Source organism: Podarcis melisellensis (assembly GCF_964234715.1).
Source record: "Podarcis melisellensis genome assembly, chromosome: 17".
Taxonomy (NCBI): domain Eukaryota; kingdom Metazoa; phylum Chordata; class Lepidosauria; order Squamata; family Lacertidae; genus Podarcis; species Podarcis melisellensis.
Window position 1 is genome coordinate 8,149,839 of NC_138534.1, and position 71,514 is coordinate 8,221,352.

General features: G+C 46.5%; 1 protein-coding gene and 1 long non-coding RNA gene across 2 annotated transcripts; one reads left to right on the top strand and one right to left on the bottom strand.

The window, feature by feature from the left end:
- Positions 1-334: 334 nt before the first annotated feature.
- LOC309360095 (phospholipid phosphatase 3-like) lies at positions 335-38,287 on the bottom strand. The gene is made up of 6 exons (XM_081894678.1): positions 37,519-38,287; positions 17,842-17,999; positions 15,823-16,103; positions 11,495-11,552; positions 3,720-3,896; positions 335-1,265 (listed from the first exon to the last, which is right to left on the bottom strand). Exons 1-6 carry the CDS (start codon positions 37,718-37,720, stop codon positions 1,164-1,166), a joined length of 978 nt encoding a protein of 325 aa, XP_081750804.1. The 5' UTR covers positions 37,721-38,287; the 3' UTR covers positions 335-1,163.
- Positions 38,288-69,714: 31,427 nt separating this feature from the next.
- Positions 69,715-70,582, top strand: LOC309360365. Its single transcript, XR_014164055.1, has 3 exons — positions 69,715-69,739; positions 69,833-70,097; positions 70,144-70,582. It is a non-coding gene; the product is annotated as an uncharacterized lncRNA (long non-coding RNA).
- Positions 70,583-71,514: the final 932 nt, after the last annotated feature.

A 71,514-nucleotide genomic window follows, 5' to 3' on the forward strand; every position in this document is an offset into this window, starting at 1 on the left:
CTTTATACTGTAATCCTGCCTATAGCATTTATCCTCAAAACAATTGCATTATTGGCGTGATTTCAAAGAAGGGTGTGACTGGATAGGAAAGAACATCTGGAGGGAAAGGGTTTGAATCTTCACAACCATGAGGACTAGAAGACCATTTTTTGTTTTGAGTGAAAGGTAAAATATCTCAGGAACTCATTCTGTATCAGGTACCAAATCCTGTGCCAGCAGAATCACAGGATCCAAACGGTGCCGCCAGTGCTTTTGGAACCTCGTGCTCAGCTATGAGGGATGTTCTGAGGTCCATATGCAGTCTACCCTCCCATAAGTCAGTTATTAATCTAGGTGATTGTCAGTACCATTTATTACAAAAAAACACAACACATTTCACATTATGGGGAGCGGAAGCGTTGGGTGGGGTGGAGGGTGGGAGGTATCTGGCAGCACCAGGGTGCCCTGGTATGAACTTGCAGGTCCTCCACGATTTTCCAGGCACTTTCCTCCCAACTCCACCTCCCAAGCCTGTGGTTCATTCCTTCATGAATATGCTTCTGCAAGACACATCGCTTGGCCTTTCAAGCAGCTGAGAGACATCACTAGCGCAGCAGAGACTGGATTCTCAAGGAGCCACCAGCCTTTCTCCTAGCAACGCAGCCCGAGTGCATAATGTTTCGAGGGTGAGATCATCCCAGTACTAGTGGGGAGGAAGGGCAGAACTTCCTGCGTCGAAAAAAATCAGATGATGGGGGATTTCCTTCTCTTGAGAATATCATAAAAGGAAACCCAAAGTGGCAGCGATGATGTGACCACTGGATTCTTTGATAGAGGGAAAGCTCATAAAGGAGTGGTCTCATGTGTACAAACCCAAAGGGAAAACAAGAGTGCCCTGTCCATCATTGTGAAGACAGAGGGATCTCTGGCACAGAGGTGCCCTAACAGCCAGGAGAACACTGCTCCCTTTTCCCTCCTCTTGGTGCTTCCAGCAGCTGGTGCAGTAGTGAATGTTGGCATGGCAGTGAGCAAAAGCTCCCTTGTGGCCCCTAGCAGGTGGCAAGGCAGTGGCTGCCCCGACTGGCGCCGATGTGGGCAGTGAGTGCCAAGCAACTGGCGCAACAGTTCAAGGCTCCTGTAGTCAGCCAGACAAGAGTGCGTCTCTGACCCCCAGCGAACATGCCCTAGCAATCGGTGTGGCAGTCTGAGCTGGGAGTGTCCAAGGCGACTGGCGGCAGGTGGCGAGGCTGGTGCTTGCAGTGAAACATGCTGGATACATGGAAGGCCTGAAAACGGAGAGAAGAGAAAGAGGGCGTCAGAGATAGCCAGGCCCACCCAATATCCTCTCAAGAGGCAGCTAGCTGCAGAAGGAGCAGACACAGCACACAACTTTGCCACTCCTGACTAAACACAGAATCTCATGAAGGCAGCCTCCCCCAACCTGGTGAGCTTGAGATACTTTTGACTTCCATCCCGCTTGACCAAAGGCCATGCTGGCTGGGGCTGTTGGAAATTGTGGCCAGGGCCGGACTTAGGTTTTATGAGGCCCTCAGCTACTGAAGGTAATGGGGCCCTTTATATGTCCAGATGTCCTTTGTCAACAACAAATTGTCTCTGTTTTTTGTGTTGAATATGTGCTATATGGTCATTTATGGACCAGCTAGGTATCTAAAGCCATTTGCACATGTTGCCATGCAACCTGTCCATGCAGAATGCAGGCACCCTAAATTTAGAAGACATCTGAAGGCAGCCCTGTTCAGGGAAGTTTTTAATGTGTGACATTTTAATGCATTTTTAATCTTTGTTGGAAGCCGCCCAGAGTGGCTGAGTACTAATAATAATAATAATAATAATAATAATAATAATAATAATAATAATTGAAATGAGTGATATTGTAAGGTGCAGGCAGGGCCCATTACTTACATCGTAGGAGCCAACACAACACAAAACACTGTTGCTGTATGTAGTTTTATTTTATTTGTTTTTTATCTTATATTTTGGAAATGAACATCCAGGTTTCCCCCTCTTTAAATATTTTTGGGGCCCCCAAGAGAGTGGGGCCCTAAGCTATAGCTTGTTTAGCTTATACATAAAGCTGGCACTGGTCACAGACCACTTCACTACAGAACCTGGTTGTTTTTCAAAGGATATCCTCACTGCCGAGCTCATGGAAGACCTGGCTAGGAGTCTTTAATGAAGCGATCATAATAATGAACTGTTTTACAGGCCTGTCCACGACACACATGGCGTTAAGGAACTGGGTGTCCTTCCACGGCTCTCTACTTTTCCTTTTCAAAATTAAACATTGCCCCTATCCTCCCTTGACATCAGTTTAGGCACAAAAAACATTTCAAAGGTTTATGTCATCAATCCTATCACACTAATGAGCCTTGTACATGTACTGTGTGCATAATTCTTCACTGCTCACTATCAACATTAAGAACCCATTCCTCCTTCACAGTGTGGGATAAGATTACTAAGCTAAGATTCCTTGATTCTATTCCCAGCTCCTAGGAATCTCAACTCCAGGGTTCAACATATTTCCTTGACTGGAGGCTGATGGGTGGAGCTGGGATCCCAATAGCCAGGGCAGGAAATTGAAGGATTTCCTCCCGGCCGTCTGCACACAATGCTAGCAAGGGTGTGCCCATCCTTAGTTATTTCCTGGCGGCTCACACCAAACCCCTGCTCCCTTCATCCAAGTGGATTTTTCTGCATCGCTTAGTATAACACGCAACACAACCTGCCAAGCACTGCAACCACAGAGCTTCTTGCAACTTTATAGAAAAAGGGGGGAAGCAAAGGGAAGCCAGAATAATCAGAGATTAAGGGCATTTTCCCTACAAGAAAAAAGGCTAATGTGTTTGGGGCACTATAGTTTAGAAAAAAGCAGAAGACAGAAGGTGACAGCATATTGGAATCTATGAAATGATGGATTAGAGCTTCTCTCTTCTCAATACTAGAACTCATTCAGGGTCACTCAAAGAAGCTAGCAGGTTAGCAGCAAGGAAGCTTCATTCCTGGGTTTTGCATAAACATTTCGGCACAAGCCATATCTGACTCAATTTGCTGCCCCGAGATGTGGACATGGCTCCTGGCTTGTCCAGCTTTAAAAAGGGAATAAACAAATCCCTCTTGGGCATGTCTGTTGCTGGCTATCTGCCATCACAGCTGAATCAACCCTCCATGTTCAGAGGCAGTCTATCCCTGAATATGAGTTTCTGGTGGACAAATCGTGGAGAGGCCTTGTTGCCTTCAGGCTTTTATTGTGGGTTTCCTGGAGGTATGCAGTTGCCCTTTCCACTCCTGTAAACAGGCGGCTTTTTCTTAACGTTTCCTAACAGAAATGCAACGTAAGTGTGCTTAATGCATAAACAAATACAGTTTGCGAGAAACACCCATCCCCACAGCGGGAACTAGAAGCAGGCTTGGTTAGGAATCCTTTGCCTTCCTACAGTCACACAGAACTGAACTTCGGTTGCAGAATTTCACTCCCAAAGAACCTCAGCTCGCTTGCTTGAAACTGTTTTCTCTGCTTGGAAGAGGAGGAGCTGCTAAGTAAGATTTGCAGAGCAGTCAAAAGGTTGGGATTCTGCATCCAGATCTCTCTCTCTCTCTCTCTCTCTCTCTCTCTCTCTCTCTCTCTCTCTCTCTCTCTCTCTCACCTCAACAGGGAGCGACACTCTCCTCCCCCCAAAAGACAAGAGAAAGGGTCAACTAAGGGCAGAATCAGAACTCACCACCCAGCAAGCCACAAGTGCTCCCTGCAGCAGCCCCACAACCACATCTGACGGATGGTGCCGGTAGTCAGAGATGCGGGTCAGTCCTGTGTACAATGCAAGCATCAGCAGCACAAACTGGACCAATGGACGCAGCAGTCGAGCTCCCCGCCACATGAAGCGGGCCTGCAAGTAAAACTGGGGGAAGAAGAGGCAGAAAAAGGCTGTTAGCACAGAGAACTTCTGAGGGACGTTTTGCCAATCTGTTTAGATCAGGGGCCAGCAAACTTTTTCAGCAGGGGGCCGGTCCACTCTCCCTCAGAACCTGCGGGGAGGCCAGAATATATTTTGGAAAAAAAACACACACGAACGAATTCCTATGCCCCACAAATAATCCAGAGATGCATTTTAAATAAAAGTACACATTCTACTCACGTAAAAACACCAGGCAGGCTCCACAAATAACCCAGAGATTCATTTTAAATAAAAGGACACATTCTACTCATGTAAGAACACGCTGATTCCCGGACCGTCCGTGGACTGGATTTAGAAGGCAATTGGGCCAGATCTGGCCCCCGGGCCTTAGTTTGCCTACCCATGGTGTAAACACATCTTGAACCTTGAGACATCAGCCAGGGATCTACAAGGACCACAGTCTATTGGAAACAACAGGCCAAGTAAATTGGGGAAAATGTATAAATCTAAATCAAATAAGTGCTGGAAATGTAAAGAGAAAGAAGGTTCTTTTTATCATATGTGGTGGTCTTGTAGAAAGGTTAAAGCTTACGGGGAAATGGTATATAATGAATGGAAAAGGATGTTCAAAGTAACATTTGTAAAAAAACCCAACAGCTTTTCTTTTGGGAATTATAGGGACAGAACTACCTAAACTGTATAGAAACTTATTCATGTATGCTGCTACAGTGGCAAGAATGTTACTCGCCCCAAAATGGAAAGAAGCAGAAGTCCCAGCAAAGGAAGAATGGGTACAAAAACTTATGGAATATGCAGCAATGGCGGAACTTACCGGAAGTATAAAAAATCAAGATAACAAACTTTTTATAAAAGAATGGAAGTGGTTTATTGAATATTTACAGATAAATTACAAACAGAAAAGAACATTGGCAGAATTATTGTAACAACCTACAGTTTTATAAGAGTATATATTTAAAGTAGATTAATAACTGAGCAAATTAAGTTAATTAGGATATGCAGAAGATATTAAAAAGAAATTTAAGGAACCACAGAAAGAGGGGGAAGGAAGTCAAGTTCTGAAATGTTAAAATGATCGTGAATTAAGTGAAATGTATAAACCTGAAAAGCATTTTTTTTAAAAAGGAAAACAACAGAAGCATGCAAAGGGAAGGATCAGACTCCCAAATATAGAAGGGGAATGGGACATTAGGGGGTTTAGAAAGGGAAGGTGGAGATATTTAAGCTACAATGTATGGGCAAATTACAGAGCACCAGCCCCCACTAAGTCTGCTGCAGCAAAGAATTTGGTGGCCCCTTGAAGGATAATGAGCTTATGGTGGCTTAAGCTTCCCTAGGTAAAGAGAGCAAAAGGCATGGAGGGAGCGCTGCAACGGAGGGAGAGTGTAGATTTGGACTGGGGAGGCCCCAGTTCAGATCCCCACTCAGCCATGAATCTCACTGGATGACCTTGGACTGGTCAGTACCTCTCTGCCAAACCTAGCTCCCAGGGCTGCAGCACAGATAAATAGAGACAGCCCACACATATGCTGTCCTGAGCTGTCAGAAGGAAGGGCAAGAGAGACCACGGCCTGCTTCGTTGTTTCAGATGTACGGTGAATCAGTTTTCTTGGTGTGTTCCTTTGACTCTCACCTTGCAAAACTGATCTCCTACTCAACTTTGTGTGCACACATGTATAGATGTGCATATATTCCGGTATACAATGGAACCTTGATTTTCAAGCGTCTCAGAAGCTGAACAATTCAGAACATTAACACTGAAAACCTGGAAGTACAGTGGTACCTGGGGTTAAGAACTTAATTCGTTCCTTAACCTGAAACTGTTCTTAACCTGAGGTACCACTTTAGCTAATGGAGCCTTATCCTGAAGCAAAGTTCTTAACCCGAAGTACTATTTCTGGGTTAGCAGAGTCTGTAAAGTGTCTGTAAACTGAAGCGTCTGTAACCTGAGGTACCACTGTAATTGCTTCAGTTTTCAAACGCGCCTCGGAAGTCAAATGGCTTCCACTGCGTGTTTTTCCATTTTTTAAATGGATTTTGCCGACCGCCCACTGAACCTCGGTTTTCTAACGTTTCGGAAGACAAATGGTCTTCTGGAACGGATTACGTTCGAAAACCAAGGTTCCACTGTACTAGAATAGTTAAGAGACACTGATCAGTGAACCAGGAGGCCCCACTCCAAGTCTTGCCTTTGCTATGAGCTGCCTAGTTAAGCTGCTCAGAGAAAGCTCTCCTGGAGACCCTCTGCTTTCCCCCCAGGATCTGTTTCACAAACATGGGTGGCTGGAGATATTTCATCGGACAGGGGAAGGATACCTATAGCTCTTCAGATTTTGCTGAACTACAGTTCCCTTAATCTCTGATAACTAGCTATTAAGGCTGGGGCTGTTGTGAGTTATAGTCCAACAAGATTTGTTTCTCTTTTGTTATTATATATATTTTGGGGTTTTTATATTGTAAACCACCCTGTGATTGTCAGATGAAGGGCAGTATAGAAATAGAATACCGTACTTTTCCGTCTATAAGACGCCCCCTATTTTGGGGCTATTGTTGAGCTTTTTTTAGGGGGGAATGCCAAAAATCGCTCACCTACATGCATTGCTAAATCTGCCTCCTGTCTGTCCCCTTACTGGGAGAAGCTACCAATCGCCCGCCCAATTACCGCCGCATCGGCCAATCAACACCACCCATTGACAAAACAACCAATAACATGCACAATAACCACTGACAGACGTGGCAGCAAGCAATCTAACATCCACCCTATGCACTACCCATGTACAGTGGTGCCTCGCAAGACGAAATTAATCCGTTCCGCGATTCTCTTCGTCTAGCGGTTTTTTCGTCTTGCGAAGCAAGCCCATTGACAGCTTAGCGGATTAGCGCTACAGCTGTCAAGCGGCTTCCAGCGATCAGCTGTTAAGCGGCTTCTCAGCGGAACAGCTGATAAGCGGCTTAGCGGCTTAAGAAAAGGGCGGAAAAAGCGAAAAAAACCCGCGGGGGGATGCAAGATTTTTTTCGTCTTGCGAAGCAACCCCATAGGGGAATTTGTTTTGCGAAGCACCTCCAAAACGGAAAACCCTTTCGTCTAGCGGGTTTTTCGTCTTGCGAGGCGTTCGTCTTGCGGGGCACCACTGTATAAGACAACTCCTACTTTTTAGCATGATTTTAAAGGGGGAAAACCTAGTATTATACACCGAAAGGGGACGCGGGTGGCACTGTGGGTTAAACCCCAGAGCCTAGGACTTGCCGATCAGAAGGTTGGCGGTTCAAATCCCCGTCACGGGGTGAGCTCCCGTTGCTTGGTCCCTGCTCCTGCCAACCTAGCAGTTCGAAAGCACGTCAAAGTGCAAGTAGATAAATAGGTACCGCTCTGGTGGGAAGGTAAACGGCGTTCGCCAGAAGCGGCTTAGTCATGCTGCCCACATGACCCGGAAGTTGTACGCCGGCTGCCTCAACCAATAAAGCGAGATGAGCGCCGCAACCCCAGAGTCGGCCACGGCTGGACCTAATGGTCAGGGGTCCCTTTACCTTTTATACACCAAAAAGCACGGTAAGTTTTTGCACCCTGTCATAGGGCAGCAATTTTGTTTTTTTCTGTTGAGGACTGCATTCCCTTGGAGGTAATCTTGTCCTAGCTGCATGCTGGTGAGGAGCATGGTCAGAATCGAAGTTGTGCAGGACCACTTCTTCCCCACTCCTCTTCCCCTCTAACAACACCTACATGAAAACAGGCCACGGGCTAGATCAAATTAGGCCAAAGACCACGCGTGGCCCAGGAGTCGCAGGCTGCCCACAGCTGTTTCAGGGAAACCAGACAGCCAGACAGGTCCTGTGTCTCCATCTCGCTTCCTCCTCTCAGCCACTCCCTGTTTCCAGACTGATCTCTCACAGGGGAAGAGTCCCTGTTAGGTTGCCAGGCAAATCCCTCTTCTAAATATAGGAGAGTAAAGCACGACAGATTCTCAGAAGCCACAACAACAACAAGAATAATAATAAACAAACAAAATAAAAATAGCCAAACTGGGAGGCACAAACCAAAGCCCCAAAGACTCTGGAGTCCCATTTTGGTCTTGCATGGTCTTTCTGAAGCCCTATTGGCAGTTTCTCACAAGTCACTGAGGCCGCATTGTGCCCTCCTTTGCTCTGCAACTGACAAGCTCACAGGAGCCTGCAAATCCACATCTGCTAAGCCTTTAAGCCCAAGCCCTCAAGGAGGAGATAATAATCTACGTCTTCCGCATTTCATAACAGGAAATGGCCGTATGTCTGCTGACTCCAATAACTTCACCTGGAGCCAAAATTCCTGGTTCCCATCCACTTCCATCTAAATCATGCACATTCCACTTTCTTCCCAGAGCCTAGTATAAATGTGCATATCCTCCAACATTTCACAGAAGAAAAGAGGGATCCAATTGTGTATGTGTAAGATAATTTATACAAGGTCTACTCTCAAACACCACTGCATGAGCCCTCCCTCTGCCCAGGGCAAACGAAACCATAGACATCCCTGGAGGCTCTCTCCCATTGCTGTACTAATTTACTCTCTGGTAGACAGCCCTGTACCAATTCAAAAGCAAAGAGGGTGCTTAGTTTTTTAATTAAGGATATGCCAGACTAACATCACTTTAAGGCAATTAGGTTTTCAACAGCTCAAATTGAACCAGGCACATGAAATGGCATGGTATAACATAGCACAGTGCTTTGGTGTTAACATGCACATGGATTTACTTATTCAAGCACTGGAAACGACTCCGGTATCAATTAGTTTATTTGTACGCAAAGAACAACCAAAGACTGCACATACTCTTTCCATGGCTCCCAATACGTTTCCGAGCACAATTCAAAGTGTTGGTGCTGACTTTTAAAGCTCTAAACGGCCTCGGTCCAGTATACCTGAAGGAGCGCCTCCACCACCATTGTTCTGCCCGGACACTGAGGTCTAGCGCCGAGGGCCTTCTGGCGGTTCCCTCTCTGTGAGAAGCCAATTACAGGGAACAAGGTAGAGGGCCTTTTCGGTAGTGGCACCCACCCTGTCAAAGCGCCCTCCCACCATATGTCAAAGAGAAAAACAACTACCAGACTTTTAGAAAACATCTGAAGGCAGCCCTGTTTAGGGAAGTTTTAAATGTTTGATGTCTTATCGCTTTTTAATTATTACAGTAATACCTCTGTGAACGTCCACTTTGTCTAGCGTCCATTCCAGCGAATGTTTGCAGCAAGCCTGGAAGTACCGGAACAAGTTACTTCCGGGTTTGCTGCTCGCGCATGCGCAGAAGTACAAACCGTTCCGCGCAGGTGCGCAGACGTAGCACTTTGTCCTGTGTCCTTTTCGGCTAGCGGCTGGGGCTCCTGAATGGATCCTGGTCGCAAAACAAGGTACCACTGAAACCCAGTCAGATGGGTATGTATGTATGTATGTATGTATGTATGTATAAATAAATAAATACTATTTCACAGACTGAAAACAGTTCAAAAGCCTAAGTGGATAAAAAGGTGCTGAAAAGACCATAGAGAGATGCCTTGAAAGACTCTTGGTTTTCCCTTCTCTATGGAGCCGCTACAAAAAACCCACCTCACTTTGCTTGATGGAGTCACCCAGAGCAAGATCTGAAGGTTTGGGCAGGTAAAAGCAGGTTTTAGAAACCCAAGGGACAGGTCTAAAACCTGAACAAACCTAACATCAGCCACTAATACGTAACTGAAGAGGTATCTCCAAAATACCCTCAAAAGGGGCAGTGACTCACCAGGACCAGCCAGATACCAGATTCGGGGGGTGGGGGCAGTCCCTGGTCAACAAGTGGAACGTGTTAGTATAAAATGTTTCTATTTTCACTTCCAACCTCTTTATCTGCTTACAAGCCCTCTCATTCCATCTAATCAATATGAAGACCGTTTCATTATAATTTCAGTAGCAGCAGACCCCTACCCCGGCAATATTTAGGAACAAAACACAGCTGTAATGTAAGAAAACATGGCTGTTAAAAGCAACACTTCTCCTGTTCAACTTGGGGGGGGGGACCTGTGACCCTCCAGCTGTTGTGGGAAAACAACTCCCATCATCCCTAAAGCACCGGTCAGGCTGGCGGGGGCTGGCGGGAACCCAAACCCACCTGGAGGTCCACAGTTTCCCCATTTCTGTCTTAATGCTTCTACTTCTTTAACATTCAATTTTAGATTGTTTGGTCAGCAAGGGAAATTAACCGCCCCAGCCAGACACCTTTTCCTTCCTCAGTGGAAAAGCTCCAGAGATTCTTGGAATCCTTTCCTGGCTTGGTGCCAGACTCTTCCTTCCATGGATTTTTCTCATCCCAACTATATTTACCCTGCAAACTTAATCAGAGTTTTATATCAGTTTTTGCTGGAATGGTCTCCCTGCAGCACCTTAGGAGTTGTAGCTCCCAGTACGTTTCTGAGCACAATTCAAAGTGTTGGTGCTGACCTTTGAAGTCCTAAACGGCCTCGGTCCAGTATACCTGAAAGAGCGTCTCCACCCTCATCATTCTGCCCAGACGCTGAGGTCCAGCGCTGAGGGCCTTCTGGTGGTTCCCTCATTGCGAGAAGCAAAGCTACAGGGAACCAGGCAGAAGGCCTACTCGGTAGTGGCGCCCGCCCTGTGGAACGCCCTTCCAGCAGATTACAAAGCGATAAACAACTACCTGACATTCAGAAGACATCTTAAGGCAGCCCTGTTCAGGGAAGTTTTTAACGTGTGATATTTTACTGTATTTTTGGTTTCTATGGAAGCTGCCCAGAGTGGCTGGGGAGGCCCAGCCAGATGGGCGGGGTATAAATAATAAATTATTATTATTATTATTATTATTATTATTATTATTATTATTATTATTATTAGCTTCTTACTTAAAGGCGGTATATAAACGATTTTAATAAACAAATACAAATAACATGTAAATTCACAGTTAAGGGAATGCAGAAAAGGGCCTTCAAAAAGATGCTTTGGAGAACAAAGACTTCTCCAAGAGTCTATTTCCAAATTATTTCCCCACCAGTCTGTGGAATTTTCTGATACAGTGGTACCTTGGGTCTTGAACGGCTTAGTTGTCGAACAAACAAACCCAGAAGTACGTAAGTGTTCTGGTGTGCGAACGTTTTTCAGAAGCCAAACGTCCAAATGCAGGAAGCTCTTGCAGCTAATCGGAAGCTGCGCCCTGGTTTTTGAACAGTTTTGGGAGTTGAACAGACTCCCGGAACAGATTAAGTTTGCAAACCACTGTGCCCAGAATGGGTTGCTAGGTAGAGCTCTCAGGTCTCATTCGCTCACCTGTGAGCATCCGATACAAAACTTGGCGGAGGCTGCTCCACACGACAAATTATCCACACGAAGCAGCTCCTCATATGCATAACCTATTTTCACCACACACATATAAATATTTCCTGGAATTATGCAGGAAGCAGCTCAGACCTATGGGATGAAGCGGCTGCTCTGAACAGCTGTATTTCCAGTGGACAGCGACGCAGCTGCTTGCACGGTGAATCAGGCCCCTTTTACCCTGTGGCTCACAAGGTGGCCCGCAACACAACCACCCAAAGACCTTCCCCACGTAAAACTGCGCATAGGGACTTACCACCAGGTACATCATGGTATACATGGCAAAGGAGGCATGGCCGGAGTAGAATGACTTCCTGCAAGAGAAAATGATTGCTTTGTTAAATAAGAACAGAGCATGCAGTCTGCTAGATTATTACGGCAGAGGATTTCTGCTCAGAGATCATGACAATGCAGTCCCTGTAACCTATTTACAACATTGTTCCTTCAGACACTTCTCACACCACCTATGCAAAGCAGCTTCCCTCTGTTCGATTCCTACTTCCTAGCAGTAGGGTTCAACTGAGAAAATGTTGGGCAACAGCTTGGGTAAGTCCCACTGAGTTTAATGCAATCTAATCCATTCATTTCAACAAGACCAAGATATCCCGGATATTAACTGTGTGGTGACCCAGGTTCAATGAAGTGGTTAAAGTGTTGGACAAGGGAAGGAGAGCCCCTCCCCCCTCCCAAATCTGTACTCAGCCATGATGTTCACTGCATGAATTTGGGCCAGGGGCTCTCCTTCTTGCAAGGAAGACCACCTTGAGCTCCTTGGCGGAAAGGCGCAATATACAGTGGTACCTTGCTTCTCAAACGCCTTGGTAGTTAAATAACTTGGAACCCAAACACTGCAAACCCAGAAGTAAGTGTTCTGGTTTGCGAACTTTTTTCAGAAGCCAAACATGCTCCGTTTTGAGAGCCACACTTCCGTTTATAGAGTGTTACGCTGAGGTCTGTCTGTTTTTACTATTTATTTTGCGTTTTTGTGGCTCTTTTTGTGTGTGTGACTGTGTGGAACCCAGTTAAAAGTCTGGAACAGATTAATCCATTTTGCATTATTTTCTATAGGAAAGCGTGCCTTGGTTTTGGAATGCTTTGGTTTAGGAACAGACTTCCAAAACGGATTACATTTGAGAACCAAAGTACCACTGTACTTGTAACAAAATAAAATAAAATTAAATAGTCTTTGGTTAAGGTGTGAAAGCTAGACACCTAAGTCTTTGGGTTTTAGATCAACGGTGACTAGCGACAAGATTCTATGTTACAATGTGGACATTGTTCTTTTAAGGGATGCCGAACTTTGACCCAGCTTCTCTTCCCAACATCTCTCTGTTCCTTTGAGGGTGAATGACCTCAGCCAGCTGATAACAAACCACATAAAATCCCTATTGGAGCCTTGGCAGGGAGAAAAGGGGCTGGGAAGGAGGTGAGTTGCAGGCGAGGGAGGGTTTTACACTCCCAACTGCATGTGTCTCTTTAGCTTTTAAAATCAAAACCCTCATCTCACCTTCTAAGCATTCAAGACAGCCCAGGCGTCAACACACAGGCCTGCTCCCATCAAGTCTACTCTGGACTGGATAAGCCCTCTCTATCCCACTTGTACCTGTTGCCTCTTCAGCCAAGATGCATCCATCTCACTTGAGTCCCTCCAGAACTAAGAGAATAAACGTACACACCAGGCCTTGCCATTTCGGGGGTGTGTGGGGGTGTCAGTTGCTTCAGCTCTATCCAAAGCAGGCCAGTGTTGTTCAAACCCCTTTCCACAGAAGAAATGTAAAATATACTACAAGATGGCCTGAGCCATAGAAGTAAGCCTATTTTAGGAAGAAGCCACTGTCTAGTTATATTTTATTGACAACACGCTGAATACTAGAATCCACGTCATCCAGTGAAGTTGAACAGTGAGAGATTCAGGAATCAATGGAAATGTTTCTTTCCACAGTGTTAAAAGTACAGCTGTACCCTGGAAGTCGAATGGAATCTGTTCCGGAAGTCCATTCGACTTTCAAAACATTTGGAAACCAAAGCGGAGCTTCCTGCCGCCAACCAGAAGCCCTGTAGCCCCGCCAGACGTTCGGCATCCAAAAAATAGTTCGTAAACTGGAACAGTCACTTCTGGGTTTGCGGCGTTTAGGAGCCAAAATGTTCAGGAACTAAGCTGTTCCAAAACCAAGGTACAGTCACACCTTGGGTTACGAACGCTGCGGGTTGCGCGTTTTTGGGTTGCGGACCACGCCAATCCTAGAAGTACCACAATGGGTTACTTCTGGGTTTCGGCACTCGCGCATGTGCAGAAACACAAAATGACATCACACGCATGTGCAGAAGCGCTGAATCACATCACGCGTGTGCAGGCGCGGCGCTTCAGGCTGCGAACGCTGCGGGTTGCGAACATGCCTCCCGCACGGATCACGTTTGCAACCCGAGGTATGACTGTATATGATTTTGCTACCACAAATGGCAATGAAGGATTAGACAAATCCTTGGAGGAAAAGGCTATAAATGTTGGCTATATACCTGCCTACAGGATGAGAGTAGTGGGGATCAGTGCCAGTGGAAATGACAGGGAGCGAATTGTGTGATCTGAGATTTCCCTACCCCTTTGGTTCAAAATGACTGCATGGGGCATACCTGCCAGAGTTCACCTGCTACTTCACAGCACTTCGGATGCACCCCAAAATCTTGCTGCCCCCGTGACTGCTTGGATTACATGCACTGCCAGGCTGGCTCTGGTCCCAGGAGAGCATGAGAGCAGCACAGGTGGGTCAAAGTCAAGGCCCAACTTGTTCAGCTTCCAAACTCAGTTTCCAAACACCGACTTAGATATCTCCGAGTAGATAACAAATAGTGCTTGAAAGTGACAGCCCTTCTCTCACATTTGTCTCCCACACCTGGCACTCAGAGGTGATAGTTTCTGAACGTAGCTGCCAGGTTTCCTATTTCTCATTCTCCAGATTATCCTGTCTAATGCAACAGAATCTTTCCCAGATCTTGAGATGGTAGCCAGATATTCTGGCACCAAGTGTCCCTGTGTGCCAAATCTCATGACCTCAACTCCCTCCCCCCCCTTAACTGAGACCTGCAAAGGATAACTTGTGCTAAATTCCATTGAGTTCCTCAGTAACTTCCCCTAGGTTGGAAATGACATTTAAAATCCTCAATTGACATTTAAAATCCAGGTAGTTTGAAAAGACACCTATATGAAGCTGCCTGGATCAGCTTCGGAGGCCCTTCTCACGGGCCCACCATATGACTCAATTAGATTGGGAGGCAGTAGAGACGGCCTTTTCAGCAGTTGCCCCATTTCTGTGGAACTCTTTCTCATGGGATACACACATGACTCAATCATCACTGGCTTTTCAGTGGGCCTTGAAAATCTACTTATTTTAATCTGCTTTTAACTAAGATGCTGGGCCATTTAAAAAACAATAATAATTGTTGAAGCCACTGCTGATTTCGCTTCATTTTAAACTGGCTTCATTACATAGCTACTGTGCTATATAATATTTCAGACTGCTGCTTTAAGTTTATTAACAGAATATATTTTTTATCTTTTGTTTTTTCTGTATGAGCCACCTTTGGAGGGCCCTGCCCTGGAAGAAGGCACAGAAATATTTGAAATAAATAAATAGAACTAGCTGTTTCAGCTGTAGCAGAGAGGTCATGATGAACATATCCCAGTCCCTGGAATGTATGCTATAAACTTATACTAGCTTCTAGACATCTCCTTGTAAGTCCCAACCTTGCTCCTCCCATCTCCTTTGCCTTTCAGAATCTGGTAACCTCTTACTTAGATTACTGTTATGTGTTATACATGGGGCTGCCCATCAAGTTGGTTCAGAAATTTCAGCTGGTGCAGAATTCAGCAGTCCGGATAAGACAATTTGAGCATATTACAACAATCCTGGCCCAACTGCCCTGGCTGCAAATTAGTTTCTGCGCCCAATTCAAAGAAATAGCAGGCTTTCGGCTTTCATTTTTTTTGTGGCGCCAAAATCTGGCGCTCCCACCTTTTGCCTTCTGTTCTAAGTCACTGTTGCAGGGGGCCCTGTGGCACCCAGTGTGGGTGAACCGGTTGTGCTTCCCTAAATCCGCCTCTGATTCAAAGTGCTGGCTTTGACCTACAAAGCCTTAAATGGCTGAGGAGGTGCTGTGGTTTAAACCACTGAGCCTCTGGAGCATGTTGATCAGAAGGTCGGCAGTTTGAATCCCTGTGACGGGGTGAGCTCCTGTTGCTCTGTCCCAGTTCTTGCCAACCTAGCAGATCGAAAGCATGGCAGTGAAAGTAGATAAATAGGTGCTGCTGCTGCAGGAAGGTAAACGGTGTTTCCGTGCACTCTGATTTCCGTCACGGTGTCCCGTTGTGCCAGAAGTGGTTTAGTCATGCTGGCCACATGAAAGCTGTCTGTGGGCAAATGCCGGCTCCCTCGGCCTGAAAGCCAAATGACTGGACTTAACCATCCAGGGGTCCTTTACCTTTACCTTTTTATTTACTGCCTCTTCCCAGCTGAACTGACCCAGACCCTACAATCATCATCAGAAGGACATCCCTCTTTGAGAGAGAGGAGACGTCACCATACACACCTAGCTTCTTTCTCCTCTGAGGGGCCACCAGTGCAGATGTAGTCCTCCAGGTATCCAGCAGAGCAGTTGATGTGAGCAAAGTCAGGCCTGCAGGCGGCCAGGAAGTGTGGACGGAGGCGGCCCACAGCAACCTTGGCCATGTTGGTTAGTGACTGGCCCACAGTGCAGCCAAAGAGGAAGGCCCCAATCTCCTTGTAGAGGGCAGCCACGTAACGGTTGGAGACTATGGAGCGTGAGCTGTGGGGTAGGCTGTACACACGGCAGCTTTCGCCCAGGGTGATCTGCGTTGGAAAGAAAGAAAGAAAAAGAAGAGTTTGGATTTGATATCCCGCTTTATCACTACCCGAAGGAGTCTCAAAGCAGCTAACATTCTCCTTTCCCTTCCTCCCCCACAACAAACACTCTGTGAGGTGAGTGGGGCTGAGAGACTTCAGAGAAGTGTGACTGGCCCAAGGTCACCCAGCAGCTGCAGGTGGAGGAACGGAGACGCGAACCCGGTTCACCAGATTACGAAGCTACCGCTCTTAACCACTACACCACGCTGGCTCTGAACAGAGAAGGTGGTCCGGCTACAAGCAATTCCAGTCCTGGCAGCGGGGCACATTTCTTAATGGCAAGCAGCGATTCGCACTGTCCCAGCCATCAAGAAGCTGCCCTTGGGCTAGCCAATCAGAACCAAAGGAAATGAAATTTTTTACTGAACCTAGCAAATGGGTTCCATGGGCTTCCACAGAGAACAGCTTCCACACTAGCCAAATCAACAATGAATATGGCTGGAAAGAAACTTTCCTCTTTGAACTATGTTTGGCTACAGCACTGGAGAAAAGGGTGCATGTGTCAGGTTTCAGGGGCTCAGCTTCCTGTCCCCCCCCCTTTGGCAGTAGATAAGCAGAACACAGTAAAAGGAGTCTCTTACCAGTTAGAAATTTTAATGAGCATAAAGGTAAAGGGACCCCTGACCATTAAGGTCCAGTCGTGTCCGACTCTGGGGTTGCGGCGCTCATCTCGCTTTATTGGCCAAAGGAGCCAGCGTACAGCTTCTGGGTCATGTGGCCAGCATGACTAAGCGGCTTCTGGCAAACCAGAGCAGCGCATGGAAATGCTGTTTACCTTCCCACCGGAGCGGTACCTATTTATCTACTTGCACTTCGTACTTTTGAACTGCTAGCTTGACAGGAGCAGGGACCAAGCAAGGGGAGCTCACCCCGTCGTGGGGATTCGAACCGCCGACCTTCTGATCGGCAAGTCCTAGGCTCTGTGGTTTAACCCACAGCGCCACCCAGGTCTTTTTAATGATTATAGCGAGAGAACAAAGAATCCATTTCCCAGGAACGAAGGTGCTCCCAATTAAGGGTTCCACCCACTTCCTCCCTAGTCACCCACGTCACTACCACACCTTATAACCTGATCTTGCAACCACTGCGCTTTCTGAGCAGCCGCCTTATCTGCTCTCCTTGACCTTGGGCTGAGTGGACGGACGCTTTCCAGAAAAAGTGAGTCTGTTAACTCTCTCTCTCCCAGTGCTTCTTCTCCTAGCTGTTCCCCATCCAGTACTTCCCAGCTTCTGCCTTCTGAACTATCCCTCTGCCAACCACTGTTCCAAATCTATACTGTCCCACTGCTCCTGGGAAGATTCAGGATCCATTCCTCCTCAAGTGCAGCCTCCTCATCATGGCCCCTGACAGCATGCTGCATGAAATAGAGATGGAGAGTCATCTGTGCTGGAGGAAAACAGAAGAAGGGCTCCTGCAAGGAACCGTAACGGAATATTGTGTGGCATCAGGACACAGGTGATGTGATGTTCTAGAAGGGGGTCTGGTGGGGAGAGGGTCTTGTATACCCTGAGCTCTTCAGAGGAACCTGGGATGGAAAGGCATGCAATAAATGCATGCAAGAAGACAAATCAGCAATATACTATGGTCGGGTGGGTGGTGTTTTGCTGCCAGGAACAAGGCATGGCACAGGATGTTAAAGAACAAAAGCGCACGGTTCCCTCCCTCATTCCCCCGAAAGACTCACCACTAGACAGGCAATGAGGATTCCCACGGAGATGAGCACAGAGTCGCTGACGGTCTCAGCCCGCTGCAGCGGGTACCTGATGCTGCTGTCGTTGCAGAAGAAGCCGCGGCGCATAGGGGAAACGAGGCCAACCTCGCAGATGAAGAACGGGATGGATGCTGCAACCAAAGAAGCGGGCAAGAAAAAGAGCAAGTCAGGGAGAGGGAAGGTTTCTGAGATCCACAGCTGTGATGGCCAAGGCTGGAGGCCGAGGGCTGAGCTGGGACCGCAAAGCCCAGCGTTTTGTAGATTACAGACCTCCCTACCTACCTATGTAATGCTAGTCCCCAGCATCCCATCTGTCTCGCCAGAGCAGTTATCTCCTGCTTGGACTCTGCAATGCGCTCTACATGGGGCTACCTTTGAAGGTGACCCGGAAACTGTAACTGATCCAGAATGCGGCAGCTAGATTGGTGACTGGGAGCGGCCGCCGAGACCACATAAAACCAGTCTTGAAAGACCTACATTAGATCCCAGTACGTTTCCGAGCACAATTCAAAGTGTTGGTGCTGACCTTTAAAGCCCTAAATGACCTCGGCCCAGTATACCTGAAGGAGAATCTTCACCCCCATCATTCAGCTCAAACACTGAGGTCCAGCTCTGAGGGCCTTCTTGGTATTGGCGCCCTCCCTTCAGATGTCAAGGAAATAAACAACTATCTGACTTTTAGAAGACATCTGAAGGCAGCTCTGTTTAGGGAAGTTTAGAATGTTTGATTTTTATTGATATTATTATTATTATTATCATCATCATCATCATTATCATTATGTTGGGAGCTGCCCAGTTGGGCGGGGTATAAATAATAAATTATTATAACATTATTATTATCCTACTGTAAAGGTAAAGGGACCATAGACCGTTAGGTCCAGACGCGGACGACTCTGGGGTTGTGGCACTCATCTCGCTGTACTGGCCGAGGGAGCCAGCGTTTGTCGACAGCTTCCGGGTTATGTGGCCAGCATGACTAAGCTGCTTCTGGCAAACCAAAGCAGCACACGGAAATGCCGTTTACATTACTGCCATAGTGGTACCTATTTATCTACTTGCATGTTGACATGCTTTCGAACTGCTGGGTTAGCAAGAGCTGGGACCGAGCAACAGGAGCTCACCCCGTCATGGGGATTTGAACTGCCAACCTTCTTATCAGCAAGCCCAAGAGGCTCAGTGGTTTAGACCATAGCGCCACCCGCATCCCACGATTATCCTACTGTAGCATGAGCAAAAAAAGCCAGAATCCAGGATGGAGCTATGCAAACCGGGGACTTGCTTGATTCTCAGTGGCTGGGGTCTCCAGGGAATCACAGAGTTGAAGCAGACCACAAGGATCATCTAGTGGCTTCTAGCCCAACCATCTGCAATGAAGGGATCTCTTTGAACCCACAACCCTGAGATAAAGGGTCTCGTGCTCTTCCAACAAAGCAGATTTAGCCCCAGTGGTTTGAAACTAGGAAGACTTCTTGGAGGCAGCTGTGAGAAGGAAGCAGATTTGACTGACAGGAGTGAAATGGTCCACAAAAATAGGTTCTTCCATCCATTCCATCAAATCCCCTGGTAAGAAACAAGTGATGTCTGCCACACACTGGGGACTGGAATGTGAAACCAGGCATGTTAGAAGCCCTGGGGCAAACATGGAACAAGGTGTTTCAGCCGCAGCTCTTTCTGCCCAAGAGCTTGGCCCATGGGACACAATGTGTGTCATTTGCCCTAATTAACACTAGGGCTTTGGCATAACGAACTCCCCACCGCACCCTGAGGGATCACCAGTTACCACACCCAGGGTTAGTATTGGTGCAACACTTAAGAACCCAGGAAGAACTGTTAGAAATGACCCCCATGACCTCATATACATGGCAAAAGCTTTCTCAATGCCAAACACCTACTTGAAGTTTCCACATACACTGAAGATGACAGGCAACATTTGCTAGGACTTTCCAATCAGAAGGTTGGTGGTTCGAATCCCCGCAACGGGGTAAGCTCCCGTTGCTCGGTCCCTGCTCCTGCCAACCTAGCAGTTCAAAAGCACCTCAAAGTGCAAGTAGATAAATAGGTACCACTCCAGCGGGAAGGTAAACGGCGTTCGCCAAAAGTGGCTTAGTCATGCTGGCCACATGTACGCCAGCTCCCTTGGCCAATAAAGCGAGATGAGCGCCGCAACCCCAGAGTCGGTCACGACTGGACCTAATGGTCAGGGGTCCCTTTACCTCCCTCATCTGGGATTCAGGGGTATACTGCCTATACTGTGGAGGTTCCATGTTGCTTTCATGGCAACAGACTCCTCCATGGATCTGCCTGGTGTAATGCTTGGTTTTCATAAAGCAACATTTGCAAGGGGAGCCCAAGTCTGCTTCTCTGCGGCACTTTCCATATCCCTCTGCAGTCTTGTGAATAAGCACACAAAATAACTAGCCTGCAAAAAATATTTACAAGCCTTTTAAGAGGTTAGCAGCCAGCAGGGAACAGCAGAAGCCCCCTTCCCTCCCTGGTCGGCATGGAATCAAGAGGTCGGAAGTGGGAAATGCCTTTCAACAAGACGGAGATGGTGGAAGAGCAATCTGTTTCTCCTCCATCAGCTTCCTTGATTATCATGCTAGCTGTGGGGGAAGAGGTTTTGCTTCCTCTGCAACTAGCATGGAAACCAAATGGACTGGCAGAGCAGGGACCTGCCCCACCTATGGGAGCACACTCCCTCCCTGGCATCAGTTGTCTGTCGCTGGAACTGTTAATTGGAAGTATAACCTCTGCTTGTGCGTTTCAGTGGGTTATTGTAAAAAGGAAGGAAGGAAGGAAGGAAGGAAGGAAGGAAGGAAGGAAGGAAGGAAGGAAGGAAGGAAGTTGCAGCCCAACACATTTTGGGTCAAACAGTTCTTTGGGGACAATTCAAGTTCTTTATTCCTGCCACCAAGTAATGCTACTTTTCCTTGGTTCCCTACGTGGGGGACCTGGTAGCCCTTCACGTTATTGTTGGGCCTGAACTCCCATCAGCCTCAGCCCATGCTCAAGGACATGGGTAGGCAAACTAAGGCCTGGGTGCTGGATTCGGCCCAATCGCCTTCTAAATCCGGCCCATGGACGGTCCAGGAATCAGCGTGTTTTTACACGAGTAGAATGTGTCCTTTTATTTAAAATGCATCTCTGGGTTATTTGTGGGGCACAGCAATTTGTTCTTTTTCCCCCTTTCCGGCCCCCCACAATGTCTGAGGGACAGTGAACCGGCCCCCTGCAGAAAAAGTTTGCTGACTCCTGCTCAAGGATGATGGCAGTTGTAGTCCAGCTACATCTGGAAGGCCCAAAGGCTCCCCAGCCATGCCCTAGTAACTGACTCAGACTCCACCTGCCAGATGGGTGGGAGAGGATCAGCATGGGTGGAAAGGACTTGCTTGGACCCCCACCTTCCAACATACAAGGCATGCAGACCCAACTCCCTTCTCAGCTACTTCATGGATGCTACAGATGAAAGAACAACACAACAAGAAGCAGTCATGAAACTGAGTCACTAGAGCAGTGGTTTTCAACCAGCGTGCCATGACACACTGGGGTGCCTTGAATGATGGTCAAGGGTGCCGCGGGCAACACTGGCCTCTGTCCCTCTTTTCTTCCCTCCCTCCCTCCTTTGATGCCCTCTTGTGTCTCTGCATCCCAAAGGCTGGGTTGGCTGTTTGTTGCAGCAGCTGTTTCTCCAGTGTGGTGTAGTGGTTAAGAGCAGTGGACTCATAATCTGGTGAACCAGGTTCGCTTCCCTGCTCCTCCACATGCATGGAGGAGCGGGGAAGTGAACCATTCATCACATGCATGGTGAATGGTGCCTCTGGGGCTGGCCAGGGGGTGCTTCCCAGGCCCCTGTGGGGCAGTGTGAGGAGGCACCTCTCTTTGGGGTGTGGGTGGTGGCAGCAGCTGCCCTGAGGACTCCCAAGGATAGGGGAGAGAAGGCTGAGGGAACCCTCCACAAGGAAGGGTGTTTGAAAAAGGGTGAGAGGCTGCTAGCTCTGTAGGCAAGGGGTGACAGAACTGGGCCCCTGAGCCCCACAGGGGTGCCACAGAAAGAATGGAGTTGGTCAAGGGAGCTGTGGACTCAGAAAGGTTGAAAACCTTTGCACTAAAGTATGGGAGTGGGAAACCTTGGCCAAATTCCCATGTGTGATCAAGAAGTTGAGTGGATGGGCCTTGAGCAAGTTGCTCTCTCTACTTTAGCCTCCCTAGAAGTGCTCCCTGGAAGAGGAGGAGACAAACGAAAGGTTTTTAAAAAGCAAGAAGGTCCCTGTAGGGTGTGAGTGGTCCAGCAAGGGTCAAGTTGCACAGACAGCTGTGCCGCAGGAGACACCAAGGCGAAGACACCCATAGCCCAAAACAATCAGGGTTCTCTGTCAAACAGCCAAGCCTTTTGGCATCTGCTGAGCTCGGCACATGCAAAGAGCTCTTTGAGAAGGCTCTGGTTTTCCAGCGGAATCCGCTGGACTCCTGCCATTCTGCCCTTCTCAGGGGCAGCGAGATGGACGTGAAGGTTTGCAGCGGGGAGAAGGAAGAGGGCTAAATTTAGTTGGGCAAAGCAACCAACACAAAGAGTTCAAGGACCTGAGCCACAGATCTGGGGTGGGTCAGTGTCTGCTCCAGGCAGAGACACCAGAGAAACATGGGCCTTGCCTCCTTGGAGTAGTCTGCTTACCAGAGCAAGTCCCTTCAGAGAAAGCCATGGAGTGAATGAGCTCTCAACCCAAATGGAATTACCGTATTTTTCGCTCCATAAGATGCACTTTTCCCATTCTAAAAAGTAAGGAGAAATGTGTGTGCGTCTTATGGAGCGAATGAAGGCAGGAGGGAGGTGGGAAAAGCCCCCAAGAGCCATACACATGGTGGCTTTTAGAGGGAGAATGCAAGAAAAAAAATGTTTTTAAAGGGAGCGCTGAGCAGAGCCTGGGATGCATACAGGCTCTGCTCAGCGCTCCCTTAAAAAACTTTTTTTTTCTTGCATTCTCCCTCTAAAAACTAGGTGCGTCTTATGGGCAGGTGCGTCTTATGGAGCAAAAAATATGGTGTATTTGTGGCAGGGCCAGCAATGGCCATTTGGCTGCTAGTGGCCAAACAGAAAATGCCCTCATCTCCTCTGCTCCATATCATACCTCTGCACCCACCTTGCGCACCTGCCCACTGCCACCCAGCAGCAACGGAGGGCACACACAAGGGTGGGCACAGTAGAAGATGCAGCAGAAGAATGGCACCAGTGGGCATGAGGAGGTGGCGGCCAATAAGCTCAGGAGGCAGATCTGCCACCTCTTCCACGTATTGAGAGTGTGCCGCCCTGATGCAACTGCCTCACCTTGTCTGGTGGGCAGGTCAGCCCTGGAGGGACAAGAGAACCACACCCATTTGCTTATCAGCTTGCAGCTGGGAGGTCTGTGGACAGACTAAACCACACTTTCTTTTAGAATGGGGGGGGGCAAGAACCTGTGGCTCTCCAGATGTTGCTTAGAACTGTACAGATGAGAAATCTGAAAAAATGTACCTCAGCACAAGATCCAAGAACGCAAATACAGTATGGCAGATGAAGGTGATGGACTACATGGAACTGGCGGAAATGACTGGCAGAATCCGAGACCAGGGAGAAGAGTCGGTGGAGGAAGATTGGAGGAAATTTAAAGACTATTTACAGAAACATTGTAAAATTAATGAATGTTAGAATGATGTTGGAATGAATTTATGTAATTTTAGCAGAAATGTTACAAAGGTTTAGGAAAAAACAGGCTGTTAATTGGTGAAACGAGGGAAAGTAAAGTTACACTGATATTAAGATAAATTACAGGACAAAAATTGGAAAAGATGGGAAGGATTTGCTGAAATAGCTAACCGAACTAGAATACATAAAAGGGAGGTGTGAGGAGGTCAAGGAAACAAGCAAAAGAAAGATAAGTTATGGGAAGGTTTGATGTGTTTTTTAATTGTTTTTATTTTTCTGTTTTTTCTTTTTTCTTCTTATTGTGATGTGTTGTTTTGTTTTTGTTTAATTTGGTGTCTTCTTTTTTCTAATTTTGTAACCTTCAAAATTTAAATAAATATTATTATTTTTTAATTAAAAAAAGAACGCAAATACAGTCATACCTTGGATCCCGAATGCCTTGGTACTCGGACGTTTTTGGCTCCCAAACACTGCAACCCCAAAGTGAGTGCTCCAGTTTGCCAATGTTCTTTGGAACTCGAATGTCTGACGTGGCTTCTGATTGGCTGCAGGAGCTTCCTGCAGCCAATCAGAAGCCGTGCTTTGGTTTCTGAACGTTTTGGAAGTCGAACGGACTTCTGGAACGGCTTCTGTTCAACTTCCAAGGTACGACTGTAGGCTGTACTCGTCTTCCATTTATTTATTATGATTAATTCTTACAAATATATCTTTCCCCCCTTATAAAAATAAAAAAGGCCTTGCTCGTCACCTCACAATAAACTTTCCAGCTTCCCACAATAGCCCTCTTGCTTGGAATAATCACTACCCATCTCACCTTATATGGTGCCTCGGCCCTCTCAATGCATGCAGAGATTCCCTGGCACTTGGAGAGGGCTATTAATATACAGGGCTCTCGGCTGCACTGAGACATTCACACTGCCTTGCTTGGTCAGCTGCCCAGAGCAAAGGGCTCAGGTGTTGCGGTCCAGAGAGGGAGAGGCCCAGGGACTGGGTGCCAGGGCCCAACAACACCCCGGAGGAATTATATATATATATATATAGAGAGAGAGAGAGGACTTTCTTGCGAACACGAGGCACGAAGCACCCAGTTGGCACCGCGAGCTGCGGATCTGGAACTGCCATCCTTTGACTTCTTTCACTGTTGCTCTGCGTGACTGCAAACCCTCACGCTAGACTTCCCATCCCTGCTATGCAACTGCCTGTTAATGGCTCAGTCTCCTGGATGGAGCTGCTTCGTGCCAAAGGGACCTGCTCTATGCCCTCGGCGACATTCCTCTGGCGTTCTTCTGCTAGGTGTTGCTCCAGATCTGCTGGGAACAAGTGGCAGCCTGCCTGGCCCCCTCCCACAGCAACGCCCAGGCGAGCAAGACTCAACCTGCGGTGCTTCCTCCGTGCGGGGGGGGGGGGGGGAGGGATAGAAAAACAGGGCTGGGCCTGGAAGGAGGCGAGGGGACTCCCACAGGGGTTGGGAACATTGCCAGGCAGGGGGCAAAGCAGGCAAGCTGGACCACCAGGGCCAAAAAACCAGGAGCCTCTTATTCTGTGACCCACTGGGGAGAGACACTTGATGGAAGCTTTGTTTGTCCAACAGTCTACTTCCCACCAACCAAAATTCCTGCTCCACCATGGCTTTATTCCCCAGTGGCCCACTCTCAGAACGAAGAGGAAGAACCAGATGCCAGCCTCGCTGGGCTAGCCCTCTACAGTGGTACCTTGGCTCCCAAACAAATCAGCTCCCAAATGCCGCAAACCCAGAAGTGTTCCGGTTTGCGAATGTTTTCTGGAAGCCGAATGTCTGTTTTGGCATTCAGCATTGTTTCCGGGGCCAATCAGAAGCTGAGCCTTGATTTGCGAACGTTTTGGAAGCCGAACGGACTTCCAGAGCAGATTGAGTTTGAGAACCAAGGTACCACTGTGCTCTCTTCCTCAAGAGGGGGCAAATGAGGACAAGATTAACAGCAATGTGAAAACGAAATCCATGCTTTGGAACTCCCTGCCTGGTTCACTGTACTCATTTCCGGCACATGCTAAAAACATTCCTGTTTAGGCAAGCCTGCCCCGATGCTTAGAAATGCTGGTGCAGATTTTAAACTCTTTTAACCATTTTAACTTTTTTGTATTTTTTAAAAAAGTATTGCTGTAATTTTCCCCTGGATTTTCTTGTTTTGTATACTGCTTTGAGGTTTCATTTTGTTTGTTTTCAAACAATCGAACAGTATATAAATTTCATGTAATCAATAAATAAATTACTTTTCTACAGTATCACACATTTCAACTCTTGAAATGTCAAGGCCTGCTCCCCAATTTGTACTAATCTGATCTCCCCATTACTTCATAAGTACGGGACAATTTTGCACCTCCCTGCTGCTCTCGGGTACTGATCCTGCTGCAACGTAATGTTGCTCGGTTCAGCACAGCAGCGCTTGAGATTCATAGGCTGTCCTGTGCCACAAATCAGTTTTAATGAACATATCAGAGTGCTCTTTAAATGATAGTTAAAGCCTTTATATATCAGCCTTTGGGGCTCTTCCACACCCGCCCAATGTTACTTAGCCTTCTTGTGGATTATTTTAGCTTCTTTTAAATTCTTATAGACTTTTATATTCACCTTGTGTTTTAATACCTTTTAGCTTTCTAAAGCACTTTTTCGATTTTAAATGCTGGTCTAAGGTAAAGGTAAAGGGACCCCTGACCATTAGGTCCAGTCGTGACCGACTCTGGGGTTGCGGTGCTCATCTCGCTTTACTGGCCGAGGGAGCCGGCGTACAGGTTCCGGGTCATGTGGCCAGCATGACTAAGCCGCTTCTGGCGAACCAGAGCAGCGCACAGAAACGCCGTTTACCTTCCCGCCAGAGTGGTACGTATTTATCTACTTGCACTTTGTGGCGTGCTTTCGAACTGCTAGGTTAGCAGGAGCAGGGACTGAGCAAAGGGAGCTCACCCAATCGCGGGGATTTGAACTGCCGACCTTCTGATTGGCAAGTCCTAGGCTCTGTGGTTTAAATCAGAGAAGCAACAAGAGAAAGTTAGATATGAAGATTGGAAACAAGGTGATAAATTGCTGGGAAATATTATTGGGATGAAAGTGGGAGCGGGAGACGCGGGGGAGTCCAAAGAAGCTATGAAACTATGTCAAGAGATATGTGATATTGTTTATTTTTCTGTATTGTATTTAAAAATGCCAATAAATATTAAAAATAAAAAAATAACCCACAGCGCCAAATGCTGGTCTATGACCATAATAAAGATTTGTATTATTGTAAGCCTCACCTCTCCATTCAGGCAAGTAAGTAGGGCAACACCTCAGCTAAAAGACACATTCCTGACACTTGAGGTGGGTTGGTGAGGGGTGTGGCCTGGCAAGTGGGCATGGCCTAGATAGAATCCTGAGGACCAGGTGGAGAACCCTGAAGGGTCACATCCCCCCCCCCCGACACTGGGCTGAGGTTCATCACTCCACCTCTTCCTAGCTGCCTCTGCACCTCTCATGCGGTAGCCAAAGTCTTGGAGCCTCAGCTTAAGGATCTGTCCTTCCAGTGAGCACTCAGGGCTGATTTCCTTCAGAATGGAGAGGTTTGATCTCCTTGCAGTCCATGGGACTCTCGAGAGTCTCCTCCAGCCCCATAATCCAAAAGCATCAATTCTTCGGCGATCAGCCTTCTTTATGGTCCAGCTCTCACTTCCATACATCACTACTGGGAAAACCAGAGCTTTAACTATATGGACCTTTGTTGGCAAGGTGATGTCTCTGCTTTTTAAGATGCTGTCTAGGTTTGCCATCGCCTTTCTCCCAAGGAGCAGGCGTCTTTTATTTTCGTGGCTGCTGTCACCATCATGGAACCCAAGGAAAAACACTGCCTTGCCGCAGTGGCGTAGCGTGGGGGGTGCAGGGGGGGCCGGCCGCACCGGGCGCAACATCTGGGGGTTAGGGTTAGGGGGCGCAAATCCACGGGTTAGGGGGCGCAAATTACTTGCCTTGCCCCGGGTGCTGACAACCCACGCTACGCCACTGCCTTGCCGTGGTGAAGGGGCTTGAATAACTCAGAGAAGCTATGAGCTATGCCATGCAGGGCCACCCAAGATGGACAGGTCATAGTGGAGAGTTTTGACTAAACGTGGAGCAGGAACTGGCAAGCTACTCCAGTATCCCTCCCAAGAAAACTCCATGGACAAAGACAACAGGCATATAAAAGATGTGGCTGGGAAAGTGTAAATGAGCTCCTGCTTGCTCCTTGGCAAGGGGCTGTAGGTGGCACCTTTTAAAACTGGTGTCAAATACCAAGTGGCTTCACTTGGTAGCTCCCAATCAGAGATCTCCAGTGGATCCCTACAAATCTCACTGGGAACTCTCGGATGCAGCTGACCACTGGGGGTAACCCGAGAACCGTGATCCAGGTCCAGTCCAGAATCCGAAGGTTCTGCTAGGGTCAGTCCGACAGGGTCAAGGCAGGACACGAGGCGGGAAAGCAGGCAAGGACAGGTACAGGATCTCAGGCAGGATCTAGCATACATCAATATTGCTCCTGCAATATGGGGCGAGGTCCGACAGCCTTTTATCTTTGTCGGGGTAACGGCCGGTCCTGATCCCCCGGCGACTCACCTCCCTGTTTCACCCAAAGGCGAGCACTCCTCCTGCGAGTACTCAGGTCTCGCCTTCTCTCAGACCTTAGTCTCTGCAGCTCGGGAGATGTCAGTGGGTTACTAGACCCAGGGGCTGCCTCAGCCTCCCCTGACCAAACCGGTAGTGGAGCAGCTGTAAGTGATGGCCCAGCTGGAGGCAACGAGGTAATCCCTGCATCTGGAGCCAGGGCAGGCTCAGGCCCCTGACTCGGCCCACCTGGTGTTTGTTGCAGGGGAACCTGTGCAGACTGGGACTCTTCAGGATCAGGCCCCAGACTTGGTTCAGATGATGCCTGAGGCAAAGGATCCGGTGCGGACTTAGACTCCTCTGGTTCCGAGTCCAAGCCTGAGTCCCAGGCCATCACACCACTGCTGAAATTTGGGTTTGCAGTTTTGGTTGAAAGCACCTCTCAGCAGGACTGTGCGTGATCACAGCTTACTTCAGGTGGCCTTGCAGGGCTCTTTCCTCAGATGGGAAGGGCTTGTGTATTACCGTATTTTTCACTCTATAAGATGCACTTTTCCCCTCCTAAAAAAATAAGGGGAAATGTGTGTGCATCTTATGGAGCAAATGCAGGCGGGAGGCTCTGCTCAGTGTTCCCTTTAAAGAGCTGCATGGAGTGTGTGTGTGGCCCTTGTGTGCTTTTCCCCGAGGAGGGAGAAGGGCAACCCTACTCCCTCCTCGGGGAAAAGCCCCCAAGAGCCACACGCATGCTCTGCATGCTCTTTAAAGAGCCTTCATCCCACTGCGCAGGAGAGGCTTCGTGTGGCTATCCCATAAGCCAGGACAGCAAGAGGGATCGCTGCACAGCAATCCTGCTTGCTGTCCTGCCTTATGGGATAGCCGCGCGAAGCCTCTTCCGGGCAGGGGAAGCCTTCATCCTGGCTTAACCTGCCCAGAAGAGGCTTCGTGCGGCTATCCCATAAGCCAGAACAGCAAGAGGCTATCCAGAAGCCAGATCCCTCTTACTGTTCTGGCTTCTGGGATTCAGAATATTTTTTTTCTTGTTTTCCTCCTCCAAAAACTAGGTGCGTCTTATGGTCTGGTGCATCTTATAGAGCGAAAAAATACGGTACTTCCCTTGGTTCGAAACATAGCGAGTTCATTCTGCTAAGTACGGCCCTGATGGCCCGGCTGCATAGAGGAAGCAGCTCACAGGACTGGCATCCAAGGATCAGTGTCAAGGGACAACTCCTCCCTCTAATAGGATAGTTTTGCTCCTGGCATTTCTAGCCCTTTAGAGGCTTGCAGTGCCAAGGGCTGGGCACTGTGAAATTCCGTCATGTTGCACATAAGTGGAGAATTAGGTGATGGGGCAAAAAATGGGAGTCCTAAGTACCGTATTTTCCGCTCTATAAGACGCACCAGACCACAAGACGCACCTAGTTTTTGGAGGAGGAAAACAAGAAAAAAAATATTCTGAATCTCAGAAGCCAGAACAGCAAGAGGGATCACTGCACAGTGAAACCAGCAATCCCTCTTGCTGTTCTGGCTTCTGTGATAGCTGCACAGCCTGCATTCGCTCCATAAGACGCACACACATTTCCCCTTACTTTTTAGGAGGGAAAAAGTGAGTCTTATAGAGCAAAAAATACGGTAACTCCTCTTCATATTCTCCCCACCCGGCATTTAAAAGTTCAGAGGAATTTCAGACACCAAATGAGTTTCCATTGGGCTTTCTAGGGGTCTGAGAACACCACTTGCGTGCCCCTTTTGCCTACTAAATGATTACAAACCATGCAAAATTTGCCAACGTATTATTTATTACATTTGTCAGTTGCTTTTTCTTGCCCAAGGCAACTCAAAGTGACTTGCAACCAAAGAAAGAAAACAAAAAAACCCGAAGCCACATGGATACATTAAAACCAAGGAAAAAAATATACAGTGGAATCTCAGTTCTTGAATGGCTCCGCTGACGAACGTTTTGGAAGCCAACCCCGAAAGCCTGGAAGTAATTGCTTTGGTTTTTGAACGATTTTGGGAAGCTGAACGTGCTACGCAGCTTCCGTTTTGAGTTTACCTATTGAATTGATGCTTCCTCTTTTAGTTTTCGGGTTTCGAACGTTTTAGAAGTCGAACAGTCTTCCGGAACGGATTATGTTCGAAAACCAAGATTCCATTTTGCTTAATTATATTCCCAGATTACAAAATCCAGACATTTCTGGTGCGGAACTTTGACTTCTTCTTTTTTGTAAGCACAGAGTACATATCGCCTTGGCAATAGCTAAGTGAGGGAGAAAGGATCCATTGGTTTCTATGCAAAGGGAGAAAGGATCCATTGGTTTCTATGCAAACAGACCACAGCCAATCTACTCAGCTTCTTTCACAGGGATAGGGCCACATTTAAACATTAACAACAGTTAGAAACTGGGATAGAAAAGCTAGGAGCCAAATGGCTCCTGGGACCTGGGTTGTGGGAGCCAAAACAGGATATCTAGTCGCCATTTGGAGAGGGGGGGTATCGGCAACACTTTTTATTTATTATTTTGACAAGCATGAACTAATACATAATTCACATAAGTGACACATTGTTAATATCACTTTTTTAACATAAATTGTTAATGCATGTTTAATTTGGTGTTTACAATAAAAATATTGGTACCATCCTTCAGTTTTCAAAACACTACCCTTTATTACTCAACTCCTTAACAATATTGCCTATCCTTAGAATGTACTTTGAGGCTTCAAAGCACATACATTTCAGTAATCCTTGAGTGTCAGCCAGGCACAAAAAATGGCACCCAGAGTTTTTGAGGTGCATGCAAATGGAGAATCTTTAGGCGCAAAATGCACCTGCTAATTTCAAACCCTGGTTAACAACACTTGTACTATTGTTATGGCACTAGAATGAGGCGAACTCTCTGCCCTTAAACATCTACAGCCAGCAATTAAGCATCTTAGTTCCTCCGCCATGAACTAATAGGATACCCTTAGGCAATCTACTCTCTCAGCCTCAGTTGCCGTATCTGCTAATTGGGTATAACACAGTTGATCTAACTTACAGGTTTGCTAAAAGATTTTTTTTAAAAAAATCCAGTGGACGTTAAGCCATTTGAACACCCTAAAGCATTATATAAATGCTTGCCTTTATAGACAGAAGCCCACTGAGATACAGGCTTCCTTGAACTTTATGGAAACAGATAACCTTACCATGGCAGCGATGGTACAAACAGTTCCTCTCCTTTCTTCCCTTCTCTCCCTTTCCCTCTGCTACAGCTATAGCTTACAATGCAACAGACCAACTGATTTTTCAGGTGTTTTTACCTCAAAATAACGTGTTTTTAAACACAAAAACAAACAACAAAAAACCATCAAATGTATTACTGTATTTTTCGCTCTGTAAGAAGCACCCGACCATAAGACGCACCTAGTTTTAGAAGAGGAGAACAAGGGGGGGAAAATCTCTCCCTCTCTGCGCAGGGCCCCTTCAGTGAAGCGGGAAGAGAAACAGAAGGGGCTCCGTTTCTCCTCCCGCTTTGCTGAAGGGGTGCTGCGCAGGGAGGGAAAGCAGTGCCTCTCCAGCAAAGCGAAGTCAGAACAGCAAGAGGGATCGCTGCGCAGCGAAAGCAGCGATCCCTCTTGCTGTTCTGGCTTCTGGGATAGCCATGCCAAGCCTCTTCAGGGCAGGGGGAGCATTCCTCCCGTTACCCTTTAGAGGCTTCGCGCGGCTATCTCTGAAGCCAGGAGAGCCAGTGTGCCCTATGGGCCGAAAAAATACGGTAAATATTTTAGGTGACTCACGTTTCCCTCGGTGCGCACCGATTCCTCTTGCTCTCCTGGCTTCAGGGATAACTACACAGCCTTCATTCGCTCCATAAGATGCACACACATTTCTGCTTACTTTTTAGGAGGGGAAAAGTGCGTCTTATAGAGAGAATAATATGGTATATGCCTTGCTCGTGGTCTTCCCTTAGGCCTTTGGTTGGCCACTGTGGAAAACAAGGTGCTGGGCTAGAGAGGACTTTGGTCTGCTTCAGCAGGAGTCTCTTATGATGTCCTTTTGAGATATCCAGTAAAGGGACATTTCCCCCACATGTGGTGGGACTGTAAAATCATAAAGAAATATTGGGAAATGATTTATAATGAAATGAAGAAGATGTTTAAAATAAACTTTGTTTTTAAAAAAACAGAAGCTTTCCTATTAGGTATTATAGGAGTGGATCTACCCAAATCACAAAAGAATTTATTTATGTATGCAACTACGGCTACACGGACATTATTAGCACAATGTTGAAAAGAAGAAGGAGTCCCAGCTAAAGAAGATTGGCAAGTTAAATTAATGGAATATGCTGAAATGGCAGAATTGACAATGAAACTAAGAGGAAGAGTTGACAATGAATTTAAGGAAGAATGGAAGGTGTTTATTGCATATATACAGAAGCATTGTGCACAGTTAATACATTAGCAGGGTTTTAAAATTACATGTGATTTTGTTATGAATGGGTAATAAGTAATTTAAATAAGGTTTCAAACTGAACAATGGACATGCAGTATATTGATAAATTATGGAACCAAGGAAGAGACTAGAGGGAAGTCAATTTGTTTTGTTTTGGTATTATTTTTGTTTTTTGTTAAATCAATAAATTGTTATACAGTGGTATCTCTGGTTGCGAACGGGATCCATTCCGGAGGCCCGTTCACAACATGAAAAGCCCGCAACCTGAAGTGCCGTATCTGTGCAGGTGCGCGGCATGATTTGGTGCTTGTGCGCATGCGCGAAGAACAATTTAGCGCTTCTGTGCATGCGTGAGTGGTGAAACCCGGAAGTAACCCTTTCCGGTACTTCTGGGTAGTCGCGGGACGCAACCTGAAAAAACGTAACATGAAGCAAACGTAACATGAGGTGTGACTGTATAAAAAAAGAGAGATATCCAGTACAGTATTTTTCACCCTATAGGACGCACTTTTTCCCTTCCAAAAATGAAGGGGAGATGTGTGTGCGAATGCAGGCTTTCGCTGAAGCCTGGAGAGCGAGAGGGGTCAGTGCGCACCGACTCCTCTCGCTCTCCAGGCTTCAGAAAACTATCTGCAAGCCGTGGGAGAGCTGTGCGACTTCGCGCAGCTCTCCCATGGCTTATGGAGAGCCGCCTGCACCCCGAAGCCTGGGGGTGCGCTGAGCTCTGCGCCCCCAGGCTTCGGGCCGCTCTCCCCCGGCTTGTGGAGAGCTGCCAGTTCTGGGGGCTGGGGAAGCTTGGGTTTCCCCCGCCCCAGCCCGGCGCCTGGGGGGAAAATAAATTTTGTTTTCTTTATTTCCCCCCCAAAAAACTAGGTGCGCCCTATGGGCTGGTGCGCCCTATGGGCCGAAAAATACGGTAAATATTTCAGGAGACTCACGTTTCCCTCTTTTGGGGACCATTTGCAAACTGCAGAAACTGTTATGGGCACCACATCAAACACCTCGCACCCAACCTATTGCATTAGCTCCTGAAAGGCCTAATTTCATCAGAGGGGAGGGGAAGGCACCCTATGGACAATGGGGAAGGTCTCTGCAGGCACACGCAGAGTGGCATATTGGTGACATCTGGGCCAGAATAACCAGGAAGCATGAAAGAAGACAGACGTTGGTTCTTGCACGACACAACGCCTCAGTTTTGTTTGTTCTACAGTGGAAGACTCTTGCCCTTTCTGCAGCAGACAGGAGGGGAATGAATAGGGCCACACTGTCCCCGTCCCGCTATCGGCTAGAGCAGGGGTAGGCAACCTACAGCCCGAGGGCCGAATCCGGCCCAATCACCTTCTAAATCCGGCCCACAGACAGTCCAAGAATCAGCGTGTTTTTACATGAGTAGAATGTGTCCTTTTATTTAAAATGTGGGGCCTGCCTGGTGTTTTTACACGAGCAGAATGTGTGCTTTAATTTAAAATGCATCTCTGGGTTATTTGTGGGCCATAGGAATTTGTTCATCCCCCCCAAAAAATATAGTCCAGCCCCCCCCAAGGTCTGAGGGACACTGGACCGGCCCCCTGCTGAAAATGTTTGCTGGCCCCTGGGCTAGAGCATGGGTAGGCAACCAAAGGCCTGAGGGCCAGATCTGGCCCAATCGCCTTCTAAATCCGGCCCGCAGACGGTCCGGGAATCAGCGTGTTTTTACATGAGTAGACTGTGTCCTTTTATTTAAAATGCATCTCTGGGTTATTTGTGGGGCCTGCCTGGTGTTTTTACATGAGTAGAATGTGTCCTTTTATTTAAAATGCATCTCTGGGTTATTTGTGGGGCATAGGAATTTGTTCTTTCCCCCCTTCAAAATATAGTCCGGCCCCCCACAAGGTCTGAGGGACAGTGGACCGGCCCCCGGCTGAAAAAGTTTGCTGACCCCTGCGCTAGAGCTATGGTTTCCTTCCCATCAGTCTCAATTCTCAAATGCTTCTCTCCTGACACCTCCTCCCTCCTCTACTTCCAAGCTACTTCCAGTTGGGATCCTGGCCAGAAAACGATTTAAAGAGACGGGAGCAAGAGTTCTCTGGCTGAGCTGGGATTCGAACTTGCGTTTCCCGCTTCTGAGCCCTGCCCCTTGATCAAGGTGCCTTCCCAAGTTTCCCCTCAACTCCCTTATGTATTCATCAACACCATCCAGCAGGTAATTGAGGGGTTGTGTAAACCCCAAATCTAGTATTGGGGGATACAATTGAGTTCCCTGGGAAAATCAGTATTAATTAAACTGCAACCAAGTAAGTTTCTAGCCCTGAGGTTTTGGAGCAATGCTTAGGGAGCAAATGGGCAGTGCCTGGGGGAATGGCATAAGCCAGGAGTGTTGCTGGATTAGGTTTCTAGGGGTTGAGTTTTGAACCCCCAAGCTTCTTGCTTTTCTCCATACTTAGCTGAATCGGAAACCAACATTTGCATTAAATCACACAGAGCAAGCTAAAAGTAAGATAGAGTGGCTGGGTGTCCTAGGGCAATGACTCCACCATGACATTTCATTAAACTCTGACCATAGGTTTATTACCTGCCTGCGGACTGTCTCGCCAGTGTGGTGCACGCTCTAGTTATCTTCTGCTTGGACTACTGCAATGTTCTCTATGTGGGGCTACGTATGAAGGTGACCCGGAAACTACAATTAATCCAGAATGCGGCAGCTAGACTGGTGACTGGGAGTAACCGCCAAGACCATATAACACCGGTCCTCAAAGACCTACATTGGCTCCCAGTATGTTTCAAAGCACAATTCAAAGTGTTGGTGCTGACCTTTAAAGCCCTAAACAGCCTCGGCCCTGAAGGAGCTTCTCCACTCCCATAGTTCTGCCCGGACACAGCTCCAAGGGCCTTCTGGTGGTTCCCTCACTGCGAGAAGTGAGGTTACAGGGAACCAAACAGAGGGCCTTCTCGGTAGTGGCACCTGCCCTGTGGAATGCCTCCAATCAGATGTCAAGGAAATAACTATCTGACTTTTAGAAGACATCTGAAGGCAGCCCTGTTTAAGGAAACTTCTAATGTTTGATGTTTTATTGTGTTTTAAATATTCTGTTGGGAGCTGCCTTGAGTAGCTGAGGAGGACCATCCAGATAGGCAGGATATAAGTAATACATTTTTATTATTTTATTATTATTAATTATTATTATTATTATTATTACTGATTACACCAGGGCTTAATAGAGCAACTGTGCCCCATGGGCCAGGCATCTGAAAATCCAACATCTAAGGGAGAAACTAGATGTTATCACAACCCTGTGATTCCTTACAAAAGCACAGATTTCAGGGGTAATTAACCCTTCTCCACTCAGCAGTTCTCCCCCATGACCCGTAACCAGAAATATGCCTGACTGGGGAAAGAAGGGGAGGGGTGTTTTGGGAAAACCAGGAAGCCCAGCCCTTCCACCCACCAGATCTCCTCTGAAGATGACCCCTCCTCTGTATTATCATTAACCAGGAAAGCCGTATGCGTAGTTCTGCCCTGAAGGCAGCCTCCTCACCTTGACTCAAGGCAAGGTCACCTCTGATCACAAAAACGGGTGCCCTGGTTTCTTCCATGTGCACATCTTTGCAATGTGTTGCTAAAAGTCGTCCAGGGAGGAACAGGGCCAAAAGTCAGGAATAAAGGCTGAAGAACTTCCAATGCAAAGATGTGTGTGTGTGCCAGCCAGCCAGTCAGGATGTTTTAATCATAGCAGTTCCCCATCAGGAATCATGCAATGGCACCCGGAATTAAAGAGCCAGACAAGAAATGCCACTGCTACAATTCCTCAAATCCTCCACATGACTTCCAGGTATCCAGCATGGCCCCTGAGTGGCTGGAGGAAACACAGCCAGATGGGCGGGGTATAATAATAAATTATTATTATTATTATTGTTATTGTTATTATTATTACTTCTTAGCTGGGATCTCAACAGCAGCCTCTGGCCCAACAACTCAAAGCACTGGTCAAAAGGGTAAAGAAAGAACTATGCTGCTGTTAGTGTCTTAAACTTGATTCTGAGTGGGAAAGAGATTAAGGTATTCCTGTACTAGCTGGGCTGAATGTCCCTTGCGGGTGGCGCTGTGGGTTAAACCACAGAGCCTAGGACTTGCCAATCAGAAGGTCGGCGGTTCAAATCCCCGCGATGGGGTGAGCTCCCGTTGCTCAGTCCCTGCTCCTGCCAACCTAGCAGTTCGAAAGCACGTCAAAGTGCAAGTAGATAAATAGGTACCGCTCTGGTGGGAAGGTAAACAGCGTTTCTGTGCGCTGCTCTCGTTCGCCAGAAGCGGCTTAGTCATGCTGGCCACATGACCCGGAAGCTGTACGCCAGCTCCCTCGGCCAATAAAGCGAGATGAGCACTGCAACCCCAGAGTCGGCCACGACTGGACCTAATGGTCAGGGGTCCCTTTACCTTTACCTAATATCCCTTGCAGTGGTTGCCAAGGATCAAAGCAAAGTGCTCCATGAATTACAATAATATTTGAGCAGAGTGTTGGGCTGCACATGTTCCGATTTAGATAGACCCTTCCAGCTTGCAGAATTGGCATCAGTCAAACTCTTAATATCAGGGTTGTAGGTTTGAGCCCCAGGTTGGGCAAAAGATTCCTGCATTGGAGGGGGTTGGACTAAATGACCTTCAGGGTGCCTTCTAGCTCTATGATTCTGTGAAAAGCTGGAAAAAAAGCACTGGCTGCCTGGTGATCTTAATACTGTACCAAGCTCCATGCTGCATTACCAGATGTGCAAATAACCAGAAGGTGAAATGAGCGACACGCCATCAGACGCCAACACAAACCAAAAAATTAAGCAATTGCAAATCACTAATTAGGGGGATTAAGAGAAACCTTTGTCTGGATTGAGGATTTCATCTCGAGAAAGCTACCTTAATTGGCAAATTCCTACTTTCCTGGTTACCTGGCCAGTAAAATCCCAGCCCCTCCGCGCCCCACTCACCCACGAGCAGGCACACGACATCCACAGCCACCAAGGTCTTCCTCAGCGCAGCTCTAGGAGCAGCAGCGAAGTCCCCAGCTCGGGATCTGGGCCTCCGCACCGTCACCTGGACGTCGCCCTGGTGGCGAGGCCAAGCCAGAGGCTCCGCGCTGAGCGGCTGCCGGGACAGGGCGTGGAGGAGCGCGTCGGGATCTTTTTGCATGATCTTTGCAGAGCAACCTGCCGCTGCGGGATCGGGCGGGATCCAGCTCCTTAGTCCATGCGGTTCAAACCCAGTCCGGAGCCTCGGGTCCCTGGGGGAGGAGAGCAGAGCCGCGCTAGGGTTCAGTCACTGGGGAGGAAGACGCCAAGTCTTCTAGTCCCTGGTGAGAGCGGCTGGAGAGGGCAGAAAGCAGGACTTGGAGCGCCAGGGTGGGGCAGGGGCTCCCGACGGCTCCTGGAAGTCTCTGCAATCCGGATCTTCTCAGGGATCGAGGGGGGGAGGGGCGGGCCGCCTGGCAAGGAGCGCAAACAAACAAACAAACAAAGTTTCCTCGCCTCTGCATCAGCCCTGGAACAAAGAGCAGCTCCGGTGGCGCTCAGGGCGCACGAGAGCGCACGAGAGCGCAGCAGCCTCGGGCCGGGGCCACTTGGGAAGGACCCCTGGCGCCTCTCCCCACGAGGCGGGGCCAAGGAGCGGGGCCAAAGTCCGGCACGACGGGGCGGACGGGCGGCGGAGGGAGAGCCAACCCCGCGCTCGCCGGCCCCGGAGGCGCTGGGCAAGCTTTCCTCCGGGTCCCCCCGCCCCCGAAATGCTCGGGCAACCCGATGGGGCGGAGCGAGCGCGTCCCGTCGAGGGGCGGAGCGTGTTCGGGGGCGGTGGCTGCAGCGGCAGCAGCTGCCTCGGGGCAGAGACCCGCCTGGGCGTCGCTCCTTCAGGCCCGGAGCCAGAAGCGAAGTGGGTCTCGCCCACCGCCCTCTTCCAGCCTGGCCTGGTCCGGCCAGCCCAGCTCTGGTCGCTCCTCCCGGCGCAGCCCCGCTCCGTCCAGGGAAAAGGAAGCCGGATGGGATCCAAGCCGCATCGACTTGGAAGGCAGCTCCCCGGGTTCAATCGGAGCTGCTCCCGACGAAAGCCAGCCGAGCCGTTGGCTCTCAGTTGTGCTGCCACGTCCGAGGCCGGAGGGAGAAGGCGCTGCGTAAAAGCCAGGGGGAATCCCAGCCATTTCTCGCTGCCTTGGGAAAACTGTGTTGGTGGGGTAGAAGGGAGAAGTTGCAACTGGCGAAGTTCTCTCCCCGTCCCCCCCAAGGACAAAAATGCTGTCCTAGTCTGGGCCTCCGCACAGTCCACCCTGTGGACGTGAGGTGTGGCGTGCTAAACTTCATCAGTGGGTCCCCAAAGCGGGTTACAAGTTAAAATTCAGTATTAAGAACAGTTAAAACAAATTGCAGTCACAGGATTTTTTGGGGGTGTGTGTGTGTCCTAAGAGCACATGTCCCAGGTGTCAACGGGGGAAAGAGGCGAGAATTCTGGACTTTTTTACTCTGGTGCATATTTCTGTTGCCATGGGTGTTAGAAAAAGGCACTAAATTTTAAAAGCGCCCAATTTAAGCGACAGCTGTAACGAAAGAATAAAGAATGCACTCTTTGGATTTAGAAGGGGGTCCCGGAGCTTTCCCACATGTGACATGTTTGAAGTTAGTTGGCGTTAACCTGTGACCCCAATTTGATGTGTCAATTGCTTGATTTGAGGGTGGGTGGAACAGAACAGGTTTGTGGCACCAAACTAGCACCAAACTTTCGCATCAAATGGGTGGGGTCTGGAATTTCGGGGTCACACATTAATGAAGCTATATCAGCTGAATTCCGGCTTGAGAAAGGTGAATGTTTTTTACCCAAAATGGCCAAATCCAGGGGCTGGTAGTAAGACCAAATAATGTCGGACAAATGATGGCAGTTCCTCACCAGTATGATGATAGAGGATACCCATTGCACTAAAGCAGCAGCCCCTTTCCTTCCCCAGCTTTCTTCATTCTGGCGGCTTAATTGTGTGTGTGTGTGTTGTTGCTGTTTAACAAGGGGTTAGAAATCCTTGCCAATCTACTGCAAGCCGCACTGAGTTCTGAAAGTAATTCCAAGCTACGTACCTTCTGCCTATCCCTGTTCTAAAGCAGGTTGCATCCTGTGTAAGGATCTGATTCCCAGTTTGGGGTGCTTGTTGATCCAGTACTGTCGTTACAGGACCAAGTGTCCTTTGTAGACCAGAGCACCTTTTATCACCTTAGGCTTATACTGTATACCAGGGGTCAGCAAACTTTTTCCACTGTCCCTCAGACCTTGTGGGGGCCGGACTATATTTTTTTTGGGGGGGATGAACGAATTCCTATGCCCCACAAGTAACCCAGAGATGCATTTTAAATAAAAGCACACATTCTACTCATGTAAATACACCAGGCAGGCCCCACAAGTAACCCAGAGATGCATTTTAAATAAAAGGACACATTCTACTCATGTAAAAACGCGCTGATTCCTGGACCGTCCACGGGCCGGATTGAGAAGGCGATTGGGCCGGATTCGGCCCCCGGGCCTTAGTTTGGCTACCAATGCTGTATACCATTGGTTGAGTTTACTTATATGTCACTTTCCCAAACTGGCTCACAGCAAACCTTCCAAAAATGCAAATATATGAAATACAGAGCAAATTATTTATATATATATATATGGCCAGAAACCAACAATTTCAAAATAGGAAAGCTTTTTAATGTGTAATGTTCTATTATGGTTTTGTATATGTTGGAAGGAATCCAGAGTGGCTGGAGCAACCCAGTCAGGTGGGCAGGGTTCAAATAATAAAATTATATTATAAATAATATTATAATTATTTTTAAGAAAACTGGTCTAGGTTTATGTACGTAAATGCAAAGCAAAACACAAGTTAACTGACAATAAAGTTTCTGGTACTGGTCTTCCTACATTCCAAGGAGCATGACTTGAATGCAGTTCATTTTTTAAAAAAACACATTTTAATTGACTCTTTTTAAAAATTATTTTATTTTAACAAAGTAATAATGAAATAAATAAGAATAAAAATGTACACCCCACCACTGACACCATTCCTTTGTAACTATCCAACCTCCCAAAATTTCAACACCTCTTGCAATGGTCTGACCCCTTTCCGTTTTAACAGTACAAATTCTACAAACACCCTCCATATCTCCTCAAAATCATTTCTCCTGCATATTCCTCATCTTACCTTAATGGCACATGTTAATTTATCATTAATAGCTATATCCCACACCTCTTTATACCATTGAATGCTATTTAGAGGGGAGAGGTCCTCTCATCAGGCTAGATGATGTACAGCTGGCTCCTACATCCTTACTCCAGAGTAGAACGCAGGTGGAACTGTGGTCTAAACCAGTGTTTCCCAACCTTGTGCCCCCAGCTGTTTTTGAACTACAACTCCCATCATCCCTGACTAGCAAGACCAGTGGCAAGGGATGATGGGAATTGTAGTCCAAAAACAGCTGGAGGCACAAGGTTGGGAAACACTGGTCTAAACTACTGAGCCTCTTGGGCTTGCCAATCAGAAGGTCAGCGGTTCAAATCCCTGTGACTGGGTGAGCTCCCGTTGCTCTGTCCCAGCTCCTGCCAACCTAGCAGTTCGAAAACACGCCAGTGCGAGTAGATAAATAGGTACCACTGCGGTGGGAAGGTAAACGTGCCAGAGAGATGGCCTTCTCAGTGATGGCACCTCTGTGGAATAGCCTCCCTGGAGAGGCTTGCCTGGTGCTATCTTTATGGTCATCCCTGCACCAAGGCTTCATTAAAAACAGTCCCAGTTAGTAACATTTTACTTTTTACTGTTTCATGTGGCTGTACATTTTTTATTTATTTACTTTGATCTTATTCTCTCTACTGGAGTTTCTTTGCTGCAAGTTTTTATCTTAGGATACCGGGGACCTTGGTTCTCAAACAACTTAGTTGTTGAACAAATCAGCTCCCGAACACCAAAAACCCGGAAGTAAGTGTTCCGGTTTTCAAACGTTTTTCAGAAGCCGAATGTCTGACGCGGCTTCCGCTTGTGTGCAGGAAGCTCCTGCAGCCAATCGGAAGCCACACCTTAGTTTTCAAACAGTTTTGGGAGTCGAACGGACTTCCAGAATGGATTAAGTTTGAGAACCAAAGTACCACTGTATTGTTATTTTAATTGCATGTTAGCATTTTATGCATGTGAGCTGCATAGAAAACAAACTATGTAAGTATAGTTTAACAACAAAAATGACAACACTTTTATGTTGCCTGGGAGGGTAATTTGAATTTGCTAATGATACCCAAATGCCTTTTGCTCTGTAGCATTCTGTTTCTTTAGAGATGGATCAGGAGAGAGAGCACAACTTCATAAGTAATGATTTTATGGTTGTTATCTCTACAACATGGGAGAATTCTGATCCACATGATTTACTTTAACGTGAACTTTCCAGGAGGAAGGTCTGATAGCTATTTGGCAGACCAGTGTTTCTGCATTGAGGAAGAACTCACGTATCCATGTTGCTTCCCTGGTAGGTAGAATTACAAATGAATTTGAAAACTGATTTTGGGTATTTTTGTAGGCATAGAATAATGACTGAGATAGCCCAGATGGGCTCAGAAGGCTGACTCAGGACACTTAATTCACTTAATTCTATGGAATTCAAAATGAAATGCAACAAAATACAATATACAGTGGTACCTTGGTTTACAAACAATCTGTTCCGGAAGTCCGTTCTTAAACCAAGGTGCGCTTTCCCTCCCACCTCCTCCCAGCGCCAGTGCCCTTCCACCATTCGGCTTCCATTCTTAGACCAAGGTAAAGTTCACAAACCAGGACACTATTTCCGGTTTTGTGGAGTTTGTAAACTGAATAGTTCATAAACAGGGCTGTTCTTAAACCGAGGTACCACTGTATAAGAAATGAAAGAAGAAATAAAAAACCCACACAGCATTTAGCATGCATTGCAATAATAACAGGTGGGGAAATCATTAAGCGAGCCACCAAGACGCTCAGTTTTCAGGTGGTCCATAGAATCATAGAATCAATTGGAGAATTGGGACCCTTATATTAAATAACTAACAGTTACTGCCCAAAATCTGCAGCCTGGTGCAGCTGTCTCATTCTGCCCTGTTGGGGGTGATGTTGAGTCAGGCCGAGGAAAGGAATTCTACATCCAGCCATCAGGCTGGAATTCTACATCCAGCCATACACCCTCCTTCCTGCACAGAGAATCAAACAGGATGCAAAACAGTGCCAGCTTGTGGACAGAGAAGAAACTCGTGCATTTTGCAGGAATTTCAAAGGAATGTTTTGGCAGTATGTGCAACGAGGAAGAAATGGAAGCAGAATATTTTTATTTTGGAAAATGCGCCATTGTAATATGTTGCCCTATCCTCCTGCTTGTTGTTGTTGTTTAGTCGTGTCCGACTCTTCGTGACCCCCTGGACCAGAGCACACCAGGCACTCCTGTCTTCCACTGCCTCCCGCAGTTTGGTCAAACTCATGCTGGTAGCTTCGAGAACACTGTCCAACCATCTCGTCCTCTGTCGTCCCCTTCTCCCCTCCATCTTTCCCAACATCAGGGTCTTTTCCTGGGAGTCTTCTCTTCTCATGAGGTGGCCAAAGTATTGGAGCCTCAGCTTCAGGATCTGTCCTTCCATTGAGCACTCAGGGCTGATTTCCTTAAGAATGGAGAGGTTTGATCTTCTTGCAGTCCATGGGACTCTCAAGAGTCTCCTCCAGCACCATAATTCAAAAGCATCAATTCTTTGGCGATCAGCCTTCTTTATGGTCCAGCTCTCACTTCCATACATCACTACTGGGAAAACCATAACTTTTACTATACGGACCTTTGTTGGAAGGTGATGTCTCTATTTTTTAAGATGCTGTCTAGGTTTGTCATTGCTTTTCTCCCAAGAAGCAGGCATCTTTTAATTTCGTGGCTGCTGTCACCATCTGCAGTGATCATGGAGCCCAAGAAAGTAAAATCTCTCACTGCCTCCATTTCTTCCCCTTCTATTTGCCAGGAGGTGATGGGACCAGTGGCCATGATCTTCGTTTTTTTGATGTTGAGCTTCAAACCATATTTTGCGCTCTCCTCCTGCTGCACGCAACCAAAAACAGTGCTTGTAGGGTTTGTGGGCAACCCCTAAAATAACAGTCTGGCTTGTGCGGATGGTGTAGTAGTGGAACAATTCTTCCCAAGGGAGCCAAGTTGAGCTGGAACTTCCAAACCACAGGACAACTATTATACAGTAGCAGAAACAGATTGAAAATAAACACAAGGGCACCCAGTGGTTTCCTGAATGAATGAGTTTCATTGCTGCCAAAGGAGAAAACTTTGGCTATTCAGATCAACAGCAGAGGTGCAACTCATTTTGGAAAAGTTCAGACTTGGAACTTAGACAGTTTGATGCCTGAGGCATGAAATATGAAAGATACATATTCTGCCTAATAATAATAATATTTCATTTATACCCCAGTCATCTGGCTGGGTTGCCCAAGCCACTCTGAGCAGCTTCCAAGACATAAAAACATAATAAAACATCAAACATTAATAGTAACAATTTGATCCAATATAAAAGTCACAATAACTTTAAAATAAACAACTTATATTAAACTTACATCACTTTCACTACTTGGGCCGACCTTGATGCCGAAATCTAGCATCGCCTGAGCTCTGCAAGTGCAGCTTTCTGCCAATTGAAGTGCAGAGTGTTTGAGGACCGGGACATTCGCAGGGAAACCAAAATACTTGTTTACAAAGCTATTGTACTACCAACCTTACTGTATGCTTGTAAAGCATGGACCACTTATAAACGCCATCTCCAACTCCTTGAAAGATTCCATCAAAGGTGTCTCTGAAAATTTTTACACATCACTTGGGAAGGCAGACGAACTAACGCCAGAGTACTGAAAGAAGCAAAGATAACCTGTGTCAAAGCAATGGTTCTTCAACATCTACTTCGTTTGAATGGTCATGTTGTGCGGATGCCTGATTGTCATCTTCCAAAGCAACTACTCTATTCCGAACTTAAAAATGGAAAGCGGAATGTTGGTGGTCAACAAAAGAGGTTTAAAGACTCTCTCAAGGCAAATCTAAAGAAATGTAGTATAAACACCAGCAACTGGGAAACACTGGCCTGTGAGCGCTCCAGCTGAAGAACAGCCTTTACCAAAGGTGTCATGGGCTTTGAAGACACTCAAACTCAGGACACAAGGGAGAAACGTGCTAAGACGAAGGCACGTTTGGCAAACCCTCGCCATGATCAACTCCCGCCCGGAAACCTAGGTCCCGCTTATGGACTCACTGCTAAAACCCTGTTTTGGAAGACAATATTACTTGGCTATGAGTGATCGCCAAAGAAGAAGATACTTGAAAAGCTGTGGGTAATGCCTGGGAGAACCCCAGATACAAAGGATGTAACTAAGTAACTTTTCCAGTGGCTAGCCTGGTGGTGGTGGGAGTTCTGGTGCCCTGAATCGCTCCTTTCCTCTTCCTGGAAGAAATGGAGGCAGAATAAACCATGCAGACAATAAACAATGCAAGTTATGCAAAACTGGAAAACATGCCCGATGTGTACAATACAGTGGTACCTCAGGTTGCATACTCTTCAGGTTACATACGCTTCAGGTTACAGACTCCGCTAACCCAGAAATAGTGCTTCAGGTTAAGAACTTTGCTTCAGGATGAGAACAGAAATTGTGCTCCGGCGGCGCGGCAGCAGCAGGAGGCCCCATTAGCTAAAGTGGTGCTTCAGGTTAAGAACAGTTTTAGGTTAAGAGCAGACCTCCGGAATGAATTAAATACTTAACCCGAGGTACCACTGTATATGCCGGATGCAGAATTCAGTATTTCCTGATGCAGAATTTGGGTTACCTTGGCACAGAATTTGTCCTTTTGAGCACAGAGTGCTCCCAGTCCTGTAGGAAGCTCCTGGCCGCATCCTGCTTTGTTATTTCATTTCAGTGGTTTTAATCACAATCAACTCCTACCTTGCAATCTCCCATGAGTTGTATTTTTGCCGCATCACGGGTCACCTTTGATCTGGAGACTGTGCCACCCTCTGTCCCCCCCCCCAAAAAAGCTTTGCCTCAGGCAGTAGTTAATTTTAAATGGATACATTTAAAATAATTAACATCAGTTAACAATAATTTAGTATAATTAACATCAATTGAAAACTTTCCTATTCCAGCAGAGTTTTATGGGATTTAATTACCTGGCTGGGGTTTGCCTGCTCCCGATGTATTTAATTGCTGTGATTTATTTAATCTCCTCCTCTTATTTGCATTCTGCATTGCTGATGGTCCCTTTCTGGTTTTGCAGTTTTTATTGGCTCCCTTCATGGCCGAAGGGTTTTAAATAAGCAAACAAAGAGTTATGGAGTTTGGCATCTCTGCCTGTTAGAAAAAGTCCTGGGGCACCTTTAACAGAAGAATATTTCTTGTGGCATTTGTAGACTTTGTAAGTGACGGGCATTGCAGTCTTGCCCAAAACAACATGTGAAAGAAACCATTGCCTTGTCCCATCAACCTTAAGCAGCAAAAACACCTGCTTCAGAGTCTTTCTCAATGTTGGAGTCGAGCTCGCCTTGCTTCAACTTAGGGCCAGATTTAGGTTTGATGAGGCCCTAAGCTACTGAAGGTAATGGGGCGCTTTATATGTCCAGCTGTCCTTTGTCAACAACAAATCATCGCTGATTTTTTGTGTTGAATATATGCTGTTATGTTAAAACTATGGTTTTCCCAGTAGTGATGTATGGAAGTGAGAGCTGGACCATAAAGAAGGCTGATCGCCAAAGAATTGATGCTTTTGAATTAGGTGCTGGAGGAGACTCTTGAGAGTCCCATGGACTGCAAGAAGATCAAACCTATTCATTCTGAAGGAAATCAGCCCTGAGTGCTCACTGGAAGGACAGATCCTGAAGCTGAGGCTCCAATACTTTGGCCACCTCATGAGAAGAGAAGACTCCCTGGAAAAGACCCTGATGTTGGGAAAGATTGAGGGCACAAGGAGAAGGGGACGACAGAGGATGAGATGGTTGGACAGTGTTCTCGAAGCCACCAGCATGAGTTTGACCAAACTGCAGGAGGCAGTGGAAGACAGGAGTGCCTGGCGTGCTCTGTTCCATGGGGTCACGAAGAGTCGGACACGACTAAACGACTAAATGGCTGTTATGGTAATTTATGAACCTAATAGGTATCTAAAGTCATTTGCACATAACAAAATAGGATAGGCACTCTATATATAGGAATGAGCAAACCAGTGATATTTTAGGGAGCAGGTTAGCAGGTGGGGCCCATTACTTACATCATAGGAGCCTACGCAACACAAAACACTGTTGTTGTATGTAGGTTTTATTTTATTTGTTTTTTATCTTATATTTTGGAAATGTACATTAAGGTTTTTTTCCCTTTAATTTTTTGGGGGGACCCCAAGAGAGTGGGGCCCTAAGCTATAGCTTGTTTAAAGGTAAAGGGACCCCTGACCATTAGGTGCAGTCGTGTCTGACTCTGGGGTTGCAGCGCTCATCTCGCTTTATTGGCCTAGGGAGCCGGCGTACAGCTTCCAGGTCATGTGGCCAGCATGACTAAGCCGCTTCTGGCGAACCAGAGCAGCACACGGAAACGCTGTTTACCTTCCCGCCGGAGCGGTACCTATTTATCTACTTGCACTTTGACGTGCTTTTGAACTGCTAGGTTGGCAGGAGCTGGAACCGAACCCCCGTCGCAGGGATTCAAACCGCCGACCTTCTGATCAGCAAGTCCTAGGCTCTGTGGTTTAACCCACAGAGCCACCTGCGTCCCCATAGCTTGTTTAGTTTATGTGTAAATCTGGCACTGCTTCAACTAATAATACCTTAAAACTCTGACAATCCAGCTACTGGGGAAAAGATTTTCCTTAAGGAAGGCATGAGCAGAACCATACTGATCGCTTAAGAACTTAACATGAGTCTAGCCCATCTTCATGTTCTCTTCTAGACTCTTGTCTGCCGGTACGTTTCAAATGCTGCACAGGTGCTCAGTGTACCACTTTTTGCCCTCTGCTGCCTGATGTGACTACTTAATTCCATTTTTGAAGCTCGTGGGAAATTCTCCAGACTGGCCAACCTAAAAGCAGAGAGCATTTTACACGGGGCAAAAAGGAATGTTGTCTTACTTATTTTTCTTTACCAAACCTTTATTAGGCATTACAAATATAGGCCATCATAAAAACGTCCATGTATAAAATTTTAAAATATTTACAAATAACCAGCCATGCAAAAATATGTAATAACAAGGATTTTCATTGGGGTTTCCTCCCACTAAATAGTGTCATTCACCACTCTAAGAGATTCTATTGATAAAAACTCTTGCAAGCCACCCTTACAGTTACTTCTGGGTTAATGTCAGACAGATAGAAACTGATATTTTCATTATGCCATGATGTTAGACTACCCAGAAAAGGGGATAGCACGTGTTTGTGTAGCTGGTTGTACAATGGACAGTAGAAAAGAATATGTTCTACTGTGCCTGGCACATTCAAAAAACATCTGCAATGTCTATCATTTCTGGGGATGCTTAAATATCTGCCCTTGACAAAAGCTGAGGGGGAAATATTCAGTTGGGCTAATGTAAAGGCCCTGCATTGGACTGCAATTATTAATTTTGAAATATAAGTGACCCTGTTATCTATCGGATTTAAACCATAAAATTTGGGGCAGCAAATTTTATTTACAGTTGACTGAATGTTTTGTTTTTCAATGTCCCTTAATCTGATTTGAATATTATAATAAATATATTGAACACTTGAATTATACAAGAGTGCCAAGTCAATACCAATAGTTCTGATTTTGCTAGGTAAGCATTGGAACTATCTGGATTTATAAGAGTTTGACATTATAAAATGTCAGAAATAAAGTCCATGCTTGTGTGCTCTGTACCCAGGCTGAACCTGTGACCAATCTCACTAAATTAAATCATATCTGACTTTAAGGATTTAAAAATAGACCAGGTGGAGGCTGAGCGCCCTCTGCTGCCCATTTGTTTAACATGCCTTTCTCTTAGCTTATAAATTGGAGCAGGCTGTAATTCTGCTGTCTCTTATCTATGTTAAATGTAGTATTATAAGAAATAAGAAAAAATAACCCCTCTATCTCCCTTATGGGGTTTCTAGAGCCCCATACAGACTCCCTCAGGAAAGTCTCTATTGGTTGGAGAGAAGAAACAGAGGCCAAGAAGAGTATCTGGAAGCTAGGCAGCTAATAAGCCTAATCTTTATTAATAGAAAATAAAAGGTAAATGGTAAAGGACCCCTGGACGGTTAAGTCCAGTCAAAGGCAACTATGGGGTTGTGGCGCTCGTCTCGCTTTCAGGCCGAGAGAGCTGGTGTTTGTCCATAAACAGCTTACCTGGTCATGTGGCCAGAATGACTAAACTGCTATTGGTGCATGGAGGACCGTGATGAGTGCCAGAGTGCATGAAAATGCCATTTACCTTCCCACCACAGTGGTACCTATTTATCTACTTGCGCTGGCGTGCTTTTGAACTGCTAGGTTGGCAGGAGCTGGGACCGAGCAACGGGAGCTCACCCCGTCGTGGGGATTCGAACCGCCAACCTTCCAGTCGGCAAGCCCAATAGGCTCAGTGATTTAGACCACAGCGCCACCCGCATCCTAATAGAAAATAAGCTGTTGCAACAGGGTCCCCACACACAGAAGGGGACACCCAGAAGAAAAGGAAACCAGAATTTTTATACCTTTTGATCCACAGTCGGATCTCCTCACGGCCTGGCCTGCAAGAACATCAGTCATACATCATAGAAAGGAGGGACATCGGATAGAGTTACAGGTAAGTTTTACAGGTAAGTCATTGACACCTCAGGTGTCTGTGGGTTTTTATTTAGCATTTATACAACCCTTAAAATGGAGAGACGGGCATGGATGGGTTTCAGTCTGTTGCCTCAAAAATGTCTTCCTCCCAGTTCCTGGGTTTTTTGCTTGCATACTAATATCGATAACATGCTAACAATTACTTGTTATTGTCTTTTGCAGGAACAAACAGTGGGGAACACATCCTTAGGAATGTGAAAAGGAAGTATCAAAGGAGCGTCTCAAGACTTGGGGGGGGGTTGTAGCTTAACAACATATAAAATATATAGACTTAATCATCACCTTATTCCTTATCTAAATAATAAACTTTATTGTTTTACCTACGGTGGGTTCTTTGGTTTATATACATACAGTGGTACCTTGGTTCTCAAACGCCTTGGTACTCAAACAACTTGGAACCCAAACACTGCAAACCCAGAAGTGTTCCAATTTGTGAACGTGCTCTGTTTTGAGTGTTATGCTTCCGATTTGAGGTCTGTCAGTTTTTGCGGCTTTTTTTTGTTTTGTGACTGTGTGGAAACCAGTTCAGCTACTGATTGATTGTGTGTCTGCAGTACGTTGTTCATTGCTTTCATTTTATGGATCAACGGTCTTGTTAGATAGCAAAATTCATGTTAAATTTCTGTTTTAGGGGTTGTTTTTAAAAGTCTGGAACGGATGAATCCATTTTGAATTACTTTCTATGGGAAAGTGCGCCTTGGTTTTGGAACGTTTTGGTTTTGGAATGGACTTCTAGAATAGATTAAGTTTGAGAACCAAGGTACCACTGTACTATGTAGAGATGATGCAAGGGCATCATTCAATGTGTGTGTGGGAACACCACTTGACAGCTTATGAATGGAGTGGATTGACATTGTGAATTGGTGTTATTCATTATCGACACAGTAGATGGCGCTGTGGAGCTGATCAGAGCTTTCATCGCTTGTAAAAGGGAAAAAAAACCTGTTACCTTTTGCCAGATGAACTTAATACATCTACTGCTTCTATAATGAGTGACACCAGTTCACAATGTCAATCAGTGGATGGCGAGGGCTCATTCATGAGCCATCAAGTGGTGTTTCCCCACACACATTGCATGATGCCCTTCCGTGATTTACATAGTATGTATATATTAGTGGGTTTGAGCATATCAACTATGCAGACTGGGGTGCTTGTCTTGAGAAGAGCTTGGAATAATTTTTTTTGGGGGGGGAACATATTTGCTTCACTCTTCAAGCCCCCCTCCCATGCTCTGAGTGGCTTACAAAGGTCAAAAGCGAGGCAGCCCTTGTCTTCAGGTTTGCACTCTAAAAGGCGTGGCACAAAAGGAAAAGGGGTTGGGAGGGGCGAGGGGGAGAGCAGTGCACCAGCTGAAGTTGGCAATGGACACTCTGAGCCACTGAGATCACCGAGAATGGCTGCTGTTAGATGACTGTTGATAGGAGAGAGGACTCTGATGGAGCTGGTTTCTTGGAAAAGCGGATAGGAGGCCAGCTTCCCTTTGTTCCCTCTGCTGCAGCTATATGTGGCTATATTTGGAAAGATCATCTCAGTAAGTGATGAGGCAATGGTAGTTAACCACTAAAGGGAAAACACACAATTAACCTTGGCCAAATGTCAAACAATGAGTGAAAAATCTTATCATCTTATCTGTGCCAGTTCTGCCTTCTCTTAAGGCAAGCTCAGGGGAGCGGGAACACCTCTTTCAAATTGCCATTGTGGTCATTAAGAACCAGAGAGTAACGTGGGGGGGGGGGGAGCGAGCACAAGGAACATAATAAAGGCAGTAGAGGCTACAGTGCACAATGTCTTCATTTGTTGGCCTATTAAAGAATTTATTCTGCGGTTACAATTTGAAATCTCAGCTAAGTAAACACATGTCTATCAGGAGCTGCAGGTCAAAAAGACACTGGGATGGGGAAATAGTGGCCGTACAGATGTTGTTGGCAGTTGCCCAACAGTCCCAGCCAGAGTGGCCGAAGGTCAGAAGAGGAGGGGAAGATCACTTAAACTGGCCAATTTTGTTTTGAAAAATAAACATCCATAAACCTAATATATCCGCAGACTGGTGAAAAATCACCCCTCCATGGCTGCTCTATTCTACAAAATAAAAATGTTTCGTCTATGCATGTTATGTACTGATGTTCTCACCCTGGGCCAGCAGGGGGATACTGTAGATAGTTTTGCAAATGAAGGATCGAAAGTAACATTCAGTGATTGGATAGTTTGTATGCAAATGAAGGATCGAAAAGTGACATTCTGTGATTGGGTAGTTTTAGAAAGTTGCAACAGTTACAATTGTTCTAGAGCTCTATATAAGCAGGCTGACTGAGCTCCTCAGTTAGTTCTGTTCCAGCTTACAAATAAAGAGCTGCTTTGGAAGAATCGCTGTGTCGTCTGATATGTTCGCCCACAACTTAACAATGCACACTTCTTTTTTAAAATATGTGAATAACATACTATGTAAGGTAAAGGTCCATTAGGTCCAGTCGTGGCCGACTCTGGGGTTGCAGCGCTCATCTCGCTTCTGGGTCATGTGGCCAGCATGACTAAGCCGCTTCTGGCGAACCAGAGCAGTGCATGGAAACACCGTTTACCTTCCCACCAGAGCGGTACCTATTTATCTACTTGCACTTCATGCTTTCGAACTGCTAGGTTGGCAGGAGCAGGAACCAAGCAACAGGAGCTCACCACGTCGCGGGGATTCGAACTGCCAGCCTTCTGATCTGCAAGTCCTAGGCTCTGTGCTTTAACCCACAGCGCCACCTGTGTCCCCAACATACTATGTAGCTCAGCCCTAATATAAATGATAGTGGCAGCCTTGAGCCTCTTTCTCAGGAAAGCATCTCTGCAGAGCTGGTTTGATTGAGGTTTCTATGAGACACATCTGGGTGTGTAAGCAAACACATACAGACAACAGTGTTATGGAATGTTCATAAAGATTGCAATGACCCACAAGTTTAAAAAACCCGGCAGCACATGAGATGAAGGGTTGTTTGTAAGAAGGGATGGCAGAGAAAGGAAGAAGCAGTATCAAGTGTTGTGTTTTGGCAAATCATTCTTTGGTTCTTGTTTTTCTCTTTGCACATTTCTGCATCTGTTTTCTTTGTGGGAAGATAAAATTTCATTTAGTTAGAAAAGTTTTGATTACAGTGGTAACTTGGGTTACAGATGCTTCAGGTTACAGACTCCGCTAACCCAGAAATAGTACCTCGGGTTAAGAACTTTGCTTCAGGATGAGAACGAAAGTCCCCAAAAGAAAGCTTAGCCAAGTAAAATCTAAACTGAAAATTCAGAAAAATCCTAAGATGAAGATTTTAAGGATAATCACCAAAACAAAAAACAAAAAAACCACGTGACAACTGGAGCAGCCAAGAGAAAATGAAGGAATATGAAAGGGATAAATCAAGTTTTGCTTACTTTTCAAACTAACTAGCCCTGAGAGTGGCATTTAGCATCTGTAAGACTCTCTTAGGATGAGTGTGCCAAGATTTTGGGGAATAGCAAGTGCCGCAAATAGCAGCAGAAGCTGCAGCAACAGCAAAATACACTCCTCATGGGTCAGAGTATTTTACCTAATTTGAAGCTATGGGGGAATTGCAGAAGATGGGTACCAAAATATTGTTGAGGGTTTTTTCGTTCCTTGAGCTGTTTCTAAATCAATAAGGTCCCAAACATGCCCACATTTTAGGAAGAGAAAAACCACAAGCAAATTGAAGTTGACTTTGCCAATTCCAGTGTGGAAAAGCAAAGAAGGCATTTGGAGGATGAAGCTGCTGATGGCAATGATACGAAAGAGGTGGCTTGTCTTTGGCTCCTGTGGAAGAGGAAATGCAGAGCAACTGTTCAGGGACGTAGCAACTCTAGGACCCTGCGTGAAAGTGTATTATTTCTCTGAGGAAAGCTCTTCCTGGGTGACCTTGGGCCAGTCACTGCCTCTTAGCCTAACCTACCTCACAGGGTTGTTGTGAGGATGAAATAATGAGGGGGACCATTATACCACCTGTACAGAAAAATATGTAAAATATAGGAAATGGGCCTCAAAAGGTAATGATGCAAACAGGGCAGGCAAAACAATCACTAGTACACAATGTGGCTGTGACTGCAATAACTCAGTAACTCTCATTACAGCATACAGTTTCACTGAAAAATTCATACGCTGCAATCATGTTTTTGGATTTTAAAAATTGTTTTATTTTTGCTAAGCAACTTCTAGGAAAAGCTATTTAGTTCATAGCTCACACAGCATTGACTCTATAATATTAAACCTTGGATCATCTCCAGTACTTCTGTTTTCAAGGTGATACTTTTAAAATAACGATTTAAAAACTAGATCTAATTGCCTGTCTTGCCTTTAACATCTCACTTGTTGAAGGAAGGTAACTATCAAATACTCTTGACTTTTCAGAGGTGGCAACACACACAAATAGCTAACAAGTGATGTCTGAATGCTAGATCATAATGATAGGAACAATACAGATGCATTCTGAATTAATCGCATCTAGGCGAACATCTCTTGCTTCGCTGAAAATAAAATTTATATTGTGTTCCATCTGCAGCCCTTTCTGCTAAGGCTCTTTTTGGTCACGATACAACCATCACACCACCTTCAGCTCATTGGATGAAAGGTAGGATATAAATGTAGCGACACATAAAAAACAAATGAAGGTTCCCAAGGGGACTGTACTGAGCAATCCTGTTCATTCAATCATTTTTTTTCAGAAGAGAACTTGAAAAACCAATGTGGTCATCATCTGTGCTTCCAATCGAAGGAACTTCTGCCATCAGGGTGCCACTACAGAGTAGGTCCTATTCTGTGTTACCACAATGAGGTTCACCTGCTGGTAGGACAAACCTGGATTTCAGGTTAGAGAGGAAATCTCTATTGTGTTCCATCTGCGACTCTTTGTGCTAAGACTCTTTGAGGTTGCGGAACACTCCTTTTGCTCCAGCTCCTCTTTCCTTCACACTTCCCAGAGTTCACTGTACCTGAAGTGAGAGTCACCTGCATTTGGGCTGTGCTGCTTTAGGTAAGTTCACATTCTACCACTCAGTGGCCTTTTCTCAAGACAATTTTTTCTGTATTGGTCTCTCCTTTTTCCCATTTTTGTTTGTGGTGGTGTCTTCAAAGGTCTCTCCAAATAGCTCGCAACCCTCAAATGAAGCCAGCTCCTCCAGCAGAGCCCCAGAAGTCATGGTGGTAAGAAAAGCTGTGTTTTTTTGAAATTCATTTTCTGTAGGATTGGTGGAAGGCGGCTGGGGAGAAACTAGCGACTCTAGATCACAGACCAAGAATGGGATCCGCAGGACACAATGTCACGCTCAGATGGACAAACAAAAGGGTGAACAGTCTTCCTTCTTTCATACCAATCTTAATGGCAGAGATTTAAGTCTGAATCTCATCTCTTTGTTGTGCCCCTCTAGATCAAAGGCTCATCCAGCTTCAAATAAAAATGGCAGTCAAAATGGCATTCCATGACTGAAGGACATTTAGGTGAGAAAGTCTCTTACTGTGTTCTGTCTGCAACACATTGTGCAAAGACTCTTTCAGGTTGCGGTGACTGAGTTTTCAGAAGAAGCTCTATTCTGTGTCACCAAAATGAGGCTCATCTGCAGGTAGGAGAAGACTTCTTCTTTTGTTCCATCTCTTCTTTCCTTCAGGCTTCCCAGAGTTCACTGTACCTGAAGTGAGAGTCACCTGCATTTGGACTGTTCTGCTTTAGGTAAGTTCACATTCCACCACTCAGTGGCCTTTTTTTTCAAGAACATGTTTTTGTACTGGTCTCTCCTTTTTCCCAGTTTTCTTTTCTGATGGTCTCTTCACAGGTATCTCCAAAGAGCTCCCAACCCTCAAATGAAGCCAGCTCTTCCAGCTGCATCCCAGAAGTCATGGTGGTAAGAAAAGGATCACCTGCAGGTAGGAGAACACTTCTTCTATTGTTCCATCTCTTCTTTCCTTCAGGCTTCCCAGAGAATGCCTTTCTTGGCTAGGGAGAAAATCTCTACTGTGTTCTGTCTGCAACTCATTGTGCCAAAACTCTAATCGGGTTGCGGTGACTGAGTTGTCAGAAGAGGCCCTATTCCATGTTACCACAAGGAGGCTCACCTGCAGGTGAGAGAACACTTCTTTTGTTCCAGCTCCTCTTTCCTTCATGTTTTCAAGAGTTCACTGTACCTGAAGTGAGAGTCACCTGCATTTGGGCTGTGCTGCTTTAGGTAAGTTCACATTCCACCACTCCAGTGGTCTTTTTTCAAGACAATGTTTTTTGTATTGGTGTCTCCTTTTCCCCATTTTCTTTTCTGTTGCTCTCTCCACAGTTCTCTCCAAAGAGCTCTTCTTAACATCTTAAGGTTTTCTTTTTCCCTGTGAATGTTCTCTCAGGTTTTGCTTTTCCCCTTGTTGCATTGCTCAAAAAAAAGCAAAAGACACTGGTGGTTGGCACTCCTGGTTCCCAGGACGGAGTTCAAGCCCCTGCGGTGTCCATGCTTTCTTCCAATGCAACTGCTATGTCTGTCTCGCTATCCCTCATTGCCCAAATAACAACTGGCTCCCTTTTTCTTAAGCCAAAGTATTAGCATGGGAGGGGGGTGACTTCAGTGACTGAGCTTGAATTTTAACTCCACCATTGCACCAAAGGACCATTTCAAGCACCACGGCAATGTGCTGTTGCTGGGAAGATGCTCACTTGATGCATCACTGCTGTGTGTCTAAGTCGGCTGGATTCAATACCTACTTCCCCTCCTAGCGTTCCGACTCACTGGCGTGAGAAGTCTCTCTATGCATCTTGTCTGCCTGCATTCCAGACACTACTTAGAAGATGGTGGCGCGCATAGACGCTGCGGCTCAGTGCTCTCCCTTTGTTTTTCAGCGTTTTGTTTTGTTTTTATTATTTTACTTGTTCTGAGTATGTCTGGCCGGGCAAGAAAGATTTACAGCAGGCAGGAACTTCTGAAGGTCGGGTTACAGTGTGAACAAGCTGTAAGAGCTGATTATTTTCGCCCAGATAACGTTCCTGTGGGAGTAGCCAGGCCACCGGGCTCTCCATGGATTACTATGCCTCCAGGGAGGAGGCGAAGGCGGCGTAGAGACAGGAGGCAAAGGCGGGGTTGTCGGGCCGGCGTCCTGGTAAGATTGCAGAGGAGTCCATCTAAACCACCACTCCCTAGCATATTTCTTGCTAATGTGAGATCTCTTGCCAACAAGATGGATGAATTGAGGCTGCAGGCAGCAAAGAACAGCCTTGTAAAAGATTGCTGCGTTTTATTTGTCATTGAGACATGGCTTCAACCGTCCATACCAGACACAGCTATTCAGTTGGAAGGCTGTGCGGTACATCGTCATGACCGAGGCATGGACTTCGGAAAAACCAAAGGAGGGGGGCTGTGTGTATATGTGAACAAATGCTGGTCCAATAATTCTAAGACTGTGGGCAGTCACTGTTCACCGGATTTGGAATATGTGGCTGTTAAATGTAGACCAGCCTATCTCCCTAGGGAGTTCACAGCTGTTATGCTAACTGGTGTGTACGTGCCACCAGATGCCAATGCCAACTTGGCTTTGGGATGCCTGCAGAGCCTTATCAGCAGCCAGCAAGACAAGTATCCTGAAGCTGTGCACATCATTGCGGGAGACTTCAACCATGTTGAACTTAAAACAGTGCTCCCAACGCTCTATCAGCATGTGAAATGTCCCACAAGAGGGGATAAGACACTGGATAAAGTTTATTCGAATGTAAATCACGGCTATAGGGCTTTACAGCTGCCACATTTGGGCCAGTCCGACCATATGTCTCTGTTCCTGGTACCAGCATATATCCCACTCAGGAAACGGGCTCCCACAATATCAAGGACTGTTAAAATCTGGCCTGAAGGTGCTATTCACCAGCTGCAGGACTGTTTTGAGAGAACCAATTGGGATATTTTCGATCGTTCAGACCTGGAGGAGCACACGGCGGCAGTTCTGTGCTATATCAATCACTGCACAGACACTGTCACAGTAAATAAATCCATCCGGTTTTACCCCAATCAGAAACCCTGGATGAATAGAGAGGTCCAGTGCCTGTTGCGGGAAAGGAACAGGGCTTTCAGGTCGGGCGAGGTGCAGCTTTACAGTGTGGCAAGAGCAAACTTGAAGAGGGGTATTCGACGGGCAAAACTAGATTATAGGCAGAGGATTGAGGATAATTTAAGGAGCAACAACACAAGACAGATGTGGCAGGGGATTCAGCATATTACCAACTACAAACCTAACCTTGGTGCTGTCGACGGTGACCCTTTGCTGGCGGAGGAGCTTAACCTCTTCTTTGCTCGCTTCGAGAAGGAGCCACCTGAGACGCCGGTATTACAGCCACCAGCCCATAGGGGCCCCTCATTCACTGTGGAGGAGCATGAGGTGAGACAGGTATTGAGGATGGTGAATCCGAGGAAGGCTGCTGGACCTGATGGCATCACTGGAAAGGTGTTGAAGGGCTGTGCGGATCAGCTGGCGAGGGTCTTTACTAAGATCTTCAACAAGTCCTTACACCAGTCTATTGTCCCACCCTGCCTGAAGTCGTCAACTATTGTTCCTCTGCCAAAAAAATCCACAATCAGTAGTTTGAATGACTACAGACCAGTTGCACTGACTCCAATCATCATGAAGTGTTTTGAGAAACTGGTGCGCCGTCACATTATTTCCTGTCTTCCATCAACTTTTGACAACTACCAGTTTGCATACAGGGCAAATAGATCCACAGAAGACGCTATCACCACCACTCTCCATGCTGCTCTGTCCCATCTGGAGCTGCCGGGGAGTTATGTGAGGCTGCTGTTTGTGGATTTTAGCTCTGCTTTTAACACTATCCTCCCCCATAGACTGGTGTCCAAGCTAGAGGCGATTGGACTCTCCAACTCCACCTGTCTCTGGGTTTTGGATTTTTTGTCAGAACGTTCTCAGAGGGTTAGAGTAGGGTCACATATGTCCACAGCCCTTAGCCTTAACACCGGCTCACCACAGGGTTGTGTGTTGAGTCCCCTGCTCTATACTCTCTATACGTATGACTGTACAGCCATCTATTCCAGCAACAAAATCATCAAGTTTGCTGATGACACTACGGTGGTGGGGCTCATTTCAGGAGGGGATGAGCCCGCCTATCGGGACGAGGTGGAGCGGCTCTGTGTTTGGTGTGGAGAGAACAATCTGGCTCTTAATACGGCTAAGACCAAGGAATTGGTGGTGGATTACAGGAAAAAAAAGGCGGACATTCAGTCCTTGTATATCAACGGGGAACGGGTGGAGAGGGTGGCGGAATTCAGGTTTTTGGGAGTGACTATCGATCAGGGCATGACTTGGAGCGCAAATACCACTGCTCTGGTGAAGAAGGCCCAGCAGAGAATTTATTTCCTCAGACTTTTAAAGAAGAACAATCTGAGTGAGAGACTGCTGGTGTCCTTCTACCGAGGCTCCATAGAGAGCATTCTCACATACTGTATTTGTGCTTGGTTCTCCAGTTGTACAGCTAGGGAGAGGAAGGTGCTCCAGAAGGTCATAACCACAGCCCAAAGGATTATTGGTCATCCTCTCCCATCTTTGGAAGAACTGTACGGTTCCCGTTGTCTTAGGAAAGCAAACAACATCCTGCAGGATTCATCTCACCCGGGATACAGTCTGTTTGCACTACTGCCTTCTGGCAGGAGATATAGAAACATCAAGTCAAGGACAAATAGACTGAAAAATAGTTTCTATCCAAGAGCGGTGGCCTTTTTGAATGCTGTAACTCGATAGTGTGACCTGGGAGTTTGATGGGTGTGGGTGTGGGTGTGGCTGGAATGTGGTTTGTTTGGTTGTTGTTGTTGTTTTGCTTTTGTTGTTTTTAAGGGATGGCATCCAATTTCGTTGCACTTGTGCAATGTTGCACTTGTGTAATGACAATAAAGAATCTCTCTCTCTCTCTCTCTCGGCTGGATTCAATACCTACTTCCCCTCCTAGCGTTCCGACTCACTGGCGTGAGAAGTCTCTCTATGCATCTTGTCTGCCTGCATTCCAGACACTACTGGAGGAGCAATTCTCCCTGCAAAGGTAACCTTATGGGGGGAACATGCTGTGGAGCTTGCTATGTAGGGTGGTGTTTATGTTTTTTAACAATTCATGATCAATTGCTTACCAATCTTCTGTCAGTAAATGGTGGATCATGAAACAAGGAGAATTGGGGAGAGACCTTGGCAGATGCAACTTTGTTGACAACTTTGTGTGATGCAGGTGCAGATGCAACTTTGATGACAGATGTTCTGGCAACTTAGAAAGTTCAGTGTCTGCTTGCTTTCAGATTGGCAGGTACAACCAAACTATTGTGCAAGGAGGCCTCTGTTTCAAGGCTAGATTTGATGTGCTTTCTCATAACGGTGAGTCTGTTTTTGGAGGTCACGTGGCAAGCCTGCAAATTAAAAAAATATATTTGAAATAAAAAGTGTCAACAGAGGGATTTCCAGTGCAACCCTATGCTTATCTACTCTTGAGTAAACCAAAATTGGTTCAAAGGGACCTATTCCCAGCTAAGTGTATGTAGGATGGTAGCCTTTATGATGCATCAGACTTGGTCTACATCTGCTGAAGGGGACGTAAAAATTCTTGAGTAGATATAGGATGCAAAGATCTTTAATAAACTTGAGGCATGAGCCTCAAGTTAAGTGCAGTCATACCTCGGGTTGAAGTTGCTTCAGGCTGAGCGCTGATTGGTTCAGAACCAGATGCGCAGGCAAGCTTGGCTCAGAATTATTGACCAGGCAGTTACAATATGAACTGAAGCAATCTTCAAATGATTCGACTGCCAAATATCCTGAGTGCCTGTAACAGTGATTAGTGCTAGACCAAATTAAGCAATAAAAATCCTAAGTGATTTAACTAAGCTGAGGCGTTTTGACCCACTAAACTCTTCTTAAACACACCGCAGCCTGATAAAGTGAACCCACCCAAGGAACTCAAGTGATAAAATGAACCAGCTGTTGTATAGTTAACCTTCAATTAAGGTAAAGGTAAAGGGACCCCTGACCATTAGGTCCAGTCATGACCGACTCTGGGGTTGCGGTGCTCATCTCGCTCTATAGGCCATGGGAACCTTCAATTATATCCTCTAAATCAGGTCTGAAGACCAAATGTGGTGCCCCATCCAACTTGAAACCATCCAGGGCGCTGCATAGCTTTGCTAGTGTGCCAGCAGTTTTCTTGCTGCACCACTAAAAGGATTCCTCTGTACTGAATGCAAAACACCCAAACAAAACAGCACCCCACAACGTGATTGGTGCTAATCACATAAGCAAAGTAACCAGATTCAAATAGAGGGACAATGCAGTGAAGCGCAGACTTACATGTATTTGTTTCTTTTATTTTTATTTCAAATTTATTATTTATACTATTATTAATTATGCTTTAAAGCTTCACTTGGAATCAAAATTCTGGAAATCAATTTTAATTGTGTAAAAATAAAAAAAAACCAAGTGATATTTAATCAAAATTAAGTAAATAAATCAACTTCAGCACACGTTTACATATAATGAAAGCGGCTCACTAGGGGCCAATGCAGCGAGAAGACCTGAGAACCTCGCACAGTGGCGCAAAATTTACCCCGAGCCAAAGCCTTGAGCACAAGAAAACCGAGCCATTGCTATTGCTGCTATTGCTGCAGCTGAATGCGACTACGTGTTTAGCCGACTTTGATGGGTCGCCCTCGGACCACGAGTGCGACCAAATGGCGGCCCACAGCCAAGCTTCGCAGACCTGTGGAATATAGGTCGTTTGCCCACTTCAAAAATGGCCGCCGTAACCGTTAACCGTAAACGGTAAACCGTAAAGAGAGCTTGGTGGCCAAAAACAACACGGACGCCTCAGGAGAGCAAAAGCAGGTGGGCGAAGAAATAATAATCATAAAAAAATATTTATACCTCGCCCAGAGCGGCTAACACCAATGGGTTAACTGCCAGGAAAGGAAGGGAAGCTCGCTATGAGGAAGCCCTGCAGCCGGCAGAATAACACAGCAAAAGCCGGTGGGCGAAGAGAGGGTTGACTTTCAGGGAAGGAAATAAACTGCCCCCCCGCCAAGAAAGCTCCGTGAAATTAAGCCACTTCGCTCTCCCAAAGCAAGCAAAAACCGACAGGCGCCCAGCAGGAGGTCTGAGGAAAGGTCCCAGTGGCTGCGCAGAGCCACGAAGCAGCCCCTTCCTCACTCCCCCACACAGCTGGGCAACCTAAGAGTAGGGGGAGGTGTAATGTGGCCTCCAATGGGCGGCTCTCCCTCCCGTGGCAGAGCGGCTAAGGGCACCCCCAGATCTGCTCTCCGCTGTAGCTCGGGGGTTGGGGCAGCAGCGGCCGAGGGAGCCGAGCCCCAGTGAGGGAGACCGAGGAAGGCAGAAGCCGGCAGTTGGAGGAAGCTCTCCGGCTCGCGCCTCGGTTTAAATGGGGCCCGGCCACGCCCCCCAGCCAGCGGATTGGCCGGCAGGCGAGGGAGGGGGCGGGGAAGGGGAGTTCAGGTCCAGAGCTGCCAAGAGAAAAGAAGAAACTCGTTAGGGATGCCACGACTGCGGCTGGAAAAGGGAAGACATACCAGCTAAGGAAGAAGGGCTACAGAAACGGAGGGAATATGCTGAAAAGGCGAAATGAACAGAAGAACTCAGAGACAAAGACAATAGAGAATTTAAAAAAGACTAAACAGATACACTGAAGAAGTGTGCATGCACACGAAAGCTCATACCAAGAACTAACTTAGTTGGTCTTTAAGGTGCTACTGGAAGGATTTTTTTTGTTTTGACTATGGCAGACCAACACGGCTACCTATCTGTAACTTAAAAAAGACTGGGAACCATTACAGAAACAATGTAAAGAAAAGGACTCACAAGTAGGGTTTGAGAAAACTCTTGCTGTTAACAGAAATAAATATAAAAACTATAAAAGCAAGCAGGGGAAGTCAATATGGGGGGAAAGCCAGAAGAGAATAAATATAAAACTATATATACTATTAAAAACTATAAAAACTATAAACATGTTAAAACAATAAGAGATAACAATAACCTGTGAGAATCCATATGAAGATACATAGAAGCAAGCAAGCAAGCAAGCAGGGGAAGTCAATATGGAGGAAAAACCAGAAGAGAAGGTTTAGGGAGGGGGGAGGGGGAAAACTGGGGAAATGTACGTCTTTTATTATGATGATTTGATATGTTGTAATATGATAAAAATGTAAAACTCAATAAAAACTTTTATTTAAAAAAGGAATACCTAGAATCATTCACCGCTTAGAGATTGCAGTGGCATGCAACAATATGCTCCGACAGACACGGTCCTTATTTTCTGGTGCTTGTTCTGGCAAAGATACAGTGGTACCTCGGGTTACAGACGCTTCCAGTTACAGAACAGACTCTGCTAACCCAGAAATAGTACCTTGGGTTAAGAACTTGGCTTCAGGATGAGGCCCCATTAGCTAAAGTGGTACCTCAGTTTAAGAACGGACCTCCAGAGCGAAAAATACAGTAAGTTCTTAACCCGAGGTACCACTGTACTGGGCTTCTGGGGAGATGTTAGGGGGGTTCCTTTTTCATGTCCCCTCAGTGTGCACACACATATCACACATGAACTAGAGTCCTTCAGGTTTCAGTTCCCTCTCTTTGGTCTTCGGAAGTTAAATCTAAATTCATCTAACACACCCCATCTGCAGAAGGGCTTCAGTGAAACTCCATCTTTCAGTCCCTCATGTTTTTGGAGGGGCAGCCTTCTCTATGCTTGTCAGTGATGGGAAAAGTCCATCTTCCTTGGCAGCAAGGTGCGCAGGCCGCTGAGGGAACAGCTCCCTGCCTGCAGGACTGATTTCTGAGTAAACACACATCTCTTTGAAGGCCCCCGGGATCGTCCTCACCCCCAAGTGCACGGCATGGGTGCCGCTCCGGGTACCAGAGCACCCAGCTCCGCCACTGCTGCCACCTTAGCTAGGCCCAAGGTCCCAAGCCAGTCCCTCTTCCCATAGCTTTTCCCTTAGCCCTTTTTCACGGTGGTCACGCAAGAGTGTGATGGGTTAATAAGTGGCAAGAAGTGATGAGAATTCACTCCCCAATCCAACATCTGCAATCCTAAAAACATGAAGGGGAAAGGACAATAGAATATACCAGCACCAATTTCTAAGTAAACACACATCTGTTTGAAGGTTTATTCCAGTGTGGGTCAAGATGAAATGGCCTGGGAGTCACCTTAAGATGATGAAAGGAGCAGTGTGAAGCACACTTCTTTATTTCCAGAATGTATTAATGTGGGAAGAAAATACTAATTCTTCACCCAAGCCCTGCAATGATTGCATGCTGAAAATGAAGACATTTGCACCCACTGGATTAATGCTGCAAGGGACTTTTTAATGTGTCATTATGACCAACAGGTGGTGGAGGGAGCGAGTCACAGTCCAGTGAGTGAGCCTGTCCCTGGCTATGCTACTGGTGTTGACCCTCTCACTGGTCAAAGCTGAAGGAGTTAAGGGGCAGACGGATTAGGAAAGAGACCCGGCTGGGGAAGGTGAAACAGGTTTGTAAACACGACTGAAAACAGTTTAGATTAGATTTTTTTAAGTAAACAAAGGGATTTTACGCTACCGAAACATTACTGTTTATAACTTCAAAAAGAGCTACAAGTCATTTTCACATGTGAACACACACATACACATTTATATACATATACATACACATATATGGTACCTTTCTAAAAAGTATTAGGAGAGGCAATAATTTTTAAATCAAAGGGAAACGGAAAGAAAATAGAAGACCAAAGAAGAATTAATCCTAATCAAAGAGGGACAGTCAATTGTGGACCAGTGGCACAGCAAGGTCAGGTGGTAGCCGGTGTGGACTTTTTTTGTCTCAACCCCCCCCCCACACACACACACACTGAAATTGAAATCTGTCAAAGAGAGCCATGCAGGTGATCTCGATCTTGGGGGCAGATCCTGCCTTCTCGCCCTCCCTCCCTCCACCCCCCTCTGCCAGAGAGAGCCAGAAGATCTGGAGGGTGGCAGTGTGAGAATGGACCTTTTAGTGGTGACTCCCTGTTTGTGGAATGCTCTGGCACCATCATTATATAAAAATCATTTTTAAGCAGGCCTTTGCCTCTCAATTATCGTTGGCCTTGAGTGGGTGGAATGTTTTAATCCTGCCTTTTAGAAATAGGATTTTCCTTTATTTTTTCTTTTATGCTGCTTTCAATGTATGTGTTTGTAGGTACAGTGGTGCCTCGCAAGACGAAAATAATCCGTTCCGTGAGTCTCTTCGTCTAGCGGTTTTTTCGTCTTGCGAAGCAACCCTATTAGCGGCCTAGCGGATTAGCGCTATTAGCCATTTAGCGGCTTAGCAGCTATTAAAGGCTTAGCGGCTTAGCGGCTAAAAGGCTATTAGCGGCTTAGCGGCTTAGAAAAAGGGGGGGAAGCGAAAAAAAATCGCAAGGCTCACAAGACGTTTTCGTCTTGCGAAGCAAGCCCATAGGGAAATTCGTCTTGCGAAGCGCATCAAAAAACGGAAAACCCTTTCGTCTAGTGGGTTTTTCGTCTTGCAAGGCATTGCGGGGCACCACTGTACATATATTGAAATTTGCTTTGAATTACCATGGTAAAAAAGACCAATAAATTTAGATAATAATAATAATTCACTATGTCCTTTTGAACAGAATGCTACAGAGCACACTCAAATACTGTGCTAAGCTAACTGCCCCAGAACCATGCACTCCCTCAAACTGGATTGTATGAAAATAAAGTCTGAACATAACCTCATACAGGCCCTGTTCTAAGAGCTGCATTAACTGCCAGTTCATTTCTGGGTCCAATTTCTCGTACTTGAGTGTTTTAAGCCCTAAATAACTTAGGCCCCACATAGCTGAAAGACCTCCTCCTTCCCTGCAGAACCTCACAGGTGTTAAGGTCAGCAGAGGGGAAGCTCTTGGGAGTTTCACAGCCCTTGCGATTCGGGGGTGGGGGTGGCCCAGAAGATGGTATTCTCTGTGGAATCCCCTAAATTGTGGAATTCCCTCCTCACAGATGTGTCCGGCTTTGGGCAAAAGATGGAGATGTACCTTGGAGATGTGGGTTTTCAGGGCCCACTCTGTCCCGTTGATTGTTAACTGTTTCAACTGTTTAAAATTTTGAATTTTAAATTGCAACCAACCCTGGGACCTGTTGGTAAAGGCTGTGTAATTAATGAGGATGAGTATAACAACAGCAATGTGAAATAGTAGAAATTGCTTTAGGAATGTGCTTTTTTGGGTCACAAACACTAGTAATCAAGAGGAAAGGAGAGCAAAATTTTCAAGTTCAGAAGTCATGATTTCCAGCACTTATTTCAGCCCTATAGTTGTTTGGAGGTTTTTTTGGCGGGGGGGGGGGAGAGAAAGCGGGATTTAGTTTATTCCCATTGAAGGAAGGTGAGGATGGGGGAATGAAGGAAGGTGAGGACAGGTGACCTCACCTAGGCCCAAAGTTACCCCCCACCAAAGCAGGCTCAAAGCTTCTCAAAGCTTTTCAAAATCATTTTTCTCAGCAGCTAAAAGGCATTAGCTAAGCATCAGAAACATTCTGCTTGCTGTAACTAAAAAGATTGCAACAAAGGTAGTGAACACAGTGCATTGTTTCTCAGGCCTTTCTGATGCCTTCTGGCCTTGCTAAAGAACCACATTGCAACTTGCTTTCTGTCTGGGAACCATCCCAGAACAAGAGATTGAAACATATCTGAACACTCTGAAACCCTTTTCCTGGGAAGGGCGCCAAGAGTCCAATAGTCCCAAGACAGCTTTCTGTTCATGCTCAGAGGAACTCATGGGGCAGGACTCTGGAAGGAGGCGAAAGGGGGAGGGATCTGGAATGGGTATATATGCTTGTGCACATGATTGTGAACTCGTGCATGCTTTTTGTGACTTATCACACTTGCTCCTTCTACCAGTTCATGGATGGTAGAAATAAAAGCCTTTTCTCTGAAACTATTCCTTGAGTGTCTGTTGACTCCCACTTCCCTTTCCCAGGCACAATATTTTTCCCACCCGAGGGCAAAGCCTCATAAGGCTACACCATGAAAGTTAGACAACAAACTGCTGACATACCGTATTTTTCTCTCTATAAGACGCACGTTTCCTCTTCAAAAATTAAGGGGAAATGTGTGTGCGTATCTTGGAGCAAATGCAGGCTCCTTGGCTTCAGCGTTCGCAACGTGAAGCTTCCGAAGCGCAGAGGGAGAGCAAAGCGGGAGGAGAAATGGAAGGGGCTCCGTTTCTGAAGGGATGCTGCGCAGCCCCCCCCCCCCGTTCTCCCCCTCTAAAACAAGGTGCGTCCTATGGTCTAGTGTGTCCTATAAAGCAAAAAATACGGTATTTTTTTCATTTCCACCATACCTTTCTGCCAAAAAGGCTCTCAAAGCAGTTTACAACAAAAACGCAATCCATACAAACAGTGGATTATTTTGATTAAGCTGGTTATTTGGATATTGTGTTCTTAGAACCAATTCCTTGTTGGTGGTCAAGCTCCCCTCCTGCTATTTCCAGCATCTGACCTTCAGAAGCATAATACCAAGAAATAGCACTCCAGGGAGGGTGACTTTACCCTATATAAGAGTGCAAAGTTCTATGAAACGATTCGGTATTCTTTCTTTCCTTCTCTCTTTTTTTAAAAAGTACTCTTTGGGTCAGACATATTTTATCAAATAAAAACAAAGGAACAACATTTTAGGGGAGTTGAAGGGTTAAAACAGGCTAGACATCCAGTTGGTTGGGAAGTTGTTTTGGTTTCCTTCTCCCTACCCCACCCCTCCATTCATCCTGTTAGTGACTGGATTAACTTTAAAGTATTCCATTCTAGATTAAAAATGTGCATGTTCATTCAAACATCCTTAAGAATAATACTTGTGAGTTTCTGCTTGGCATTCCTACTTATGCTGCTGAGTAAGATTTACCAAAACCCAGTTAACAATTATATAGTTAAAACAATAGGCATCTATGATGAAAGACTACGTTTTCTCCCCCCCCCCACATTGCAGGAGGCTGGGCTAGATGACCCTCAGGATTCCTCCCAACTCTACCATTCTATGATTCTATAGGACAAGATACTATCCTACATATGCTTGTTTGAGTTTATTTATTTTATCAAATTTATACACCGCTTGATGGTAAAAACTCCCAGAGTGGTTTACAAGAGATAAGCCAGTAAAAAAGCAAGCAAAAATTACCATCGTACTTTAAAACACACAAAAGTTAAAATAATAAAACAGATTAAAATGAACGCAACTTTCTAAGCATCTGGGTAGGTTTGTCTAAATAAGGAAGGTATTTTTAACAGGTTCAGAAAAAAGTGAATGTGTGTGTGTGCTTGCGCTTATACAGATGGTGTGCCTTTCTCAAACTCGAATCCCCAGTTGTTGTTGCACTATAACTTCCATCATCCCTAGCTACTAGGACCAGGGGTCAGGGATGATGGGAGTTGTAGCTCAACAACACCTGAAGGCTGAAGTGTGGGGCTGGTGTGCACCCACCCCAGGTTTCCCTGCCCCTTTGAGCCACTGGGAGCCAGCTAGGAGCGTCCATCTCACACACACTCAGACAATCAAGTAGAGGAAATCCTTCCCTATAAAGGACCAATATTTGAAGTGGGGCAGGATGGTGGGTGCTCCTAGCTGGCTCCCAGTGGCTCAAAGAGGCAGGGGGAAAACCCCTCTGTCGATGGAACCCAGTGGCAAGAAGCAGGGGGTGGGGGTGGGGGGTTGGCTAGAGCTTTAAAATAAAGAGGCATGTCTTCTCCATCCAAGATGAGGGTCCCTATTCCACACAGAGGTGGTTTTGGGGGTGTTACAATCTGAAGGTGGGGGTGGGGGAGTGCCGGAAGGAGAGGAATCCAATGCAAGCATGAAAATGATGGCCTTGGAGTGACCTGTGTGTTTGTGTGTTTAGAGGAGGCATGGGCTAAGACTCTTTCAGGTTGCAGTGACTGAGTTGTCAGAAGAGGCCCTATTCTGTGTCACCATAATGAGGCTCACCTGCAGGTAATAATAATAATAATAATAATAATTTATTATTTATACCCCGCCCATCTGGCTGGGCCTCACCAGCCACTCTGGGCGGCTTCCATAAAAACCAAAAATACAATAAAATATCACACGTTAAAAACTTCCCTGAACAGGGCTGCCTTAAGATGTCTTCTGAATGTCAGGTAGTTGTTTATCGCTTTGACATCTGCTGGAAGGGCGTTCCACAGGGCGGGTGCCACTACCGAGAAGGCCCTCTGCCTGGTTCCCTGTAGCTTTGCTTCTCGCAATGAGGGAACCGCCAGAAGGCCCTCGGCGCTGGACCTCAGCGTCCGGGCAGAATGATGGGGGTGGAGACGCTCCTTCAGGTATACTGGACCGAGGCCGTTTAGGGCTTTAAAGGTCAGCACCAACACTTTGAATTGTGCTTGGAAACGTACTGGGAGCCAATGTAGGTCTTTCAAGTCCGGTGTTATATGGTCTCGGCGGCCGCTCCCAGTCACCAGTCTAGCTGCCGCATTCTGGATTAGTTGTAGTTTCCGAGTCACCTTCAAAGGTAGCCCCACGTAGAGTGCATTGCAGTAGTCCAAGCGGGAGATAACCAGAGCATGCACCACTCTGGCGAGACAGTCCGCAGGCAGATAGGGTCTCAGCCTACGTACCAGATGGAGCTGGTAAACAGCTGCCCTGGACACAGATTTGACCTGTGCCTCCATGGACAGCTGTGAGTCCAAAATGACTCCCAGGCTGCGCACCTGGTCCTTCAGGGGCACAGTTACCCCATTCAGGACCAGGGAATCCTCCACACCTGCCAGCCTCCTGTCCCCCAGAAACAGTACTTCTGTCTTGTCAGGATTCAACCTCAATCTGTTAGCCGCCATCCATCCTCCAACCGCCCCAGACACTCACACAGGACCTTCACTGCCCTCACTGGTTCTGATTTAAAAGAGGTAGGAGAACACTTCTTTTATTCTACCTCTTCTTTTCTTCAAGTTTCCAAGAGTTCAGTGTACAGTGAAGGGAGAGTCACCTGTATTTGGACTGTGCTGCTTTAGGTAAGTTCACATTCCACTACTCAGAGTCTTTTTTTTTTCAAGACCATGTTTTTTGTATTGGTCTCTCCTTTTTCCCATTTTCTTTTCTGGTGGTGTCTCCACAGGTCTCTCCAAAGAGTTCCCAACGCTCAGGTGAAGCCAGCAGAGTCCCAGAGGTCATGGTAAGAAAAGGCTCACCTGCAGGTAGGAGAACACTTCTTTTCTTCCAGACCTTCTTTCCTTTTGTTCCAGCTCTTCTTCCCTTCAGGTTTCCCACAGTTCACTGTACCTAACGTGAGAGTCACCTGCATTTGGACTGTTCTGCTTTAGGTAAGTTCACATTCCGCCACTGAGTGGTCTTTTTTCAAGACCATGTTTTTGTATTGGTTCCGTCTGCAACTCATTGTGCTAAGTCTCTTTCAGGTTGCGGTGACTGAGTTGTCAGAAGAGGCCGAATTCTGCGTCACCACAATGAGGCTCACCTGCAGGTAGGAGAAGACTTCTTCTTTTGTCGCAGCTCTTCAAGTTTTCAAGAGTTCACTGTACCTGAAGTGAGAGTCACCTGCATTTGGGCTGTGCTGCTTTAGGTAAGTTCACATTCCACCACTCAGTGGTCTTTTTTCAAGACAATGTTTTTTGTATTGGTCTCTCCTTTTTCCCATTTTCTTTTCTGCTGGTCTCTCCACAGGTCTCCCGTCACTCAGATGAAGCCAGCTCTTCCAGCAGCGTCCCAGAAGTCATGGTGGTAAGAAAAGGCTCACCTGCAGGTAGGACAACACTTCTTCTATTGTTCCAGCTCTTCTTTCCTTTTGTTCCAGCTCTTCTTCTGATCAGGTTTCCCAGAGCATGCCTTGCTTGGCTAGGGAGAAAATCTCCATTCCGTTTTCCCATTTTCTTTTCTGCTCTCTCCACAGGTCTCTCCACAGAGCTCTGCTTAACATCTTTTCTTTTTCCTTGAGAGAACATTCTGCGAATGTTCTCTCAGGTTTTGCTTTCCCCCTTGTTGCATTGCTCAAAAAAAAGCAAAAGACACTGGTGGTTGGTACTCCTGGTTCCCAGGAAGGGGTACAAGCCCCTGCGGTGTATATGCTTACTTCCAATGCAACTGCTATGTCTCTCTATCCCTCTCTACCCCTTTCTGTCTCTCTATCCCTCTCTACCCCTTTCTGTCTCTCTATCCCTCTCTACCCCTTTCTGTCTCTCTATCCCTCTCTATCCCACACTGCCCAAATAACAACCAGCTCCCTTTTTCATCCCTGAGGGAGGGTGACATAGCTACACCGCGCCCCCCCCAGGCCGCTCACTGCTCGCCATGGGCAGCACACACCCCCCGGGACAATTGCCGCTTGCTGCGGGCGGCACCCCCTAGGATGCTCACGGCAAGGGGCTCCCTTCTGGGATGCGCCACTCGGACAGCTAGCCCCACCCCTGGGTGCACACCACCTCTGGAAACATGGATAAATGGGTCTTCCCCATTTCTGTAGGGTGGGATGTGAACGTTGAAGCCTGCTCATCACTTCGCTGCCCTGTGTATCAGCAAGAATTGCAGCCTGCTGAATTGAGGAAATGGAAAAAAGCTGGAGGGATCCTTGGTGGGCCCAGCCTGGGCCTGCTACACACCTTTGACCGCTGGAACAAGAACTACGCCAAGCGCACAGAGCGGCTGCGCCAGCAGCCCCAAAGAAGAGGTGCCCCGCTTGGGAGGTGGAGAAGGCAGGCATGGCCAGGCTGCAGCAGAGCTACTCCCAGATCACTGCAAATGAGGTGGTTGATGAGCGCAATCATAGAAAACCTTTCTCAGATGCGCCAGACTCTGTTTTTCTCAGCCACGCAAAAAAAATCGGTGAAGGACCTGGCCCGGCTGAGCTTGAAGGATCCAGAATATATCTGAGTACATGAGAAGGCTAAGTTCAGTACTCCAGCAACTTTGGAACAGAACTACGTTGTTTGTGAACTGCATTGGGTCATTTAGTTTGACTGTATGGAAGATGCAAATACTTGGCCAAATTGGCAGATGGCCAATTTGGTTGCCAATAAATAAATTTTGCTGCATATTTCTGAGATTGTGGTCTTTCCAGCTAATGGCTCCCTTGCAGGTGTGTTAA

Excerpts from the sequence above, each read along its gene's own strand:
- LOC309360095 (XM_081894678.1), bottom strand. The coding sequence starts at position 37,720 with ATGCAAAAAGATCCCGACGCGCTCCTCCACGCCCTGTCCCGGCAGCCG. Across the intron at positions 18,000-37,518 it reads TGTCGTGTGCCTGCTCGTGG|CATCCATCCCGTTCTTCATC; the intron begins GTGAGTGGGGCG and ends CTTTGGTTGCAG. Across the intron at positions 11,553-15,822 it reads TCAGAGGAGAAAGAAGCTAG|GAAGTCATTCTACTCCGGCC; the intron begins GTGTGTATGGTG and ends TTTCTCTTGCAG.